The 60,948-nt window shown below is 47.4% G+C and overlaps 2 protein-coding genes across 6 annotated transcripts; both read left to right on the forward strand.

The window, feature by feature from the left end:
- The first annotated feature begins 2,286 nt into the window (after positions 1-2,286).
- HTR1D (5-hydroxytryptamine receptor 1D) lies at positions 2,287-7,083 on the forward strand. The gene has a single exon (XM_075173814.1). The coding sequence runs from the start codon at positions 2,287-2,289 to the stop codon at positions 3,421-3,423; it is 1,137 nt and encodes a 378-aa protein (XP_075029915.1). The 3' UTR covers positions 3,424-7,083.
- Positions 7,084-16,059: 8,976 nt separating this feature from the next.
- LUZP1 (leucine zipper protein 1) lies at positions 16,060-58,471 on the forward strand. Of its 5 annotated transcripts, XM_075173806.1 has the most exons (4): positions 16,060-16,363; positions 45,821-49,094; positions 53,795-53,959; positions 55,537-58,471. In XM_075173806.1, the coding sequence occupies exons 2-4, from the start codon at positions 45,939-45,941 to the stop codon at positions 55,573-55,575; spliced, it is 3,360 nt and encodes a 1,119-aa protein (XP_075029907.1). In that variant the 5' UTR covers positions 16,060-16,363; positions 45,821-45,938; the 3' UTR covers positions 55,576-58,471. The 5 variants fall into 5 exon arrangements, with proteins under 5 accessions (XP_075029907.1, XP_075029910.1, XP_075029905.1 ...); XM_075173809.1 differs by lacking the exon at positions 53,795-53,959; XM_075173804.1 differs by lacking the exon at positions 55,537-58,471 and having other exon boundaries at positions 53,795-54,145.
- Positions 58,472-60,948: the final 2,477 nt, after the last annotated feature.

Here is a 60,948-nt window from a genome sequence, read left to right on the forward strand (position 1 = left end):
TAGCCAATTTGCAGAAATTATAATAAACAATAGCATTACTGTACACATAGTAAATATGGTGTTTTGGGGAACAGTCAAAATGGCTTTTGTAAAGGTAAGTTATGCCTCACAAATCTGTTGAAGTAATTAAGAAAAGCTGATGAGTACACGGATTGAGTGAAGTCCAACTGATATAATTACTGGGACTCTCAAAAGACTTTAAGTGATCTGGAAAATACATGAATAGTGGAGTGATGACATCTGCTGATGAAACAAAGCTCTTCAGGGTAATAAAGACAAGGACTGGCTGTGCAGAGTTGCAGAGAACCTTAGTTAAAAAGTGGGAGAAGGAATACAATACAGATAGATGCAAAAAGTGAGCAAACAGGAAAAAATGCTTTGGAATTATATTAACTGGGACTCTTCTGTGGAAATGTCAGATCAGTGCTATGTAATGATTAAACAAGCAAAGTAAATCTCAGGAATTATTAGGAAAGAAATTGAGAAGAGAACAGAAAATACCATTATGCTGCAGTATAAATCTATGGTGTATCCACATCTTCAACACTGTTTGTGGTTCTGGTCCCTCTGTCACAAAAAGAATGTATCAGAGTTGGGAAAGCGTCAGAAAATGGCAACAGCGTTAAGTTGAATGTATGGACCATTGTCGGAGACAGGTGACGGGATTTGATGGACTTTGGTCACTATGGCCATCCTTATGTTCAAAAATTCTTGTAAGTTGAACCTTTGCTCAGTGTCACAAAAATGGTCATTAGGAAGAGAGGTTGGCCTTCCTGGGAAAAAAAATCAAGAAAGTAATAGTCTAGTGTGAAATATGAGACTCTTCTAGGTCCTCTTATTGGAAAAATACACCTCAAAAGAAAAAGCATCTCTAAAAATAAGTTTGATTCACAGAAGGTGGACATCTATAAAAAAAATCAAACACACAAAACCAAAAAGTGTTGTTTCTTATGTTAGGATTCAAGAGCTCAAAAGAGGCTGTTTGGCACCAAAGTGTTAGTTTTTCATGTAGAATATATGGTGCTCTTGCTCCGCAGATTCCTAACTGAGTGACTCTCAGTTCTGTGTCAGATGGCATGAAACTGTACGAGTTATGACTGATAGAGGCGTTTCTTCTCGATGGTTGGGAGGAGGCTGGCCTGGTGATTACCTTCTTGGAGAAGTTCGGCATCTCTCTTTTTAGCCCTCTCAGCATGCTCCAAAGCCGTTCATGATCCATATTCAGGATCTCTTTCAAGAAAGCTTGGGCTGGCATAATGTAAGTGACATTCTGGTACGTGTGGGTGGATCTGAGTGAAAGGTGTCACGGAAATCTGTCTTAGGATGTCTTCTTCAGGTTTGTAAATATTTCAGGTTACACTAAGTGAATCTAAAGAAAAGTATGGAAAGCCTCTTGTATCACCATTTCGGACTAAAACATTGGCTTTCTTTTTCCAGATCCTGTTAACCAGTCTATTCTTCCTCTTTTGAGGCAATCACCACTCCACAAGTCATTACGATCATTCACCATGTGTACGATCAGGAACATCTCAGTACTTGGAACATGCTGTGAGCTTCAGCACCAACACATTGAATTCTGGTACCCCACACCTGACTTCAGCATTTGAAGACTGAATGTTGAAGAGAAAACCTGAGTGGTCTGGAGAAATAAATGAAAACGGAGCTCTGCACTTTTCAAAAAGAGGTCTTGATTTACAAATCTGGCAGAAACTATGTTTACAGAAGGAATCCAGACAGTATTGTTTTATATCTTGGGTACTCTACTAATAAAGCATCCCTTATGAATATAAAAAATGTGACATTCAGCTATTAGAGAGGAAGGGAAAATACTCTTGAGGATAGTTTTGTCCCAAGCATAGGGGCATCAATTACATGCCCAGATGTTTCTTTTTCGGCCTCTCACTCTTCAGTATTGATTTATGCAGCTTTGCAGAAGATTAGTTTAGAAAGGAGGTGTGAATAAAAGTTAATAAAGAATGATTTAGTCATCTGCAAGATGAAAATGAAAAACACCTAAACTCCCACCACTTATAGTACCACTAGTATCGTCATACACCAGAATCATGTGTGGATGATTATGTTAACATTTTGCTTTAACAATGATGTTCATTGATGTGATGTGATGGAAAATCTAGCTTAGGAGAGTACCTCATCTATTGTGTAAGCTGAAGTTTTCAACGAGTTAATATTTCTTCAGTGTTGGACTCTAGAATGAAAAGCAAGCATCTTTCTTCATCGTCCCAGAAAGATTACACTGGAAAGTGAAAAGTGAAATCAGAGCAGAGGATGACTCAGTATAACCATTCAGCAGAGCTCTCTCTCCAGAGCTCAGCAAATAAGTCATCAAATTTCACTGAAACACCACTGGCTTTGGATGAAAGGACGCTATTAGGGCTGAAGATTTCACTGTCAGTCCTTCTGTCTGTTATAACTTTGGCAACAATCCTTGCAAACGTTTTTGTTGTTATTACAATTTTTCTGACTAGAAAGCTCCACACACCTGCAAATTACCTCATTGGCTCCTTGGCAGTGACTGATCTTTTAGTGTCTGTCCTAGTAATGCCCATCAGTATTGCTTACACTGTCACCCACACATGGGCCTTTGGCCAAGTGTTGTGTGATATCTGGTTATCCTCAGACATCACGTGCTGCACAGCCTCAATACTACACCTCTGTGTAATTGCACTGGACAGATACTGGGCTATCACAGATGCTTTGGAATATGCCAAACGCCGGACCGCTGGCCGAGCAGCGCTCATGATTGCCATGGTCTGGATGATATCTATTAGTATTTCTGTGCCACCATTTTTCTGGAGGCAAGTGAAAGCTCATGAAGAAATTGCAAAGTGTACTGTGAACACAGATCAAATTTCCTACACAATTTATTCCACTTTTGGAGCTTTCTACATCCCGACTGTGCTCCTCCTGATATTGTACGGTAGAATTTATGTAGCAGCTCGATCCAGGATTCTGAAGCCACCCTCATTATATGGGAAACGTTTTACTACTGCACACCTGATTACTGGCTCTGCTGGGTCTTCCCTCTGCTCTATTAATGCTAGCCTTCATGACGGGCATTCCCATACAGGTGGATCCCCAATATTTATCAATCATGTTAAAATAAAACTTGCAGATAGTGTGCTGGAAAGGAAAAGAATTTCTGCTGCAAGAGAAAGGAAAGCCACCAAAACTTTAGGCATTATTCTGGGAGCTTTCATTTTCTGCTGGCTGCCTTTTTTTGTCATGTCCCTAGTCCTACCAATCTGCCAAGATGCTTGTTGGTTTCATCCCATCCTACTGGACTTTTTTACATGGTTAGGTTACTTAAACTCATTGATCAATCCAGTCATTTATACAGCTTTTAATGAAGAATTTAAACAGGCTTTCCAAAAACTAATACATTTCAAAAAGTGTTCATCTTGAGCCTCTCTTGTGTTACTGACCCTTGTGCAATCTTGCAGCCTACCTGGAAATTTTCTGTGCTTTTATTCCTAAGGTACAGAGTGGTAATTGCCATCTCTGCTGCTACCCTGTGCTGTGCATGTAACTGGGAACTTCTTGCCAATTTGGAACTTTCTGTCTGGAATTCTATATCCCACTTGTCTGTGGTCTCTGCAGTGATCATTTGTGTATGTAAGATCAACACATAAAGTAAGCTTTGCAACAAGTGAGGGAGTGTGAACCAGAGAGCTGAGTTTGTATGATGAGATGACACATATTATCCAATTCTGCCATGCCTTTGTGGGAGGAAAATGTGTGCATATTTGCAGGACGTCAGTATTTCTGCTGTATATTATTAACAATTTATGTAGGCTGAGAAAGTTTATGGAGAACAGGATCCGATGTCTACATTTTCTATGGCATGTATCCTATCCATTTGAAATTGATAAAACCTGTAACTTTTTTCAGAAGTTGTGTGACACAGCTGACTATAAGCAGCAGGGCATAGAAGGCATAGTGCATATGTAAGTTCTGTGGATATTTCACAAATACTGCATTTGAAGCTATGCTTTTGGTGAACTGCAGAAAGAAGATAATTTATTTGAAATAATTTTTACACATTTTATCATGAATGGAATAGCCAGTGCAGAAATACTACAAAATAAATAGCATGAAAATTATTGAAAAGTACCTTGATCTTATATATCTGTTATTTAATTTTTTGCATGCACAAACTGAAACAGGAAAATATGGTTAGTGCCAGTGTGGAATGAATGGGACTTCAAAAAAGAGCCAGAAGATTCACTCCTTGGTGACAAGAAATGGGGAGTTAGAGAGGAGAGAATGAAGTGATATATCAAGGAAAACTTTCTTAGTAATTAAGGTTGTTGGAGTGGATGTGACATCACTGTCTCTTGAAGCCTTTAAGAACTGGTCAGACAAACATCTGTCAGAGATCACAATGTCAGGACCCTCTGCTGGGGCTGTGGAGAGTGGAGCAGGTCCCCTGTAACCTGCACTTCTCTGTCTCTGGGATTATTTCCCCCATTTGGCAGGTGGAAAGCTGGCACATGGAGGTCTTGATTGAAGTCTCAGACAGGACAGCACATCAAGTGGTACAGCCCAAATTTCATTCAACTTTTTAGAGTCTCTGGGCATTATACAGCAGAAGCGTCATGTCCATACTGCATATGAGCAGCATGCATTGCTTTGAAAGAGTTATCCCATCATCCTTCTGACCGCCCTTCCATCTCTCAGCCTGCCCAAATTCATCTCCATCATCCACTACTGTGGCCATCCCAACACACTCCACCACAGCCCAGGTCCATCACAGCTCTTCAGCCTCTCCTTTGCATTTGCTGCAGAGTCTTGCAGCTTCTTCCTGTTGCTGGTGCCTCTACTGAGGACTGGACCATAAAGTAATGCCCCACGACCACCCACATGCTGCAGAATCAGGCAGAGCAGTTGTGGAGGTCACAGAATTGTAGTCCTCTCTCTCACAGTACACACCAAGGGCAATTAAGGCTGCCCTGTTTGGGACACAGCTCCTCTCCCCTCCCAAGAGTGAGCTGATCTAGCTCACTGTAGCTCAAGAGATTTTGATGGTGGCACTACCTGGCCATGTCCACAGAGTCTGCTTCCAGAGTGTGTCCAGAGTGGCCACTGGCAGTGGTGGTTCTCTCGCCTGTGCTCTCCTGAACTGTCCTTGTGCATTGCCTGGGGACACGCGAGCTGACACAGGCCACAGCCATATTGGGGAAGGCATGAACTATTAACTAGCATAGACAACTGAGTTCTCACACCTGAGGCCAGGCCCTGGCACTATTTAATTTGCTGTTATAGACATAACCTGTGTGAAGAGGTAGTGTACAACTTGGAGCTCCCTTCTGGGCTGCCATCCCTGTGTCCAGGCCACTCCCAGCTTCTACCATTGTGGGACAGACGGTATGGCACTGCCAGTCCAGTGTTGGTCTGGTGGTACGTGGGCATCACAAAAGGTTGGTGCTAGAATAATGGGATATACAGTCTCATACTGGGCCTGCAGCAGGGGACCTATGTGACTACATGAATTCGAAGAGATACAACTCCGGGATCCTGCAGGGTCTTGTCACTCAAAGAACCATTTGTGGAGACTGGGGGAAGGTCTCCTAGCTTAACATAGGACATTGCATATTCCAGAACATTGGCATCTTCTAAAGGAGACAGAAAAACAGCCAATTCCTCCCAGAGGACAGAGTCTGTTATTTTAGAATAATCTTTTTCATCATGTGTCTGGGTGATACAGGTCTTCCTGGGCAGTAGTGTCCCACATCAGGGTTTCAGTCAGCTGTTAAGCTCATGTGTTTAAAGAGCCAATATTTAAAGATAGGCTTTATGCTCCTGGGTCCACATCACTGGAGCTCTTTGCATCCTCAATCAGCTGTACAAGGATTTGGAGGAGCCTTTCTGTTTGACATTGACACAGCAAGACAAGACTGCTTTTAAAATGACCCAGCAACACTGCCAGCCATGGCTGACCCTCAGAACAAAGAGCACCCTGGAAAGTTTCCTGCAGCCATATAGCATAAGCACTAGTATGGGACTGTTTCGTTCCCTCAGGAATACTTTCCTGTCCCCCAGCAATTTAACCTGGGAGACAGTCACAGCCTGAAGAGTGTGTTCTTCCAGAAGCCATGGCATCTCTGCAAACTTTTTTTTTTGCACTACAGGAAAAGGTTTGGGATCTCTGAAGTTTCCTCTCCTTTTCCCCAGATGCCCTTTTGATGCTGTCCATCCTGCCTGCACCCTGTGCTTTTTGGACCCCTTTGTCTACTGTGCTGACCTGGCACAGCCCTCTGACCTGAGGGGCCCAGGGTACAGGAAGAGTGTCCCACAGCTTTAACAGCACAAACATACCTGTTTTACAGCTTGAAAACAAAAAAAGACCCAACTAGGCAAGTGGATAAAGGACAAACCGAGTAAACGATAGTCAAGGTCACAGTCAGAACCCAGAATGAAGGTCTGGGTTCCTCAGGGACTTGAATAAGAGAATCAAAGATGGTTTCTCTGCCTCCCTTCCAGCAGCCTGACCAGCACAGAGCTGGTGCCTCCTGCTTTGTACCAGCCTCTGCTGAGAGCTATAGGCTTGCCTTCCCACCATATGGCTTCACACTGCCAGGGTATCTGGAACCTTTATACCCGCTATCCTTCCCATAACTCCTGGATCGTGAGCCGCTTGACTTTCCCCAGCCCTGTAATAGTTCCTAGCTAGAAATTTTGCCCTCTTTGTACATATACAAATGAAGCTGGGAAGAGGGAAAGGAGAGCAAGACCTTGACAGTACAGTCCGCTAGTTAGAACACACCTAGAAAGCAGAAGACACAGGGTCAAGTCTGTTCTCTAATAAGTAGTAGATGGTTTATGCACAATAGCAGGTGAAACTGTGAACTTTGTCCTTCAGTATCTGGGGAGTGACATTGTTTAAAAACAGGCTTCCCAGCAGAGTATTTTGGTCATTGACTTAGGGGGTTGGCATTTCCAGGAAAGAGCTGGGTTGGCATCAGTACCCAAAGCCAAGGAAAGTTCCTAGCTGAGAATCCTGGGCCAGTAAGTACCTCTGCACAGGGATCTGGAGGCCAAATGTCCCCATAGAATTCCTTCTGATGGTTCGCCTGCCCCATGTGAATCATAAAACCACAGATAATGGTCCTGGAAGGGCCTTTGAGAGGCCAGCTAGTCCATTCCCATTGCTCTATCTGGATCAACTATGCTTTTGTCCTTTTCCTGTCTTGCCTACTCTTGAAGATGAACAGAATGGCAAAATATAGCATAGGAAGATAATCCACTACTATTCTTTGGGCTTTTATAAGACACTGTTTAATTCAAGAGCAAACAAACTAGGGCCTTTCTTTGATTAGATTATAGGCTAATTAAAAAAGGCACATGGTCTGATATTACACCATTATTAATGCTGGTAAATATTTTATATAGTGCTTCAAGAACTCATATTGGAAAAAACAGCGATAGGGAACTGGCACAGGAAAACACTAGCTAAGGATCATAGATGAAAGATAAATAACACCCCATAGCCTCTGAGTTGAAAGGAGGAGGCTATCATGTCACAGAGATCAATGTCCATATTTACCATGTCATTAATGCTCTGTGTCAAGAGTACACAAATGCATTTCACAGAAGCTACATGAGGGCTGCATGATTTCTAAGTGCCTCTCCAGTGAAGTACTTGCAATATTGAGCACATAGGTAAGTTGAAATACGCTTTTTTATTTGTATAGAAGTACATATTGTGTTTGTCCCAGCAGATAGTTATTTTAATGATAATGTGGAATTTACTGAAAATAAAAGAAATAGCTAAATAAAAGTCAAAGCATGTGTATTCACTGCAGCACCCTGCAATTAAATTTCAGTGCAGGTTATTCCTACAACTGGGGAAGAGGATGAGTGTCAGCAATGAGGGGTCACCATGACTGAAGGCTGGCAAGACAACGAAAGTGGCAGCTGATCAGTCCTCCCAGGATAAGCCTGAATCTTGCAATGTGAAGGGAAGATGATCATGGAAGATGCCTGGGTTGAAGCGATACTGCCATGCTGACCAATCCAAAGATGGTTCCTTGTGAGTGGGTACGGAAGAACAAGTGTTGTATGTGTAAGACTACTCCCTCTGCAGTAAACCTTGGGAGCCCTTGAAGGAATTTCAGGAGAGATGGCTGCAGTTATGGTTCTCATGCAATTTCCATTACGACAATCTGGCTACAGGTCCTCAGTAGCTCTTGTCACTCAGAGGTGAGGAATTCTCAACAGCTTCAGCAAAATTCATTTAACTTTTCTGAATTCTGCTTCAACACAACCAAGATGCTTCTGCTGAAAATGCCAATGACCAGAAAAATATTCCATACACTTGTTGTCAGTAACAGATTTTGCTGTTAGATTTCATCACCAGTGAAACAGAAGGAGGAAATGTAGGTTAGTAGGTAGTGAAGTTAAGAGCCCTCTCAGCCAGATTTCCTCTAAGCTGCCTTGTTCACATACACACCACCTCAAGCTTCTGGTGGCAACAGTCACATTTTCACAGCAGTTGTGTTGCCAGCATGTGTTACTGAGAGGGAGGCCCTTTTCCCTAGCCTGCCAAGGTGCATCTGAGTAGCAGCTCTGCCCTACAGCATAGCAGTAGTTCTCCCCGATTTGGTATTGTCTGCAAACTTGCTGAGAGTGCAATACAGCTCATTGTCCAGGCCATTAATAAAGACATTAAACACTATTGACCTATCAGTGTGCATCCCTGAAGGATGCCCCTAGTAACTAGTTGCCAGTTGGACTCCATGTTGTTGATACGATCCCTTCAGCCCAACCGTCCAGCCAGTTTTTCATTCACTTCACACTCCACTTACCCAGTCCTTATCTCACCAACTTGCCTCCAAGTAGACTGTGGGAGACCATGTCAAAGGCCTTGATGAAATCAATGCTACAGTCAATCAATACAACATCCAGTGCCCTCCTGTTGTCCACACAGGTTGTTGTCCATTGTAGAAGGTAATCAGGTTGGTCAGGTGCAACTAGCCCTTGGTAAATCCCTGCTGGTTGCTCCCTGTCACTTTCTTGTCCTTCATGTGCTTGGAAATAGCTTCCAGGAGGATGTGCTGTCCAGTCTTCCCAGGGACTGAGTTGAGGCTGACCAGCTGATAGTTGTCTGGATCCTCCTTCTTGCCATTCTTGACGACAGGTATGACATTCATCTTTTTTCAATCATCAGGAACTTTTCCCAATCACCAGGACCTTTCAAAGATGATAGAAAGCAATCTTGAAATTACATTGGCAAGCATCTTTGGCACCCTCAAATGCATCCCTTCTGGTCCCATGTGTAGGCCTAATTCAGCTGACATTTTTAAGACCTCTGCTCCAGGAAGGGGTGAAACATCCCCTAAACTCAACTGACTTTAATGGCAATATTTCCACTATCTAGGAAGGAAGACTGAAATGAGACTTGTATGGAAGAATCTGTAGTGGAGTTGTCTAATGTATTCAGACAAACCCTGCTCTCAGTGTGTGCAAATCCTCTTTATTATTCCCAGCAACTGCTACTCCCCATCCTGGTGTTCTCCCGATATGTCAGGTTCTGGCTCCTTATGAAGCTGGTGAAGACACATATGAAGATCCTCGGTCTGAGGAGGACATGACGTTCTCACTGTAATGCCACAGCATATGCTTTTTGATCACGAAGAAGATGGCAGCAGTATGAACTGAATAAGACATTGACCTGCTTCTGATGTTGCTGCTTGCTTCTCAGTGCCTTCGCTACTGTACCTTGATATGGCTGCAGGCTCCTAAGGGAGGTAATGGTAGTATCTTGCTGATCCTAGGAAAAAGAAACAGTTACACACACAAAAAACCCAAACCCAACCAAACTTATGTTGGTTGCCATATAGAGTGCTGATAATGATGTAAGACTAGCAAGCTATGCAACACTGCTGCCCACACAAGCATGCATCTGTTTCTTTTTTCCTGCTTACTGTCTTTAATAATATTCCTAAACTCTGTGTGGCACCTAGCACAGCCAAGGCTCCAGTTCTGTCAGGAGCTTTTAGAAACTAATTCAATAAATATCAGGATCTTATCATGACTCTGATGTTATAAATACTTAAAACCTGAATACCTGGAATCAGGTAATAACAGGAGAATCTCCACTTCCATTTAAAAAAAATCTAGTCTTACTTTGCAGAGAGAAGCAAGAAATTTTGATTTGATGGATACCACTGGCTCAGAAAACAGTGGGCTGATTCAACTCACTAAACTGGCAGAGGAGTATTCATTCTGCGTTAATTTTCTGCCAGTTTAATGAACTGAAGAAATGCCAGAACTGGTGCTACAGAAGCAGCACAGACACACAAGCAGTTTCAGAAGGAGGGAAGCAGAACTGCATGTATCATCATCAGCAAGCTGTTAGATCAACTTAGGCACCTCATTTAAATTCACCATAGAAACAGAGCAAGTACAGAATAGCAAGAATATCTCAAGAGTCAGTTCAGGAACTTCATGAACTGGAAGATGACTCAGATAGACATTTTTAATAGCCACTGAGAAATCTGTTCTCTGTGAGCTTGCCTAATCCCTTTTCAACCTCATGCCTCTGGTGTTCGTGGCATCCTGCGGCCATCCACTTCTCATGTTACCAGGCTGTGTATAAACTGCATGAGCTACTTTTGTTTGTTTAAATCTACTACACCCATACAGGTCCTCTGTTGTCAGACATGCCGACAGCTTCTGTTGCTTCCTTATATTATTCATGATTTTATGGGTGTTTGTCATCTCCCCTCCCCCCATCACCTCTGGTCACATCCGCCCATATTACTTACACCCTGCGCCCTTGTAACTAAACAATCTTTCTATCAGGTACCATAAGAAGAGGAGGCTGTGACTCCACAGCGATAGTCTTCCAAGTAAGAAAGAGATCGCTGCTTCCCTCCCAGCTTTAACCCACCCTGTTCTTCATATCTGGCCACAAGCAGAGTGGTCTTCTCCAGCCCACCCTAAGCAAGTGCACAACACCAGCAGCGTATCCTCTGGCATACCTCCTCCTCCACTCCCCTGTGCCTCTGCCCCCTCTTTCCGTTCCAGCCCCTGTGTAGTCTTCCCCCCTCCTGGTCCCCTTTACTCTTCAGGGTGAGTTGGGCTCTCCTACTTTGTTCCCGTCTTCCCTGCCAATCATGTACCTTTTGTTCAGCATCTCCCCAGCCCAGCCAAGAGCTGGGTCTGCCTCCTCATCTTGTTACATCCCCCATTCCACTTGTCCCTTTCTGTCCTTTTGTCTGGCGCTTCCATTGACTGCACTAAGCCCCCATGAATAAAAAACAAAAAAATTGCTCCTTCCCCTCAGAGCAGCCAGAGCTTCCTTATTTCTCCTCTCTTCCTCTAGGTCATGTATCACATTTCCTTTCCCAGGACAGAACTTTCTAATTCTCTAACCCCTCAACACTAAGCTTTTTACTCTGAGATATCTGCCTAGGCAGCTGCAGCCCTGTTGCCACAGCCACTGTATCACCAGCTGCAGCCATGCCACTTCCGCACACCCACAGCAGGCAGGATGTCTCCCTCGTGGATCCGGAGGTCTGACATTTGTCATTCCCTAGTTTTCCACTCACTGTCTCTTCCTCCCACTGGAGTCCCCACCTGGAAGTTGGTTCAGATGCCACCTTGGTGAAGGGCTTCTTTCTCCCCCTTTATTTCCCCTCAGCTCAGTTTGTTCCCCCACACCTCGCTCCTCTGCCTCCCATCACTTGTGCTGAGTGGTAAGGACTTTACCCTCTGCCTTGTGCTTTCCTTCCAGCAGCAGTTCACTGTCCAAATGCTGCTGGCATCTTGTGGCATAGGAGGCTGAGGAGCATCTTTCACAGTCCATAGTGAGCATTCTGCTCTTGATTGCATTACTGCACAATGAGGACTCACCAAGGCCTGGGGCATGGTCGCAATGGCTGTCTCTTGGTTTGGAAGGATGGGTGCTGGGTTTCCAAAACCCAAAAGAGGGTGCCAGCACCACTGGTAGAAACCTGCCTTCCCCAGATCTGCCCTCAACAGCTGCTAAGTAGCCCACCTGGGTGCCAGGAAAGATCCTGCACAGACTGCTGCAGCCAGTGGACACTGCTAATGACAATGACCAGGTGGGATCCACACAGATGGTATGAAGGATACACCAAGGAGAGGGCCTACCCTGGGGAGACACATTCCCTGTTCTGTCCCTTGTCGTCTCATCCTCTCCTGAATTTTGTCCCCTGGAGCCCCTGAGTCCGTCACAACGCCCAAACTTCCATCTTCCTAATGATGGGGGCTAAACTATGAACAAGGATGGTGAACGCACACCGTGAGACCCGTGACTCCCTTCTGCCCTGGGACAAGGCTTCCTCCGCAGCATATCAGAGGAGTGAAGCTGTGAGGAGGTCACTGTCCTGGTCTTCCTGGAGGCCATGGTGCAGGAGGTCTCAAAATCCCTGGGCTCCAGGGAGGACTCCTCTTCAAGAGTTGTGACTTAGCTGCCATTTCCAAAGTCTGACCTCTGCCAACCAGGGGAACTTTTGATAGTACAACCAGGGCCCAAGAGCAGAGCTCTGGGCCTTTAGGATGTCCCTGAATGGTAAAGCCTTTTGGTGAGCATCCAGCACGTACCAGCGGAGCCTGCCAATGGTTAAGGGTGCTAACCAAGCCCTGCTGCTGGCCCCGCTCATTGCATACAGCCTTCTATACCTGGTACACATGATGGTGGTGCTGAGTCTGGTGGCAGAGACAGGCCCTTTGCCTAGCCGCTGTCCTAGCCTGGATCCCCCAGACGCCCCACCACCAGCAAAGAGCCAACACAATGGCACGCTGTCAGGTAGCAGCAGGCTACCTGACACACAGCTTTCACAATGCCTTCCTTGCCCTTGGGGAGCAGTTCAGATGGCTGAATGGTCTTCCTGGTCACAAGGGTGCACCATGAAATGTCAAAAACCAGCATCACTAAACATCTCAGTGTCTCAGGCAATTCTTTGTACTAACGAGATATGTCCTGTGACTACCATGTTCTCAGCATTGCATTCCTGCAGGACATTAATGTCAGTGCAGCTCCTGAGCCTACAAGGGGGAGGCTAGAAGGTGAGAGAAGTCTGTGAAGAAGTGGAGAACATGTTTTCCCCATACCTAGGGGCAAAGGTGTGCTGTTATTTACACACCTACACCTCAATGCTAGGCTCAGGGTATGTGCACTTCAGCAGGTGTCCACCTTCCACAAATGTTTGGATCCACATGGAACCTGCACAGGGGTTTTATCATGGTGAGTCAATGGGACTGCACCGGGGGAGAAATGCTCGGCCACTGCACACTCAGGATCTCTTATGGGTGACTGCTCTCTGGGGCATGTTGGCCTAACCAGACTTGAACACCCGTGTTTGGATGGAGAGAAACACATCAATTTGCTACCAACTGGAGTACGTTTATATTTTAAGTTTAAACATCTTGCAAGACCTCTCCAGTGCAAGGGTGGCTTGTCTCATGGGCCCCACCTGGTGCCCACAAAGGCTGCTGTAACTTCAGGCCAGACAGATGCCATCTCTTGGCACTTAAAGCCATTGAAAATCATGGGCTTTGCACAGTGCTCTTCTATCCAGAAAGAAAATGCTGGATTTTCTTCTGACCAGGGCTCACTAAGGCTGTGTTCGCAGTCACCATCAGGTCTGCAATTTCAGAGACTGCGATAAACATCTATCTACTGCAGACAGCCTGTAAGGAGCATGATGGTATATACCTTTCTTTAACCATGTGCCAGTGCCTGGCAGACATTTTGTATCCACCTGAAAGACCTGTCCCAAGAACGCATCCTTTCAGACCTCCTCAGAATGCTGAAGTGCTCTTCAGATCCAGTTTTGCTACAGCCACAAAATGGGATGGATAGATTTTCTTGAAGAATCTCCACTATAAAACCCTACCCTCATACACAAGTGGTGGTTGTCCGTGGAAGACTGACACTAGACCTGGCCAGTATCATCAACATCGGATACCTCCTGAACTACATCGGCAAGATCAAGTAGATCCCATTATGCTGACTTTGCATATGTGGTGGTCTCTCAACTAATTGATCCAGAAAATGAGTGTGTTCCACATCCCCCATTTTGCTCCTACTGTGAGCAGGTTCTGCAGGAGCAATGCCACCCGAGCCACCTTCACCTCTGGCCTTATAACCAGAGTTTTTGGCCTCGAAACATCTCGATGCTCTAAACTCCTTCACGTTCTCCATATTGAGAACTTGATATGGAGTTGGATCTTCTCTATTTGGCTGCACCCATCCATACCCAGGAGGGCATTTAGGCTTTTGATACACTTTCAGCTGTTTTCACCGTGGAAACCAATGAGGTTTCCACAAGTAGATTATGCCTGAGGAAGGGTATAAAAATATGCCAAATGTATAACAACACTTTCCCACCATCTCTTCAGGTTCTTCTTTAGTCAGAGGAGGCGTTGTCGTGATCCCCTGGCAGCCCCTGACAGAATTGTCTTCCCCTCATTTATTTCATGCTTTTTTGAAACACTTATGAACCTTTGGTGCCAATATCATACTGCAGCTATGAGTTTCACCATAAACTCTCTACGAAAAGGTACCCAAGCACAGCCCCATTCCTCTCCCAACACAGCAAATCCAAGAAGCATGTGGAAGGTACCCTAGGCTCTAATGTACACAACTCCTGGCAAGCTTGGAGCACAGGCATTTAGCACATGCTGAAATAAAAAACTAACTTTTTTTCCATTTCATCTCCCACTTATAACCAGCTATGCCATTGCTAGATGGATTTCAAGAGCTGGCATTATATTAGCAAACCTCCCTCATACCAGTTTGGAAATTAGAAGTAGCATCTGCAAAGCAGAGAACCAAAAACCTGCTGAATGGTTGCACTGCAGAGCACGTGACATGTGCCTCCGCTGCTGAATGCTGGTGCGCAGGTGGAGTTTCAGGAAAGCAAATACTTTCCCCAGTTAGAATGACTGTACACAAGACCTCCTCAGTTTGCCTATAAGTAAGGTCTTGTTCATTTTGTATCTTTGTGTGAGCTTGGATTTTAGCTGTAAACCTAGAAAATTCACTTTAAAGTATTGATACTTCATTCAGAACAAGTATATTTCAGACTGTGCTATGGAAACAGGAACAAAGAGTAATATTTTAACTCAGTATGACAGCATGGACAATATTCTATCAGAGCATTACAAGTCAAATCACCTCGTGCTCGAAGCACCCTCCTTTGGCGTTGTCTGAAATAAAACAGCATTGGAAATGTAATTTTAGCTAACATACCTACTGGCAAAAGGGGTCAATGCATTCTAAAGCTGACACATCCAGCTGCGTGGCCGGGAGGCTGGAAACGCTCACCAGCTGCTGACTGGATCCTCTGTTGACTCAGCTGGGCAATTGCAGCCCAGCGCTGTACAAAAGCATTGAGCCATCGCTCCTCAGTGTCAGCCACCGCACCAACCTCCAGGTCAGCGTCACATGAGTCCTTGGGCTTTGCGTTACAGCCGAGTAACACTTTGAGCAGCTTTTTCCGGTTAGTGCTGGAAGGTCTCGTCTCTGATCCCATCTAGACATCTTTGGGCTGCACGTACCGGAGGTGGAAACAACCACAGCTGGGTCCCCACTTGATTCAACACCAAGTCCCAAACTTTCAAAAGATGACACAGAAGGGCAGATGCAACGAAGGCCCTGGAGGACAAACCTCACTGTGCCAGCTGTCATATGGCCCTCTGCCCTGTCCTTAGGCAGCCGGGTCTCTTATAAATGCCTCGTGTATCGGCCAGGGAGGGAGCGCCTGAGAAGGCATCGGCAGTGCCCCCTCCAGAGCCCTGAGGCGGTGGCGGAGCCACAGCTGGCGGCAGCCCCGGGAAGAACCACGGGAGGCAGTCGGTCTGGAGGGCTCTTGTGCACAAATGTACCCTGAAATCAGTCATCAGAGGGTCTCACCTGCACCCTGCGCTCCGTCCCGCAGCCGTCCCACGACACTCACCCTCGGCTAGCCGCTTGCCCCCTCCCCGGCCTTCCCGTTTCCCTCCTGGGGCCCTCCAGAAGGCAGCAGCCCCTCGGCGCTAACACAAGGTTACCCGCCCCCGCCCGCCGAGCGCGGCCAGGTCCGTTCCCCTCCAAAATGGCCGACGCTCCCTCACCGCCCTCTTCCAGAGCCGACGGAGGGCGCCGCGGAGCTGCACCGCGTCCGGGCCGGGCCCGGCCCGGCAGCCCCCGCCCCACTCCCCTTGACGTCAAGCACCGCCCGGTACGGCGTCCCTCCCCTCATTGTCAGCGCCCGCACCCGCCGTCCGAGCCCGGAGCCCCCCGCGGGCTGCGGCTGCCCAAGCTCGGGCTGTCCCGCCGGCTAGAGCGCGCCGCGGGCGGGAGGGAGGCCCGGCCGCTCCCGCTGCTCAGGTAGGCGGAGGTGGGTTACGAGGGTGCGGGCGGGGGGTGCCGCAGCCCCGCCAGACCGGCGGGGCGGGGAGGAATTTGAGGCATCCGCTTTGTCTCCGCGGACGGCAGACCGCCTTCCCTGCCCGGGCGGGCGCCGCAGGGCCGGGTCGCCCGCGATGTGGCGGCGGCGGGGACCCCGCCGCCGCCGCCACACCGCGGGCGACCCGGCCCTGCGGCGCCCGCCGGGGCCTCGGCTCCCGCTCGGAAATGGAGCCGCCGTCGGGCTCTTTCCGACGTGACCGGAACAGCCGCTTTCCTGACCGGAGAGCGGCCCCGCCAGCGCCCGGTCCCCGCCCGGGAAGGGCACGGTCCCTCAGGGGCTGCTGCGAGCTGCCTTCAGGGAAGGTCTTATACTCGTCGGTGCGTGTCGTTGGGTTTTGGTGTAGTTGAGATTTTGGAGATTTCCAGGCGCTCAAAGCATGGGATTTCTGTGAATAACCATTTTTTTTTCTTGCTGCAGCCACATACTCCCTTTCCTCTTGCTTATTTTTTCTGAATTCCCCCTTTTTTCCCCAGCCCACCTACATTTATCACATAATTAATAATGTTCTCCCTTTTATGGGGACCTTTTCCGATGCTCTGCCTTTGCTAATCACTTTAGCCTTATTTGCTCCCCCGTCGTGAGGGAATTCATTGATCGAGTGTCGCAAAACCTTTCTTTTTCTCTTCATAAAATTTCTTAAAAGTACCACGTTCGGCTTTGCCAGGTGTCCGGTGTGCTGGTAAGCGAAGCAAGTGGAATAGCAGACCTTTGGTGGTTGTCCTTGGTGACCGTGCTTTCATTGCAAATCTGCATTTTTTTTTCTTCTGATGCTACATCTGAAGCCTTGAAACCAATTAAACACAAGTTAAAGTGACCGTCCCAACTAATCAGCGCATTCGAGTTAGGCGCAGTGGGATTAGATTTTAATTGGTCATAAATTCTGTTAAAATCTTCCACAAAAATCACGGGAAAGAGTGCTAGTCACTGCAGCGTGCGTTGGGGTTGTTTCTGATCAAGTCCCTAGCTGAGAGCCGCCTGGGCGGGCGAGTGCTTCTCCGAGTGGTACCACACAGCGATGACAGTGAAAGGGGGAAGTATTTTTACAACCCTGGAGTAGTCTCAGGCATTCAGAGTTTAGGGAAAAAATGCAGTTATTTACCACATGCCTACAGTCTCTTGGCAGAGATACGCATCTCCTGGCCTGCTGGATAGTGAGGAGGGACAGTGTTCCTTAGTGTTTCTGCTCTCTGTGTGAGTACAAAACCAACAGCTATGTGCTCTGGTCAGTTAATGCAGCCCGTGGCCAGCCGGCGCGTTTCGGCAGGGGCAGTGTTCTCCGTGGCCGTTTTGCATCCACGGCACTTGCAGAAGCGTAATTCCTCCATTGTGTTGGCTCCGTGGCAGTACGGACAGCAGAAAACTGTCCGCACTGCCTGCCAGGCTGACCCCCCCCAACCTGGGGCTCCCAGAGGCCTGAGGGAGTGATGGTTGTGCGGGGGGCTGGGGTGCAGGACCCCTCCCAGGCTTGGGGCCCCCTCGCTGGGATTGCGCCCTGGCAGCTGGAGCTGGTCGGGGCAGCCAGCCCTCCGTACCGGGCCAGGCGCTATGGGGAGGAGGACGATGTGGAGAGCTGGTTGCTGTGTTTCTTTTGGATGTGTGGCTGAAAGTTCCTGTGGGCAGGAGTGAATGCAGGCTAAGGGGGTGTGGGAGAACGGAGCAATTCAAGAGTAGGCAGGTCCCCATTAACTAACCCCTATGCCTCCATTCTGGTCTGAGCAGCTCTTCAGCCTCAGCTTCCCCATAATCCTATAAATGGTAAAGTTTCTTCACTCTAGAACAGGGCAATCTGACCAATTTCTACTTTCTAAGAAGTCAAAATAAGTTACGGCAATGTGGGCTCTTCGCTAGCCCTCTGGCTTTCTCTGTGCTCTGAACATTCGGCCCAACTGAGAATAAGATACTGAATTTGTTTATTTAACGTGAGTTAGGAAGTGTAGACAAAAATAGCTCTTGTTAAAAAAAGAGTACTTTCAAATATGGCTATTACCAGAAATGGTAATGTTTAAAAGCCCGGTATGCATTAGACTACATTATTTTGTTTGTTAAAATGGGTTGGTGATTACATCTTTGAGCATAACCTTACCATAGTATTGTACACGGGCACTCTCAGGTTCTGCTTGTCCTCTGCAAAACCTTTCCTTCCCACCAAGGGCTGTGGTCGGTGAGGAACCAGACGGTATAGAAGCTTTTCAGAAAGTGTGGCTAGCGTGACTGAGCCAAATGACAAAATAGGACAATTTTGATACAATTGTTACACTAAAATGAAGCAAAATAATCTTTTTAGGAGGCCATTTGGATTGGAAGATTCACGTGATGGTGACGATTAGTAGCAGTAATATGTTTTGCACTAACTAGTACAATGCAGGTCATAGGAACCCTTAAAACGTATTGGAAGGGAGAGCACTAGTTGCGGTGGTCATGGCTTTGTTAGTTACTTCTTCACAAGTCTAAGGTCTGTTGTACAGTTTTTTTGCCTTGGGTAATGTTTGGATCTGCACATGTGAAGCAGAAAGCAGGAGTGTTTTCAAATACTTGGTGACAGCTGATGGGCAAGTGTTGCTTGCCAGCATTCCCTACATCCCTGGTGCTGGTGGTCTGCTTCATCCTTCCATACTGTTATTCCCTCTGCTTTAGGCAGGCTGCATCTTTGGAGGGCTTTGAGTCTTTTAATTTGATCTCCTCTTCTCTCTGTAGTCACCAAAGGTGGGATTCATCTCCACATCCAAGCTCAGCTGTTTGCCAGGGTAACGGGAAGGCAGCCTTCCCCTGGTGGTGACGGTGGCCATCCACTGCAGACACTGCGGACAGTCACGTCTCTCTGGATTTGAGGGTTTAGAGCTGGTGATAGAACCAGTTTGGTGGAAAACCCACAAACCGTTTGCCTTTAATTGTCCAGGTTTAGGAGCCTTCATAACCACCCTGACTCTGAGAAGGCACTATGGGCATGCCATTCCCGCGGAGTCAGTGGGGTTTGAGTTGATTCAGCAGCCTCAAAATCAGAGCGCTTTTTGAGATGATCAAATACGAAGTGTGGCATTGGATGTCAGCCACCAAAATGTGGTAGTTTAGGCCTTAATCTTTTTGTGTCTCTGGCTTTGTCTTCGTAGGTTTTGGCAGTGATGTTCCCCTGCCGAGGCCCTAATCTCGGCAGATCAGGGATTGTAAGGCACAGTTCAGCCCTGTGTTCTTTAATCCTTGCCAGGGTGGAGTAAGATACGCAGGTGCAACAAGCAGCCTTACCTAAGCGCACCGGCAGTATGCACAGGAGCATAAACACCATGCGCAAGCAGTTTCTGTTTCCTTCTCTGTAAAACAGAGCTGAGACTATTTTGGTGCTTTCTTGCAGTGGTTGTGCAGCAAATTTAATGTTTGCATTCCTGAACGTTTGAGATTCTCATAGAAACACAATCTGGAAAGGTGAATGCACTGTTACAGTAAAGGGCTGAAAGGAGAGGGGGTGTTCAGAAAATATGAGTTTTAATGTTGTACTTAGCAAACAGCCTGCTCTGCAGCCTTTTGCCATGAGAGCTGGATAAGCTCTGCCGATGGTGGAACCCATTAGGATCCACATCAATAGCCCCAGGAACGAAATGGATCGTTTATTCGCTTGGGAACAAAGTTGCCAAAATACACAGCTATAAAGTGTAAGGAAACATCATCTGATAAGTTTGTTTCTGTGTGACAGTGGGCAGATGAGAGCTGCTGCTTGCTGCTGCAACTCTGTCAACTTGGAGGAGAGACAGGGATTTTCACATCCTTTCCAGTCACAGTTTTGGGAAGCGCTACGTCAGTGCAGATGGGCACTGTAGCTGGAGGAGGTGGGTTTGCCTTTCCCCTTGTCCTGGCCGCTTTCTCCTCTGGGTGCCCTTTCCAGCCCTACCCCAGCCGATGCAAAGTCTGTGCAGCCATGTGGAGGGAGCTGATCTGGGTGAAAAGTAACAACCAGCCACCCCCCTGCCCCTTTAACCCTGCCTAATTCCCAGCCTGGCTGCAGGGTTGCTTTTGTCTGGCCAGGAGAGGGGAGCGCAGGGCTAGAAGGGGGCAGGCGCAGCACACGGCCACCTAAAAATGACTGTAAAACTTAAGTCTGAGGATCTGGTCCAAAGTCTGTGAGGTCACTTGTGCAGTGATAGCATCCCCTGAGCATATTAAGCATCTCTGCCTGTGTTTGTATTTCTGCCACCATCTTGCTTTCACGGTGACTTTGGGCATGCTGCCTTCACAAAGTTCCTGCTTGCACAAAGTGCTGCCCAGGTTTGGGCAGCAGGAGTACAGATGCCATGTTTAGAGGACTTCAGCTGAAAAGTTCCTGTATTTATTAAGTCCCAACAAGTTTGGCCCTGTTTGTCAGAGCTTCACCGGATTGGGCAAACCTCGGATATCTTCTTCTCAAAGTAACTTCTGAGCTGTATCATCCGGGGTCTGATCAGCTGTATTGAACTTGGGCCAGCAAAATGCACTGATGTTCCAGCAAAATGCACTGGTCTTATGCGTGTAAATACTTTGTCCTGCTGCTCCTTGGCCCGCCACAGCGTAACACCAGCCATCCTGAGCCGCCTCATCCCCTGTGCTGCCCTAGCCCTCGGGGAACCGGTTGTCCACAATCCAGCCATGCTCAGTGCCAGCCCTCGTCCTCCCCTGGTGGCAGGCGTGGGTGGGCTAGCCCGGCTCAGTGGGCAGATCCTACTTCTCACAGTGGGCTTCTGGGTGCTCCAGGATGAAGCTGGGGGAACTTGCGCTGCCAAGTGCGGGTGCTTCCTCGCCTCCCCCTCTCCATTTGCCCTGGTTTGGGAAGAATGTGTGGTGGGTTTGCCCCTTCTATCACAAAGGGGAAAGTGTAAGCTTTAGTGATTTTAATCAGTACTGCGTGGACTAGCCCCTGCATGTAAGCATTTATAGTTCTGAATTTACTTAGCTAATTGGTTTTTAAGTCATAGATTAAGTCATAGTTTGACCTGCCGTGCAGCCCAGGCCATAGTATCATACCTCACTTAGTATCAAATTAACTCATTAACTTAGCCTTTTTTGAGGTTTGCTATTTCAAATTGCAAACTTGATGGTTGGGGGGGCATTGGTGAATATAAATAAGATTTTTTTGCAATGAAAACCCATGTTCCTTGGTTGGATTTGTGATCGTTTGGCTCAGAAGGAGCAGGGCAGATTTCATTCGGACACACTGCAAACAGTGTTGTGGCCAAGACCAGACACACATCCTTGAGTGTGCACTGCATGCTTCTGAAAAAGCAGAGCAGCAGCAGGAGATGAGAACTGAGGCTTTCTTAGCCCTGGTAGGAATCGGCTTTGGTGGTTAATATTACAAAACCCCTGAAGCTTGGGGCTCATGTATCAGGCTGCACGGTAGGAGAGAAAAGCATCTGCTTCTGTAGGCAGGTGATGTGAGAGGGCTGCCTGACCTGCGTCACAGTATAGCAGTCCTGTCGGACAGCTGAGGAATGTGCTTTCCTGTGACACACCACTTTTGCTGCAGCACAGCACCTCTCCTACTCTGGAAGCCAGCGGGCAACATGTAGCAGGTCATCCCATCAACCGCTCGCATCTACTCCAAGGATGAAGAGCGGGTGACAGCAAACACACTGCATTGGAAGTGCAAGTGCCACGGTAGGAAAAGGTGGAGTAGGGGCGAAAGAGCATGACGTGGTCAGACCTGTGTCCGTACTTCTCATGTTTGTGTTGCAGTGTTATAACTGATCTCTAAAATGGTAGCTTCATCCTAAACTGAAAATGTGCCTTTCTATGTGACTGATTACGGTGAACATAAGCTCAAGCAACTCTTTAATTAGCTCAAGCACGTTTCTCTTTACCTTGAATGTTTACTTTTCATGTTTTCCTCTGTTGTTGCATGCAATCCAGACGCTTGCAGAAAGGTAAAACAGCTCAAGGCTGTGCAGTGTGGGCTCCTGGCTGTGTGGCTCTCTGCTTCCTGATGTCGTCAGCTCTGCCACACCGTGCTGCAGGCGGCATGGCATCGTACAGCTGGGAATGACAGATTTTGCTGCAGTGCTGTACCCTCGTTACGTGTTGCAGCAGAATCTGTCAGACTTTGTTTTCACGTTCATTCTCAAAATTGCTTTTATATAAATTGCTTTTATATGCATTATCTGGGTTTTAAGCTGCAGCACTGGCTTGTGGCTTCCGCGTTGGGTTGGTTTGAAAATCACAGGGTATGTTTCCAAAGCTGAAAGGAGGCTGCAGAGGCTCCAAGCTTGCGCTGATCATCTGATTCCAATGCAGCACTTTCAGCTGCTTGTGCCTTTGAGGTGCCTGTGCCTCATGTGGGAGTGCAGTAGGTTACCTTAAAGGGAAAATCTGATGAAACGGCTTCAAGAACTTGTTGTTACATGTGATATCTTAGTGGAATTTACCAGAATAGAAAGGAGATTCCTGACCTAGGATCTGGAACAGAGCTGAAAAAACATTAATTCCTCAGGTAGTGTGAATCATTTGGAAATATGTCTGGTTTTGCTGGAGAACAATAATTCCTGTGTGACAATAAATAACTGTTAGTACTGCATTGTGGTGAGAATTTGAACTTGGAGCAGTTGAGCAATCCTAATGAAGCTTCTCACTCCATTGTTTGTATACCATTCTGTATAGCTATTCTTTAGGATTGTTTTTAGTGTTTTTGAGTGTGATTAATGTCTTAGCACAAAGGTATCCTGTGTAACATGTGGGTGTTGATGTTTCTATGTGAGATTTGGCTGTAGTATACTATAAACTGCCTGCATATGCTCTTAAATTCTCTCTGGATCTTGCCTTCAGGTAGCTTTTTGCATTGGGCAGAGCGTAGCAACAAGAAGCACAATTTGGAATAGGGCATTTCTTTTTGTCTGAAATGAACTGTCACAGAGGTACTATGAAGGGGAGAGCGAAGTATCTTCAGTGTTTTAGGAAAGCTATGAAACTGTATGTTTGAAGGTGAATGCGGGAGCAATGCTATAACCTGATGTGGAGGTGGGGGACTGTTTTCCTGAGGTGATTGGAAGATGGGGAGGGGGCTCTTGGGGTGCTTAGTCTCTGCAGAGCATAGACAGCAAATGAGCTCCTGATAGCTAAGTGTTAAATAGTTACAGATGTGAGGCTGGCTTTAGGCACAGGCAGAGTAAAACAGCAACTGCTGAGTGCAGAAAACCAGTTTTGCCCTCTTGACTGCCTTGATTGCCGTGTGGCACCTTGATTGCCATGCAACAGTCCTTAAGCCTGGGTTACCTTCCCTGCATCTCCCCTGAGCAGCAGTGGCGGCAAGCCCCATTCTTTAGCTTTCTTTCCCTGACTGTCTTACAACAGAAATGTGCTCCCAAGCCCTTACCCACCTCTGATCTCCATTCACTTTTTCCTCTGCTGCCTACATTTTGAGCTGATTTGCAGATCAGGGCTCTCCCCCCCCCCCGCCCCCCTTCTTTTTTACTTCCTTACTTCTTTTTTTTTTTTTTTTTTTTTTAAAGAGATCTTTGCCCTGTGTGCCTCCAGTGACTGCTGTGACTGTCAGAGCATGTGGCTGGCAGTGTTCAGCACAGTCCTTGCCTCGGAGCCCAGCTGTGCTGTGTGTGAGCTGGTGGGGCACACAGAGCACTTCTCCTCTGCAAAAGCAGGTCTGGCAGCACAAGTTGGATAGGGTCAGCAAAGCATTGGCTGCATGGTAGTAACTGCATGCAGGGCTGCATGAGTAACAGCACAGCAGGCAGGTCAAGGGAGAAGGTTGTTCTCTTCTGCTCAGCACTGGTGAGGTGATGTCTGAAGTGTCGTGAGGGTCGAGTGGATCTTTCACTAGATCAGGTTGCTCAAAGCCCCGTCCAGCCTGACCTTGAACACTTCCAATGCTGGGGCATTCACTACTTCTCTGGGCAACCTGTTCCAGTGCCTCACCACCCTCATCATAAAAAAAAAAAATGTTCCTTACGTCCAATCTAAACCTACCCTCTTTTGGTTTGAAACCATTGCCCCTTGGCCTGTTACTACAGGCCACGGTAAAAAGTCTCTCACGGTCTTTCTTATAAACCCCCTTTATATATTGAAAGGCCACAACAAGGTCTCCACAGAGCCTTCTGTTCTCCAGGCTGAACAACCCCAACTCTCTCAGCCTTTATTCACAGGAGAGGTGTTCCAGCCCTCGGATCATTTTTGTGGCCTCCTGTGGACCTGCTGTAGTCTTTCTGGGGACTCCAGAGCTGGATGCAGTACTGCAGGTGGGGTCTCACCAGAGTGGAGTAGAGGGGGAGAATCACCTCCCTCGACCTGCTGGCCACGCTTCCTTTGATGCGGCTTGGGATATGGTTGGCTTTCTGGGCTGCGAGCGCACATTGCCAGCTTATGTCCAATTTTTCATCCAGCAATACCCCCAAGTCCTTCCCTGCAGGGCTGCCCTCGATCCATTCATCCCAAGTCCGTACTGATGCTGGGGATTGCCCCGACCCAGGTGCAGGAAGTTGCAACATGGTAAATTCTGACTGGACGTAAAGGAAAATAATTTTCACTGCGAGATTGGTCTAACACGGGAACAGGGCCCCAGGGGTTGTAGCATCTTCAACCTTGGAGATTTTCACAAATTGATGCAGTCTTGAGCAACCTGCTCCAGCTTTTGACACTAACCCTGCTTGGAGCGGGAGCCAGACTAGATTCTGTGACACTTGGGGTTAACTTCATCCCCTTACTGACAACAAAGATGAGACAGAAAATGTGGATTTCCCACTCCTTTTCTCCTCTGTAGAAAGAAACAGCCTGGTGGGGGAAGTGCTGTGGTCCCGTCTCGGTACAGCCAAGCCAGTCCTTCCTTCCTGTGAAACATCCTTCCTTCCTTCGGTCCAGGGAGTACAAGGGGAAAAAGGACACATAAATAACAATGTGAGGGAGCGAGGTTAGCCAGCCATGCCCTGGAAAAGTGCTGGAGGGAGACCCTCTGCTGCCATTTGTGGCTTATGCTTGATTTTTCACTCTCCACTTCTTAAATGTGCTGTAAGAAAAGCAAATGCCCTCTTGGCTCTGATCTTCATTTAGGATGGGATTCAAATAAATTAATGCTTGGCATTAAGCCTGCAGATTTCCTCATTAGCATCTTGTGTAATACTTGCAGGAATACGTGTGCTTCAAGAGCAATAGAATTTGTCTGTCTTCTGTCCAGAATACCTGTTGTTTGTTGTCCGTTAGATACCAGTGGACTTAAAAGCAAATGCAGGCTGCCCAGTAGAACTGCCTCTTCCTTGTTAATGTTTGGTATTTCAAGACTGTTGGTTTTCTAGCAGCATGAAACTGAGAATTTGGAACAAAGTTTTCCCATGATAGTCATGAGTTCATTGGCATCTTTAACCCTTTCATGCCCTATGAACAAGAGGCTGGTAGGAGCTGGATGAGCTTTGAGGTTGGTAATGTATTCAGCCCTGTCTGTGGGAGAAGTACTGCTCAGCACCTTCCTGATGGAAATCCTGTCCCACACTTCTGACCACAAATAGCTTCTCAGCTGCGTACTGAAGGAGGCAGCTGGATGCTCAGGATGATTGCCTGAGGGATGGGATGCCATCCAGAGGGACCTGGACAAACTCGAGAAGTGGGCCCGTGTGAACCTTATGAGGTTCAACAAGGCCAAGTGCAAGGTCCTACGCCTGGGTCGGGGCAACCCCCAATATCAATACAGGCTGGGGGATGAAGGGATTGAGAGCAGCCCTGCCGAGAAGGACTTGGGGGTACTGGTGGAAGAAAAGCTGGACATGAGCCGGCAATGTGCGCTCGCAGCCCAGAAAGCCAACTGTATCCTGGGCCGCCTCAAAAGAAGGGTGGCCAGCAGGGGGAGGGAGGTGATTCTGCCTCTCTACTCTACTCTGGTGAGACCCCCCCTGCAGTGCTGCGTCCAGCTTTGGAGCCCTCAGCACAAGAAAGACATGGACCTGTTGGAGCGGGTCCAGAGAAGGGCCATGAAAATGACCAGGGGGATGGAACGCCTCTCCTATGAAGAAAGGCTGAGAGAGTTGGGGTTGTCCAGCCTGGAGAAGAGAAGGCTTCGGGGAGACCTTATTACAGTCTTTCAGTACTTAAAGGGGCCTTGTAAGGAAGATCGAGACAGACTTTTTAGCAGGGCCTGTTGCGACAGGACGAGGGGTAATGGTTTAAATTAAAAGAGGGTAGATTTAGACTAGATATAAGGAAGAAATTTTTCACAATGAGGGTGGTGAAACACTGGCACAGGTTGCCGAGGGAGGTGGTGGATGCCCCATCCCTGGAAACATTCAAGGTCAGGTTGGACGGGGCTCTGAGCAACCTGATCTAGTTGAAGATGTCCCTGCCCACAGGAGGGAAGTTGGACTAGGTGGCCTTTAAAGGTCCCTTCCAGTCCAAACTATTCTATGATTCTATTCTTTGATCTTCTCCCTAGGAAGTTATGGCTATTCTTCTGCTGTGACAGTGCCCAACCTAGTCAAAGGAGTCACTTTATGCAAGTGAATGGGGAATAACTCCGGCCCGTTTCTGGGAAGAGGGAGCAGAGGCCAGGTATCCCTCTGCTGTCTCTTTCTGCATTAAGGAGAATCCCAGCAGTGGCTGCTGAATTCCCTGGCCAGTCACCAGACCTTGGACCTCTAACTCGTGGAGAGCATTGAGTCTTCCCTCACAGCTCTTAGCCCAGAGCAGGGTCTGTAGAGCAGTGCACGTGGCTGGTCTCTGCCTGCCAGTGCAGCGAGACGTGCCTCACATTTTTGGGCCATTTGCCCAGCTTCTGGTGCAATGCTGTATGTCGCGTGTGAAATGCCTGTTGTCCTTTTGAGACGCTCAGCCTGCAGGTGAAAATACTCTGACCATAAATTCATCAAGGGTTTTGAGTGGGCTGTTTCCAATGGCAAGACTGCACAGAGTCATAACACCATTCTGGCAGCTTGTCTCAGAGCCTCCCCATTGTCCATGGAGCATTAATTTTGAGGTTAATGTGTTTAAGTCCCCACAGCTACAAGAGTGCTTTCACAAAGGCAGCGTATTCCTTAAAAGATCCAGGCTGTGATCTGTTCGAAAAAGTTATTTTATTTATTTTTTTGTTACCTGAGGGTATTTTCAGCAATAAATTGAACACAAAAGACTCCTGTTAGAGTCTTCCAATCCACCCAGCTGTCTTCATTGAATAAATCACTTTTAAGAGAGTGACATAAGCTCCTGAATACCTTCTTTCATTTGACTTCACACTTGCCAGTGAACAAAAAAGATGTATTCTGAAGCTGCAGGGTGGGAGCTCAAGGGGGAAAAAAAATGCCTGTTGTTATAAAGGAGTCCAAGATCACAATTGGTATTTGTGGTACAGCCAGGGGACAGAGTTCCCAAGAGTTTGTGTTGGGAGGCCATGAAGGATTTGGAGATTATTTGCAGCGTGTTAGTTAGCCAGCCAGCCTTCATTTACCTGCGCAGGTCATTGTGAAACGCTGTACCTGAGGTCCCCCTAGTTCAAATGACTTTGAGGAGAAATCGCACAGGCTTTGGCTGCATTGGTGCCTGTCTGTGAGTCAGTGCGTGTGCTGGGTGGGGTATCCGCTGCTTCTGCGCTGCTAACAGCAGGGCTTCCTGCTGGTGCATGTGCCTCGTCTTGCCTGCGTGCTGTCCTGCCTGCTCCCGGCCTGCGAGAGGCTTGCTCGGCTCAGCTGGCTGCTACCTGCAGAGCACCCAGAGGACCTCTGGAAGAGACTCCGAGCTGGCAATGGAGCCTCGGTTTAGTAACAGCACCCAAGGTCTTGCTTTAGAGCAGAGCGTGGATTTCACGGATTGCAAAAGGAGCAGATAGAAGACAGTCTCCTCCCTGTGCCAAAAGGTTTGCTTCAAGCCTGCAACAATGCTGTCAGTGCAGGGGAGTCCTGCAGGCAGGCTGCATGGTGTAACCCAAGCCAGCCAGCCTTCATGCCAGAGGCATTTTAAATGGCTTACCTCCTGGGCTCTTTGTGGCAGCAGTGTTAACCCCTGCTGTTCTCCAGCCAGCTGAGCTGAGGGATGCTGCTAGGCTCTCCCCTCTCTGACAAATGCTTGTCCAAAAGCTGCAGAGTCGCACAGTGTTTCTGGTGCTGCTGGGCTCCAGCACGCGTGTGAGCTGCTGCAGTCCTGCCACTGCCAGCATGCATGCATGCAGTGCGCTGTAGGCTCCCGTAAAGGCACAGCCCTGCCACTACAAGTTTACAGTTCAAGTCTAAATTCTGGTATGCTCCGGGAGCAACAGCAGTGGCACCTGTAACCTGATTCATCTTCCCTGGCTTCCTCGGGGGCCCTTCCACGTCTGAATTGCTACTAATTACAGCCTTCGTTCAGCCCTGTGCATTTTGGCTGCAAGCGCAAGGTAGGGCAGGCTGCTGAGCATGCCTGCAGAAGCACTGCTGTCCATACATCCTAGTGTAGTGTCCTAAAATGGCACCAGCAGTTTCATCTTCTGCATCGTACTAAGCAGGGCAAGTGTTGAATTGACACAGCAAGGGGAAGCTGTGTCAGATGCCAGCTAGGCCAGGGCAAGCTTCTTGCAGATGAGCCAAGGGAAACAGCAGCATACCCTGAAGAGGGATCCCCCACAGCAAGAGCAACTTTCTGGAGACTTGGGGTAACACTTTTACTGATTTGGGGGATTTTGATGGTCATGGTTTTTTTTCTACTAGCAGGGCTGTTCTGTTCAGTGGGTGATAGCAATGCTAATGGTTTATAAAGTCGACCTGCAAGAGAGCAGTTAAAACTGGGCTTATGCTTGAATATTGAATTTTATCAGAGTAATTAGTCCAAGATGTCTGCTGAGGGTTATTGAGTTAAAGGGCTATTAGTAAAAATTCATGAAAAATTAAAATTTAGACATTTATTTAAATCTGAATGATCTTTTTTAATTCAGGTCACATTTTACTTCCTTGTGCTGCCATGCCGACAGTCTGAGGTCTGTGCGGTGCCTGCCGGGCCTGCTCAGAACGGGTTCCTGTGTCCATGGAGTGGAAGGAAGTGCAGGGCAAGGTGTGCAGAGAAGACAGGGCGCCTTTCCCGAAACGTAGCTAAAAGTTGACCATTTGTCTAAGCTATTCCCAAAAGGTTTTTCTTACTAGTACTAAGGAGTGCTAGAGGGCAATCCTGAGCCATGGATCACAGTCATCAATGCTGCTTTATGTTTGTACGGTTCTTGGCGTGGCTTGGCCTGCACCTTCCCAGACAGCTCCTGGGGATGGCTCAGGAGTTAGCACAGGCAAGGACTGCCCCGTTTAGAGACAAAGCAGGTTTAATAGGGCAGGGGGGCTCATTCCATACTAGTTGGCCTTGGGGCAGAGGACAGACCTAAGCAAGGCTCACATACTGATGTAGGTGTACCCTTAAGTGCTCTCTTTGGTCAGCAGGATGACAGTGCAGTCTCCAACATTCACGCACCCAGCCTTAGGCAGCAAACTGGGATCAGGTGAACAATTATCTGACAGTGCTGCCTACTTTCTTTTTTTTATCTGTGGAGGGTGCCTGGACTCTTTTATATCGAATGCACAGCTTTAGAAGGCTGAATTCTGGGGACACAGGTACCGTCCGAGGAGATGGACCATTCAAGCAGAGAGCTAAGCCAGGTTCTTTCCTCAAACCGTACAAAGATAGGGCTGGGTAGGACCTTGAGGTCAGGCAGTCGGATTTCCGAGGAGAGCTGGGAGGGATGCCAAAGGGCTGCCCTGCTCACCTTCAGTTTTCAGCGGCCGCTTGGCTACCCGTGATGGTGTGGCACTGCAGTCGAGCTGGGCACCCGGTGCTGAGGTTGTGCTCCCTGCCGTGGGTGGCTGAGCCTTGCATACAGGTGGGCTGTGAGAGGGACATGGGAGTGAGTCAGCAAGGAGCAGCACAGGTAGCTTGTGAGGAGAGCTGTGCCTCTGAGCCCTGCGCAGCACTGTGGTTGCATCTTCAGCGCAGCATGGAGCTGCCTGCTGTCTCTGGCCTATTCCTGGATAACATGGCGATGCCTCAGTGATCCCTTCATGTGGCCATGTACCCCAGAGTGCAGCCCTGTAGCCGAGCTCTGAAGACAGTATTGTGTCTCAGGCCCCAAAGTCCTCAGAAAAACAGAAAAATTACTACCTGCTATGTGTACAGCTCTTCTCTTAATGTGTCTAGAGCATGACTTGCCTTTCTCACAAAAGATGACCTTGTAGGTAGGTGGAAGCTTGCTCTTACCTCTGTATTTGCTTTCTGCTGCGAGTCCACACATTCTCTGTTTAGGTGGTTCACTTGCCTATGGTGCAGGACTTGGCCTGGGGTGAGTTTCGGTTTGGGTTCTGAACTATTTTTCCTTCAGGATTATTCTCTGTTCTGGGCTCACTGTTGCTCTCAGATGGGTAGCATCTCTACGTTGTCTCAGTCTCCTTTCCACTCCATTACCCGTGCTGCTAATGAGACTGCTCAACAGACCCGGTGGAGGGGTTGTGCTAGGAAGACATAAGAGAGGAAAGATCACTGTTTGTCATGTTTCTTATATTCTTCCCCCCAACAACCATTGCTGGCGATGTTCAGAGACAGATTTTGGGCTACGCAGACCTTTGTCTGACCTCCCATAGGAGTTGTTACCGTTTCTCTTTTTTATTATTGAAAAGGCTTTTCATTTTCACATTGAATCAGGGGACAGTTTCAGAGAGTCCTGGGCTTTCTGGCTCATTGTGGTTTCATCTAGACAAGTGTTTCCCTATTCTGCTTATGGGAATTCACATGGGAGACAGTGTCAAAAGCCTTAATAAAGTTAAGATACCTTGCGTCTACTACTTCTTCAGCTATTCAGTATGACTCTTATCCAGTTTAACAAGGGTTAAAGTAGTTAGCAGCGTAGATATAAATTTGAATGTCCCAGTTCTTTCTCCATTTTCACAAACTTATGTTCTTCATACTTCAGACTCTGCCTTCAGCTTGGTTTTAGAGATGAGAACCTCCCTAACCTGGGATCAGTCGCCTTTATCAGAGTTTAGGCTAGTTAGTAGGATTATATGTTGTTCTTGATGATGAGCAGAGTCTTGTTCCTTGAGGCTGGCACAAAACTACCTACTTAAAAAAAAAAAAAAAGATGCAAATTAGGTTGTTAAATAATCTGTTGACAGCTCTGTCTTGGGTTGTGACACGAGACCAGAACATTCCCTCTGTGAAATTACATGTTGCTGCCTCCTTGCAGGGCCTCCACCTCCGGGCAAGTGTGGAGTCAAAGCCCTTCTGAAACAGCAGACGGTGAACAACACGGAAGCAAGCATGGAGCTACCCGTGTCCAGCCCCAGACCATGTATTGGAGTTGTCTAGCCGTGCACAGTCCTCTTGGGATTTAAAACACCAAGGACAGGAGCAGGTCACCTGTGTCACCTTGTGTGTCAGCTCCAGGATCAGAGATTTACCAGCAGACCTGGATGCTGGGTTTGCTTTGGCTTCACCTTGTAGCTCTGCCCGCCTCCAGGAGTGTGCTGAAGGCTGACGTGTGGATGAGATGAACCCATTCTTTACCCTTATTGCTAAGCCGCACTGTTGTGCAATGTGGGATCCAGGGTTTTTATATCTGGTTGAAGTCATAAAGCAAAGCATAGCTGCCGCTTTGCCTGGCCTGCCAGAGAGGGCAGAGACCTGTCAATGAAGAGCCACTATCCGTGGTTTCCATCTCTGCCATAATCCTTGTTTCACCCAGCTCCTGATGCAAATCTAGCAGGACAGATCTTTTCCTTCTCTTTGATTATAAGCTGGGCTTGACTTTCCTACCCAAGGCCATTACATTTGTCCTGGATCAGACCACAAGTGTATCTAGCCCAGTATTTTTGCAGTGGCTAAGAACAGGGCCCTAGAGAAGAGAGTAGAAACAGGGAAAGCCTGCGGGAAGTATTTCCTGCGTGCTCTCCCAGCCTCTGGCCCCTTGTGGCACAGGCACTTACAGAGCTGGATGCGGCTTCTGTGGATTTACTAACCCTCAAAAGACATCTATGGTGTTACTTTATCTGTTTGCCCCAAACCCTTGGAAACTTTTAACATCTACAGCGTCCTGTGGGAGAGTCCAACAGCTTATCTGCATGTCATGAGGAGCAGCATCTCTCCTTGTTTGTTGTGACTGCAGATACAGTGAACATTTGATCATATCCCTCTTCTCCAAACTATTAATAATTTTATAAATCTGTCATATTCCTTCTGAGTCATTTCATTTTCCAGGTTAAATAGTTCTCGTTTGTTAGTGATTTCCTCTGCAGAAATCATATTTTTGACCATCTTTGTTGCATATCTTTTCTAGCTGGCAGCAGAGGCTGAGATGGGACCAGCATTGCAAACAGCTTTGGAGATACAGTGGCAAATTAATGTTTTCTTTTTTTTGTGCTGTACTTATTTCCTAGTAACTCATAGTATTAGACTTGATTTTTGACCACTGTGGAACAATGAGCTGGTATTTTCCTGAATGGTTATGGTAAACTGAAAACTTGTTATTTTATGTGTAAAGTTAGGATGCTTTTTTTCATGTCTGTAACTTAATGCTGATCTACACTGAATGTCATCTGTCATTTCCCTGATGAGACTTGGAAGATCCTTCCATAGATCTTCAGAATTAGCCTTTGCCTCTATGACCCTGAGCTCAGAGTGTCTTCAGCTGCTTTTACTACCTTGGTGGAGGAATGCGTTGATGTAGTGTGGCAGTGAGGGCAGGTCCTGCATTGCCAGTGTCACATGGGGGCACTAGCTTCTCCAGAAAGGTGCAAGTTCAAAGTTGAAGTGCAGATCCAGGAAGCTTTCTGGAGGTAAACCCATTTCTGCTGAAGTGCTTATGTAGGTGGGAGCTAATAAAAGCTCTGTCACCGTTTTCCTTAAGAAATGCTCCTGGCAACTGTGGGCAGTCGGAAGTCTCACTGATGGAGAAATGGTGCCTTCTTCTGCCTCTTCCTTCCTTGCTCCTGTGCTGCTCACTTTCATCCTTGTTCATACCTTGTACTCCTTTATGCTGGGACAAACATTTCTCTGTCCACTATTTCTTACCTTAATGAGGTTAGTTTTAGCCCAGAAAAGTCCTGCATGAATGCTTGGGATAGGAGTGTGTGAGAGTGTGTAGCAGGGGGGAATATGCAGCAGGGAATGAGAAGGCATCAGATCCAACTCAGCCAGCACGCACTGCTCCAGCAGCGGCAGTGTTAGGACAGTTTGGGACATCCCTGAGCAAGCAGAGCCAGTACTTGTTTAAACGGCTGAAGCAGAGCAAAGTGTAGGAATCCAAATTGCAACACAAGCAAGGAAACATCAGAACATGGACCTCAGGAAAGATAACTTGTAAACCTTGGGCAGCAGAAGAAAGAGGACCTGGGGGAATCCTTGAACAAATGCTACCAAAGGGTACCTCCTTGGGTAGACTAACAAAAAACCTGGAAAGTGCCAGCTTCCTTCTGGGGCATTACGTATGGTCTGAGGGCCAGAGAGCCATTGCTGTGGCAACAGATTTTTCAAATGCTGCTTTATTTTGGTGGGATGTCCACAACAATGTTGAAAATAGGCCATGGAACTACCTGTGCAGCAGTGCATCAAAAGACCAGTCAGGACTGCTGGGGAAGCCCAATAGCAGTGGGTTGGGGTTCAGTGTGATGCCCTCCAGCCTTTTTTGTGTGAATCAAATATGCCACTGTGGCTTTCAGAGTTGCTCCCTGCTAGCGGCAGGCATCCTGGGACCCTTCAGGATGATTAGCAGAGCTGCTGACATCTTCTGAAATACACTTCAAACTATGAGGACAGCAGCCCTCCTGGCCCTAGAGTAAAAAAATTGGGATGTGCATTGGAAAGCTAGGAGCACGCACTGTCACATTGAACACTGGAGATAGCTGGGACTGCTTGGGGGGCGATGAGAGGTGCATCTCGTTGTTCTCTAATTGCACTGTTGAACAGCACACTGGGAAATGTTAGGTGGTTGTTTTCTGCTTAGTCTCCCCACATTGGCTTTGCCCTGCAGCCTCATTGCTGTCTTGGCCTCCAGACACTGGTGCAGGTGTGTAGTGTAATTTCTTTTGGGCCTGTACACTTCCTTTTTCTGAAACTCTGCTCTATCCCAGCTTTTGAGATCTGGGAGTTTGCTGAATTGCATTTCTGTGCCAAAGTTGGGCAGGCACCCACAACAGGCTGGTTGCCTGCCTGTCCTTTCATTTCTGTCCAAGGCAGAAAACAGATGGTTCAGTAGCTGCAGTAGTTCAGGGCAGTCAGTAGCTATGGCAACTCCCCAAGCTATTCTTGTGGCGGGTGTAAGGGAGCTAAAAAGCTTTCGTTTTAGCACTTACAAACTTCATTGATTGAGTTCTTCCAGGAAGAAAGTTGCAAGAATAACCAGTTTTCTGTGCTACGGGGTCCATGAGCTCATTTTTTTGGGAGGGCTTTTGAAGCAATCCCTGTTTTCTGCAGGGTTCGTAGGGATCTGTGTGGAAATGTCTGAATGGCTGAGCCAGGCTTTTGGCCAGGAAAGTTCACAGCAATCAAAGGAGTGTTCCTGCAAAGGAGCTGGCTCGGATGTCCTTCCACCACTCTGTTAGGAGAGTGGAGTATACCCTCTATCTGACGGGGTGCAGAGAAACATACAATACCTTATAAGTTTCATGCCAACAGGGATATATCAGTGCCCATGTGGCTCTCAGGTATAATGCTAGGAAGAATGTGAAGGTTAAAGCTGCCTACACCTAATGAGCAAAACGATTCAGAGATGGTTATGAGTACTTGAAGTTGATCTTATTAGGTGTGTCATACCAGGGATGCCTTTCCCAGTTCTGTAGATGTTGCTGGACGATAAATTTTGTGGGTACTTTTGGGTACTTAGCCCATTTGTAGTGCGGCACTTGTCAGATGTGCAGTGTTAGTCCTGTCTGACCTGGATAGGTGTTTGGGACAGTACAAGACAAGAGCCCAAGAAGATGATAAGAGCTCTACTGATGAGATGCAAAGGTTTACCTACCCTGTATCCCATCTCCAGCAATGGCTAGAAATGGATTCCCAGGAAGGAGGATAGGGACAGGGGAAGTGTGCAACGATGCAGGCCAGAGGCTTCTCCCAGCCTCCAAGTTTTGGCTCAGAGACTTGCTGAGCTGGGAGTGGGTCCCTGTCCCTGTGTGTATGACCTTGAGGGATTTTTCTTCCATGAATTTGTCTAGTTGCTGCTTTATGAACCCACGAGGACTTTTAGCTTCCACAACATCCTGCAGCAAGTTCTCCCGCGTAACACCATGTACAAGCAGAAGCAGAGCGCTGAACAGAGTGAGCCCAACCAGAGATGAGCATAAGACAACAGGATGGAAAGAGGGAGTGAAAACACCAGCAGGAACTGGAGCCATACTACTGTTCCAGCCTTCAGCACAAGCATGACAGAATAGGGTGGAGGGAATAGAGCTGTGCTTGAAGGGTAAGATTTGTAGTGGCCAGATGAAGAGGTTAGAAGAGCAAGTGCAAGAGGCAAGCTTGTTAAAGTGACAATGTGGAAGATAGGCCTGAAAAGAGCTTTTACCATATGCTACATATCTGGGGAAAATGGAATTTTGAGAAGCAGAGAGAGGTAGACTGAAATGATGGAGAGAGAAGAAAAGGAACAGAGGAGAGGGCACTGCATGTCAGACCAAGGTGCCCATCTCTTCAGCATCCTAGTTGCACCAGTGGCCAAAAGCAGATGTTCGGGAGGAGCATGAGAATAGCTAATATACAGTATGATTTCCCCCCCTGCCCTCTTCCAGGGACTTCCTGAGTCATAGGACTGTGTTCTTTGCATTCAATAATCTTTGAAATTTTCTTCCATGAATTTTTCTAATAATTTTCTGGATCTGTATAAACTTTTGGCATCCATAATATCCTGCAGGTAAGTGATTTCCATGGTTTTGCTGCTTGCTCTGAACCTCCCTGCAGTCGTTCCAGCTGATGCCCATCAGTTTCTGTTTTATGGATGGCAGCAAACATCAACTTCCTCTACTCCTCTCCTGATTTTTATTGGCTCTGTACTAGTACCTCCTCCCCCCATCAGCTGTCTCAGTTTCAGGCTGGAGGGGCTGATCCTGGGCAGTCTCCTTACATGCAGCCTTTCTGAGATGGACGAGACAGAAGCCTGCAGCACTTGAGACTGAGCAGTAGTTTTCCCTCCTGATTTACATTCCTCCTCTAATACTCTGTTCGGGTTTTGTACTGCTATTAATATTGAACCAATGTCTTCATAAATACTGCACTATCCCTGAGGAGTCCAAGGCCCCTTTCCTCGAAAGGGGCAATGCTGGAGAACTACAGATAAAAACCAATGACAAAGAAGACAACAATAACAGACAAAATGCTGGCCTCGTGGCAGGACAGTTGGGAAACTTCGGTTAGTCTGAGGCTCTCCTGAAGTTTGGATCCTGTGGCTTTTAGCCAGCCCATGGGTGGCTCAGGTCCAGGCGGCACCTTGATGCTAGCACATGTTATGGGAGTGAAGAGAAGTGATGGTGGTCCCTGAAGCCCTTGCAATGCTGAGCCTGACGGAGGTGGGAGGGAGGGATAGAGGGGTGAAGGAGGTGGAAGACCTCCATGTCCAATAAACATTAGAAAGGCACCACTGAGCTGGGGCTGCTTTTCCCATGCCATCCGCAGGATGCTGCCAAGTTTGTGACTCACTGGAGAGATGCCCGCATAGTGTTTGTGAAATCAAATGTGACAGTAAAATCTCGTTCTGAGGATAGTACAAGTAACAGCATGGGACACTGAGTCAGAGAAAAAAAACATCTTCCTCAGCTTTGATTCCAGTGCAGGATGGAGCATTTGTCTTGAAACAACGTGAAGAAGGCAGGAAGGTTAATTCTTAAGGTCTATGATGTGATGAGGTCCCCAGCTGTCCCACCGACTCTTCTTGCCTACAATACATAAAAATGTGTTGCTGAATTCAAATATAAGGCAAATGTAGAGCTTGTCAAAATAGGTAACTTGTCTGCTGCATGTACAATGCATTTTTTGATACCTGGCAGATAGGAGCAGCATGCTGAGGAGCTTTGAAAGTATCTATCTATTTCTGATCAAGAGCTCCAGAGTACAGGTAACATCCTCCTTGCCATGGGGTTCCCAGGGCAAGGATGCCACCAGCTGCAGGGCTCTGTTTGGTGCTTGTACAGTTTAACACCATTGTGTATTGCTGGAAGGAAGATGCTGCACCTGGTCACCGAATGCTCAGACCTGGTCTCAGTGAGCCTTTACTTGTGAGTCTTTCCAGTGCGAGGCAAGCAGTGATTTCGAAGGGGAGCCAGAGGAGAGCAGTAGCAGCTCTGTAGAAAAAAGCAAAATCTCTGCTGTGCACAGTAAAGCAACAGTGACTGCGTCTGCTCAAACGCCAGTGCTGCTCAAAGCATTTGCTGTGAGCAACTGGGGGTGGCTTTATGCTCTGCTTCTTTCACATTGGCCCTGCCAGTTCCGTGTAGAGAAATTCCTTTTATAATGCCGGGAGCAGAGCAGAACTGAGGAGTTTGGTGGGTGATCGGCATGTTGGTGTAGGGTCGGTGTGGCTCGATGACGTGCCAGATCCTCTCTGGCATCTGCAGAGCCTGCTGCAGTCTCCCACACTTGCTGTAGATGCTATTTGGTGTCTTTGTTTTAGTCTCCTTGAACGTTGTGGTTATTTTTGGCTGCTGTCTTATTATTTCATATGTCTCTAGTCTAGCATTGTATTAGTCAATATTCAAACCACTTCCAGATTGTTTAGCTTGTTCTGACTTTGAGAATTTCCTCTCCCAATAGATGCAGATGTTTCTGAGACAGTTCGTCCCCCAAAATACAGACATCCCTGAAAGTCACTTGGCATTTTGCCTTTGGTTCAGTGGGGCCAGGGTGCCCCTTTCCCCACCCTGTGTAAGCAAACACATCGTCTGCCTCTCTTCAGCTGCCCCAGGAGGTTGTTAGACGCATGCAGGTGGCATGCGGGGATGATGACACATAGTGGACTCTGGCTCTTATTTAGTCTGAATATCTTGTTTTATACCCTTTTTTTTTCTGGAGTATTTTTCGCTTGTTCCCACAACTATGTGTCATTGTGTGGAATCAAGAACCAGGTGCTGGAAGGACCTCATAAAAGGCAAAATCAAATTAAGAAAAAATTTCCTTCCTTTTCTCTTTAACTGACTGAAGGCTCTGGCCACGGTATTGTCATCTGCTGCAATTTGTGACACCCATGTCCTTTTTCTGTATAAATGGCAGAGAAATTTTGCTTTATAAATGAAGAATGACATGCTGGACTCCTCCCAGCCCATTCCACCCTGGGGCAGGAAAGAAAAATCCTGCTGATGCTCTCACCATGTTGAGCTGTGATATAAGCATGAACCGTCAGCAGCATTACCGCATTTGAGCATGACGTGTTCACGCTCCTTTGCATAAGTATGCAACACCAGAAACCCTTTAATTAAAACTGCAGATGTATATGCACACGGCGCAGAATCCAACAAACACACCTAACCTATACTTCAGGTGGAAGAGTATACATTAGAACTAGAGCGTAGTCTGATCAACTCCCCCCTGACCTGCTTGGTCATCTGGGACTGCTGAGAGGAACCCCCTTGCCACCCCAGGTTTTGCTGATGTACGTCTCCAGAGCTGTCCTTGTGCCTGAAGTGACTGTCAGCCTCCTAATGCGATTTGAATACATAGTCTGGAGACTTGCGTTGCCTAAGGCTCCCTTTCCCCAGGTGTGTGCAAACACTCCCAGCATTGTGCTCAGTGCAAAAATACCATTCCCACGGGTATTCTGAGTAATAATTTAGCAGAAAACAGAACAGGGAGGATCTAAGCTCACCCCAGCATTTGGGGAGGTGGAGAGAGTAGTACCAGGTGTACACTCCATCCACGAGAGCATGGACAATAGCCCCACTGTGCTCCTCCCCTGAAACTAGACCACCTGTCAGCTGAGGAATGTAAAACTCTTAGCCTGTGTGGATTTGACAGTGTGGAGGACCCCAAGGGCTCCAACTACAATGGGGCAAATTGCTATTCTTATCTCTGATTATAGCTGTGTTTGAATCTATTGATTTTCTATTGCCTGTGATAAGTGCTGTTCTCCAGGGTCTACTGGAAAGCCCTACAGCTTCAGGAGCAAAAAAAGAAATGAATAAAAAGTGGCTGTAGGCCAAGGCATTAATAATTCTCATCTTTAGGATTGAGTAAGGCTGAAACTTAACATATATGATGTGACGTTACCCTTTGGATGATGGGTACTGTGGAAGACCAGCAGTGCTGTCACTGGAGGCCTGGGCTCCCCCAACCACAGTGAGGGATGTAGCATTATCAGTATCAAAGCGCAAGCAAAAAGATAAAAAAACCAAAGATTAAGTGCAAAATGTGCTTGTGAGAGATAGCACAGTCTTCTAGCACTCAACAGACATGCATGACAGCTGGCAGCATTTTTATCTTGGCACAGCAGAGAGCACAGTGGGAGTGGGTGCCAACACTTATTCCCACATGGGTGTGTTGGGGACATCTTGAAACCTGGAGCAGTGGGTGCTTGCGAGACTCTTACCAACAACCAAATCAGGGTAAGGAACATGACATGTAGGGTAAGATGCTTCTGTGCATCTGGAGAGGAACAGTATGGTCCTAAGGACCTCTGGCAGAAATTATCTATGTAGGTCTCAAGTAGTAGTCATTTAATTGCTGTTCCTGAAATGAAAGATGGTTATCTCCCAGTTCATAAAGTGTTTCAGCTAGCACAAATGTTTCTAGCTAGAGGTTTTTTGCCTCCATGCACAGCTCTGCACTGACTGTGTGTGTTTTGTGCAGACAAGATAATATAGTCTTAGTGGAAGGTCATATCCAGTGATGCTGCTAAAGAAGTGTTTTAGTAAAACTGTAGATAATGATGAGCAAAACTGAGTGTGCAGAAAAAATTAAATTTAATAACGTGAAGGGTAGTTGAGAGTTATGAAAGTACTCTAGTAAATGTCCTGAATACTGTATTCTCGCAGATGTTTAACAGGATGTCATGGACAAAACCACACAGAGTCAGAAGAGCCTTGAAAGACAATCTGTACTAAACAGGGGGAGGATGCAGTCGATAAATATAAATAAAGTTAGGAGATGCAAGCACTTTTTGAGGAAGACCAGAAAACCCAATGACAAATCCATGGGGAAAAGTAGAAATAGAATGGGTCATTTAAATAGTGAATCTTGGTAAATTCACTGCAGTGTTTGTTAGTAAGTTACTACTTTGAATCGATTAAATTGTGTGCCACCTATCTCTTGTGAAATTGGGTTTTGGCTTAATGTGCCATAATAAAGAACCTTTTAGATCAGACAAAATCTTTTCTCCCTGTAGGTATTTACCGGGCACACATTTTGCCTTGATATTTGCTTTGAATAACAAATAGTTTGAGATTCCTCAGACTTCCGACGTGTCTCATTGGAAGGGCATTTTTTCAAGAACTCAATCCGAACGGATGTTATTGTGGCTTTTGGCTTAATGCAGGATTGCCGTTGTTGTTCAGGTGAAATCAGTGATTTCTCAGAGTTTTTAAAGGTAAAAAAGCACTCATGACTACTTTTCTGAGCTTTCCCAAAACTTTCCTCAGCTTTTCCCAAACTTTCAGTTTCTGGTTTTGATGCATGAGAGAGAGAGGGCATCATTCCCAGGGGACACGACTGCCATCCAGATACCTGTGCCTGAGCCCATGTGTAGGTTCCCTTCATCGGCAGTGGGCAGAATACGATCCCTCAAAGGGTGATTCCTCTTCTCCTGTGGAAAGTCCTGTCCCCCTGAGAAGGTCAGATGAAGGCACTTGAGTGTCTTTTTCTCTTTGAATCCGGAAGACTCAAGAGCAATTTGTAGCTGTCTGTCTTGCTCTGTGTCGCTACTTTAGCAAGCTGAGATGCGTCAGACTGGGGTGTTGTAAATACACAGTCCAGTACTGCATACAAAATAATGTCATTTCTACTGTCATACTTCTACTTGGTATTTCCTGCTGATACAGACAAGAGGATCTGCCTCTGAGTTGCAGCAGTACGTCAGCTGCTTCTGTAGATGAGACTTCTGCTGTGACCATTTAAGCCTTTTCAGTGTTTCCAGGATACAGCCCTTCAGAGTCTTTGATCTCACTTTATCAGTGACTCAGATGGCTCTGTTTAACTGAACTGTCCTTATTATATTTGCCACTGCCACATTGTTTTTCACAGCTATCTGTGAAAATTATCATCCTCTTTTCTTCTTGTTTTTTTTTTGCTAAAAATGTGAAATAGAGCTAGGATGAGAACTGCTCACTTTCCAAAAAGAGAGAGAGAGAAATCTGAAGTCCATACAACCATGTCAGATTGTTCAGTACCTTTACAAGCTGAGCAAGTTATTGCCTTATCAGATTTATTTAACAAGTCGTGTTTAAACATCCCCCAACAATATTAATTAGCATTAATAATAGTCCCAGTGTTTGAATCCTGCACCATTCCTTCTGATATTTTGTTATCAGTGACAGGCTGGAGAAGAACAGTCATGAACAGCCAGAGTAATTTAGGTTGGAAGTACCCCTGGAGATCTCTGGTCCAAGCCCTCACTCAAAGCATGACCAGCTTAAAGCAGCCACTACCTCTAAGATAATATTTTATATTGGCTGATTCAATCTTATAAATGTGCACTTTATTTGTAATACTAATTTGTTTATGTTGTTTCCAAGCACTGGGGTTAGTTCTGGCTATGCCAAGAAGTTAAAGGGCCTTCTGCTAGAAGACTTCTCATGGATACTTTCTCTCCACATATTTGTTTGTAGAAGATGTTGCTTTACATCTCCTCCTTCTTATTAAGCTAAGTAGATTGAGCCTCTTTCATCTCGTGCAGTAAATCCTGTCAGCTGGGGAGGTATTGGGGAGTTCCAGGGCCGCCTCTGGTAGATCTCTGAATATCTCCATGGATGGAGGTCCCACAGCCTCTCTGAGACCCTGTGCCGGTGTTTGAGCACTCTCACGGTGGGGAGGGGGAAAAAAGGCTTAATATCTACTTGGAATTTTTCTTCTTGCGTCTTGTATCTTTTGCTTCTTTCACAGTGTGCCTCAGAGGAGAACCTGACTCTGTCTTCTCTACGCCCTCCCGTTCAGTAGGTGCAGGCAGCAAAAGGTCTTTGCCTTCTCTTCAGGCTGAGCAAACCCAGTTCCTTCAGTGTCTCCCTGTATGTCCGCTGCTCCAGCCCATGGCCATCTTGGTGGCCTCTCCTGGACTCAGCCCAGTAAATCTGTGTCTTTCTTGTACGAGGCAGTCCCAAACTAGACACTGCATTCTAGACGTGGCCTCAGAAGAGCCAGAGAGGAAGGATCACCTCCTTCAGTCTGCTGGCTGCACACTTGCTGACACAGCCCAGTCTCTGGTTGGCCTTCTTAGCCAGAAGGATGCACTGCTGACCTCTGTTCAACTTTTCATCCTCCAGGACTTCCCAGATCCTTTTCTGTGAAGCTGCTTTCTAGCCATCATCCCTAGCCTGTCCTGGTGCCTGTCCAAGCAGGACTCGGACTTCTTTTTGCTGAGGCTGCTGTCCACCCTGTTCTCCAGCCTATCAAGGTCCCTCTGAATAGCAGCCCTGCCCTCCAGCGTATCAGCCATTCTTCCCCGCACCTCCCAGTCTAGTATCATCCACGAACTTGCTGAGAGCATGCTCCATCCCATGTCATCTCTGTTGTTAATAAAGACATTAAACATCATCAGCCCCTGAGGGACACCACTAGTAATTCATTCATGCAATTAACTGCTGAGTTAAATTTTCTGCTTCATTCGAAGATTTGAGTGTTTCCTTCTAAATCAGGTTTTCCTCTGGGCCTCTGAGCAGCCTCTGACATCCACAGACGATATCAGTGACTCAGTCCCAACATCCCTCTCCTGCTCTTTATGATCCATGAGCTGTGACAATGTAGCCAGAGGGTCTAGATCCCGACTCATGGTCCACACCGAGCTCTTCACCCAGCGTTATCCTGTGCAGATACAAAGGCACATTATTAGCCATGGTCTAGAGTCTGTAGGAACCAGCTTTAGGAGCGTTGTTTGGTGGAACAACAAGATGGGTGGTTCACCAGCAATACCAGGTCCCTTCCCAGGGATCTATGCCCATAACCCCCTTCCTTTCTGGCAGAGACTGCATTGGACCACCCCAGGTCACCTCTCAGGGCAATTGTTTCTTCTGTCTGCAGAAGCCCGTTGTCTTCAGGGCAAGGTCACCTCTCTGCACTCAGTTACTCACTGAGCTTGAGCCTCTACTGGCCTCCACAGTAGGGCTTCCCCAGGGTGCCAAGTGTGTGTGTGGGGTTCCTACTCCATCCAGGTGGGAGCTGATGCTGCAGGAATATTTGGGATGTAGAAGAAGAGGGAGGAAAGGGAAGAGCAGCCCCTTTGCCTCACCCCTCTGCCCACCCACCTGTGGAGGTAGCTCTCCATTTCCCACCCCTTCCCACGAAGGGGGCATTGGGGCTGGTCCCACTGGCAGAGCTTGCTGAGCCACCATGGTGTCTCTGTAGTGAGGAGCCTGTCGCTTGGGAGCCAGAGCCACCCCCACTGGCTGGTGCAATGCTCATGGGCCATACATAGCCCTCTCCCCTGAGCTCTGCAGAAACAACCTGCAGGAGCTGTGGCCTGAAAACCAGCACTGCACACCAGCCCTGCTGCGTCTGCCTGCGTCATGCTCTGCCAGCTGCGTCCTGGGGACAAGGCTGCTCTCACCTCCCAACCCGTGGCCAATGCTGGGTTAACCATTAACTCCCTGCCCTGAGGCCTGCTGGGGACAGGGCTTTGTTTTCAGCACTGTGAATCTCCTTGCTTTGGCCTTTCCTGTGATGCTCTGGTGATGTTTCTCGATGGGATCCTGCTGGGGTCTGAACAGCTTTTCCAGTCTGCAGACAGCCGTGCAGCAGGGCCGTGGCCCACGTGGCCTTTTCAGTCTATGGGCAGCACGAGGGAGGGTGGCCCAGGAGCGGGATGTGACCATGGTGGTGAGAGAGGGGATAGGTGTGTGGCCCAGGCCAGACATACCACTGCGCACAGCACTGAGGTTCCTCTCCGGGTGCTCTTTGCGGTGCTCCTTTCAGCTGCCTGAGGTGCGTGAGACCAAGCAAATAGGTTGGTACCCCCCCCCAGAGTGAGGGAGGTCCCTCGGGAGAGGGGTCACAGGGTGCCTGGTGTGCCCCACGAGTGCCCGGTGTGCGCAGCGGGTGCCTGTTGGCAGCTCGGGCCCCCCTGCCCGGCAGGAAATGAATCACCTTCAGTCAAAGGCTTCACGTCAGGGTACTGCATTCTCCCTTACTGGCGCTGCTTCCTCCCCACATCCTGCTCTTCAGCTTCTTGGTGCTGTGAAATAGGAAACTCCTGAGTGTTTCCTCTGCAGCGAATGCCACAAAAATGCTGGAGGCCAAGTCCTGCTTCAAGGCAGACAGCCTGAGCAAGGTCAAAGAGCTGCAGTCACCCCCCCTCCCCTCAAGTTTGCAGTAGCCCTCGCACACGTTGGGGACATGCCTCAGGCCCAGGACAGAGCAATGGTAATGCTGAGCGCCAAAGAGAGACTTCAGATCCTACCAGCAGCCATTCTGGCCTGCTCAGGTCCCCCTCCCTGCTACTCCCTGCCAAGCACAGAGGGGCTGTTTAAAAAAGGCCCTGACACCTCTGAGCTGAGCTGGGAAGAGATTTACATTTAGTGCATCAGAGCACTGTGTGTTATAGTCACTGCTCATTGTCAGTGGCAGCAGGAGGAGAGGCATAAGCGTTCGCAACTGCTCATCTCCTGGGTGGCCGAGTGGGTGGCAGCTGAGGGCAACGACAGCTTTTGAAACAGGAGGGAGAAACTGGAAACCCCACTAGCACGGTGTCCTCGGGATGCGACTACAACCCAGGTGAAGATTTCTGCTGAGCCGCCTGAGCTGCCAACTGGCAGCAGCTCTCACACCCTCCGTCTGCGAGCTGGGTGTGGGGGGGCTCGCCCCCTCCTCGGTGGCCACCAAATGGCTGGGGGTTGCATTTTCTAGTTTCCAGGTCTTGTTTATGGTTCCTGAATCTCCATCTCTAAGACATCTTCAGGAGATGGGTGCAGGGCTGAAAAGAGAGGTGTCTGCTGTGTGGGCATGTCTGTGTACAGGAACCCGAGTCCTGCACGTGCATGAATCTCTGCAACCCAAGAGCTTGCACACAGGCAGCTTGTACTAACTGTTGAGCACTGGGGTGAGGGTCCACCGGCTGTGCACACACCGCCTGTGCAGACCAGCAGAGGAGGGTACTTCCTTCCCTCAGTTATTGGGAACAGGCTATTTTTGGAAACCTTGTATAACCAAAGTAAATGGACTGTGGCTTTTCTCTGCAGTTTCATTTCTCCTAATTTAGCACTCAGAAATGTGTTTAATTAAAAAGTTATTTATATAAACATTTATAGTCTAACTTACACAGTGAGAATATTTATATTCTGAGCTCTTACACTGATTTTAAGTGTTTTTTCTTTCAGGGTGAGATTGCCTCTGTTCAAAGAAACAGTAAGGTACCAGGAATACACAAGGTGTAAAAGACCACACCATTCACCTAGCCTAAGCAAAGCTTTCACCTAAAAGGAATAAAAAATAAACATGGCAGAATTTACAGGTTACAAGGAAACCTCAAATCGGCACCTACGTTTCAAATTGCAGAGTCTTAGTCGCCGCCTTGATGAACTGGAGGAAGCAACCAAAAATCTGCAGAAAGCAGAGGATGAGCTGCTTGACCTCCAGGACAAAGTTATCCAGGCAGAAGGCAGCAACTCCAGCATGCTGGCTGACGTCGAAGCCCTGCGGAAAAGAGTGCTGAAGATCGAAGGCAAGGATGAAGAAATTAGGAAGGCTGAAGAGCTTTGCCGGTTAATGAAAGAAAAACTTGAAGAGGAAGAGAGCCTCACCCGAGAGCTGAAGTCAGAAATCGAACACCTTCAGAGGAGAATGGCAGAGCTGGAGAAGCTGGAGGAGGCCTTCGGCAGGAGCAAGAACGACTGTACGCAACTGTGTCTTAGCCTCAATGAAGAGAAGAACTTGACCAAAAAGATATCTACAGAATTAGAAATACTTAGAGTGAAAGTGAAAGAACTGGAAGCATCTGAGGACAGGCTGGATAAAACTGAGCAGAGCTTAACGGGCGAGTTAGAAAAACTGAAATCCTTAGCGCTGAGCTTTATCAGTGAAAGAAAACATTTTAATGAAAGAGAAAAGCAGAATGAAAAAATAATCCAGGAGCTAACACAGAAACTAGAACAAAACAATAAACTAAATAGGGCAGATCAAACTAGAAATGCATCCAACTTACTAGAAAGGTCATCAAATAATCTCCTGGACAGAAATGATTTGAGAATTGAAGATGACTTGACTTCTGTGTTGCCCTCTAAGGAGACCAGGAGGAAGGGAAGTGTGGATTACCTGAAACATGTAGAAAATGAAACCAGGAACAAATCAGAAAACCAAAAGAATAAAAATCAGGAAGACAACAAAGTGAAAGATCTCACCCAAGAAATTGAGAAACTTAAAACTCAGATCAAACGTTTTGAGTCTTTAGAAGAAGAACTTAAAAAAATGAGAGCCAAAAACAATGACCTGCAAGACAGTTACTTGAGTGAACAGAATAAAAACAAACTCTTAACTGGTCAACTAGAAGAAATAAAAATGCAAATAAAGAAACAGAAAGATCTGGAGAATGGAGAGGTCGAAAATGAAGATACAAGCTTTTCTAGCACGGGAAAACATGACAGACCTAAATACAGAAGTGTCACAGCTGATTTGACAGCTGCGAAGCACAAGCCAAGGGAGCTCTCACCGCAGCAGCGCCGAGAAAGAGCAAGGAACAGAGATTTCTCTGTCGGTAATGACAGCTACAGCCACAGTGGTAAGCAGGTGCCCAGTCCAAGCTTAATGAACAGAAAAGCAGGAAAAGCATCTGGTGCATCTGCCCTTTCAGACACTGCTGTGACAGATACAAAAAGACTGGAGGAGAAATCTTTAGTTTCCACTTTTTCTTCTGGTCAGAAGGAAGGCTGCATCACACAGAATGAGGGGAAGAGATCAAAAGAGCAGCCATCTGTCCTCAGCCGATATCCTCCTGCTGCACAGGAGCAGAAATCTTGGAAAGCACCTTCCAAACCTGTTGGTGACGCAGGCCTGAGATCCAAGGCTGAAAAGCCATGTCAGGTGCTCCGTGGCAACTGCCAAACTGGTGCTGACGCAAGGGATGAAAAGTCAAGCAAAGGAGAATCAGTGGCTTCTTTGGCTGAGAAGCTGAAAACAAGTCAGGCAGAAGTCAGTGACTGCTCGGGGGACACGCTGCTCGCCAGAGGTAATCACGCCTCTTCCAACGGCACAGCTTCGGCATACAGGTATCACCTCTCCTCCCATGTGTCAGCATCGGACTCCACTGGTTCTAAAGCAGAAGCAGTGAACACTTTTGCTGTATCACACAGACAGCCCTCGGAGGGGAGGGCTAAAAGAGCAATAATCTCCCAGGAAAAAGAATTTGCAGACACATCACTTGAAAGTGCAAAGCCTTCAACACTAGCAAAGCGTTCCCATCACTCCAGGAGTCAGGAAGACATTCTGCAGATTCTCACAGGTCTTGATAAAGAAGACATGGAGCAGTCCTCAGCTGCAGCAACGGATCATGTAAATGCTGGCTTAAAAACAGACTCCAAAAGCATCCAGAGTAACCAGGAAAAACTTAATTCAGATGAAGAATCAGGAAGAACAACCACTCAGTCAGATTTTGAGACAAGAAAGAAAGTCAGTTCCAAGCAGTTTTCCAATTCCAGGGGAGTTTTTAGAGCATCACTTTTTGAAAATGACAAAAACACTGTAAATGATGAAGACTCCACCAAGTGTATAAAACCATCAGATGCCAGCACTGGAGGATTTAAATCCAGAAGGTCGTTCAGCCCAAGAGAAGCTCTGAGATCAAAAGCTGTCATTAAACCTGCAATTGTTGAAAGGGATATGAAGGCAGTCATGGGAGGGACTGTTTCTGAGGCAGAGTCAGAAAAACAGAAGTCTGTTTTTAAAATGGTAACAAATAAAATGACAAGCAGCATCACAATCTTCCCTTCTGAGCCAACAGCTCCAAGGACCAGTGCAGATATAGCAGCAAAGGAAAGACATGTTACCACCAGCAACATCAGAGTTGCTCCAAATGAGCCTTCACCAATAACAAACAATCTCCCCACACCCTTCGAGATATCGATTAATAAAAGTGCTCTGAAATTATCTGAGATGGACAGAATTGGAGAGGCAGTGCCGAGAAGTAAAGCAGAAACAGTGGTCTCCAGAAGCAGCATTATGATAAAGACTTCTGAACTCACAGAGAGGAACAGTGAGCCACCTTTGGAGACAATCAACTGGAAGAGCCATGGCTCTTCAGATGCAGCTTCATCCGAAACAAAACACATCACTGTGAGAAGTTCCTGGAGAACAAGACAAGGCTTACATTCCCTGGAGTCCCTGAACTCTCAAACCAAAGTTGAGAAAAGTGCAGCTTCCAGTCGTACAAACATATGTAGGTCCTCAGTAGATCTCACAGAAATGGAAGGGAATAGTGCAAGAACAAACTCCCTGGAGCAGACATCAGCAAGGACCAGTGCCACGGCTAATTCCTGGAGTGCCCCTGAACTGGGGTCCCGAAGGACCAAGAGTAACTTAAGTGCATCTGAACTGCTAACACGCAGGAGCTATGCAAGTGATCCTACAGCGGCTTCTGCTTGGCACCGGACCACGCTACCTGTAAGTATCCTATGTTAAACAGTTGATGAGGTTTTCCAAGTTGCCTGTTAGTTGTAGGGAGCCTGATTTGAAATTCTTACAGCTTATTTCCTGAAGTGCTGCCCTCTCCCAGCTCCTGCTATCTTTAGTGGAGCATCTCACATGTGAAGTACCAGATTTAGAATTCTTGAAATTAGATTCATCTGCTTGGATGTTGTAATGCCATATGAATAACTATATGGTAGCATTTTGTCTTGCCCAGATCAGAGAAGACATAGTCACAGCTTATGTGGGACATGGTATGATTTTCAGAGTGGCTTTGCATGGCACTGTCAGCTTGGAGTAGTAATGAAAAAATGATGGAAATGAGCAGATTTTAATAGGGTTGTGCCTCAGGCAGAGCTGTAGCTCTAACGGCAGCTGTAGAGATACAGCTCCTTTTGGTAAGAGCTGCATGGTTTCCCCATGTGAAACCAGACTCTGGTCTGGAAATGTTTCCCGGGCATCTCCTAAACAGATAAGTGGTGGCTGGTTACACAGGGCTGCCTCCTCCTTGGTCTGTGTCAATATGCCACCTGAAAAGAAGCAAGAGCCACAGGGATGGCTGCGCTCTTCTCCTGTTCCTTTGGCTGGTACCAGTGAGGGGAGTTCCTCAAAGCAGGGTTGACACAGGCAGACAGTTGATCTGGTGAGCTATACTTGCCACCGGAGCTGCAGGCTCCAGCATATTTTAAGTGAGCTCTCTGGCACCAAGTGCCCCTCCAGTCCATTAAACCACATTCTGCTTCCTGCTGCAGCTCCTGCCTCTGCTCTTTACTTAGAACTGCTCTAAGCAGCTGCTGCCATTGCCAGTCTCCAGGAGGAGCCCCGCTGAGTAATCTGGCAGTGCTGGTGGCAGAGGGGGCAGATTCATAACCGAATGACTCTGGCATTGACAAAGATGAGGTGGTGAAGATGTGAAAGGGGTTTTACATTTGCAAAACTTCTCTTCCACTTCTCTGGCAATGAGACGCACAGAAGAATTTGCACTGTTGCTTTGCTTTGCAGTGTGTCTATTGCCTGGTGTTACGAAGTGCAGGTTGGCCTTCCAGCTACTTTTGGACACTGAGGATACATTGTCTCCCTGGCCAGGGTCACTCATGGGTCACAGGCAGTCTGTATTTCTCTTTCATGAATCCAGGCAGAACTGACATGACTGAGGTTGTCCTTTTGCATGATGGCAGCTTATGAGCTTGGGAAATGGGAGATCCATCCGTGGGCCTCCCTTTATCCCAGGAGTTTGAATTCACAGCACCCACAACCTTGAGTCTCACAGCTGAAGAGGTCTCCACTTGCAGCTGGCCTCACGTGTAGTCAGTCATGGAGCCCTAAAGAGTGGGCACTCACATATTTCTTTCCCATCTTCCCCCTAGCAGACCACCCAGGGCTGAGTGTCGCTCTGCAGTACGTTCCGTGGGTGGTCTAAAGGTCACTGTCAGATCAAATTTGCTAGCTATGCGGTCTGCCTACAACAGCAGCTGAAGTGTACCTCACAGAGTAACCTGACCTCTGCGTGGTCATCCTGGGTATCCCTGATGAATTAGCTGGCTTCCAGCCTTGCCCACGTCTGCAGTGACAAGCAATCAGGAAAGTGACCACGTTGTTAGTTCACACAGAGCCGTTGAGTATTGAGTTAGGTATCTCTCTGCATCATACTTTGATCCATCACCCTGACACCACATAGTCACAAATCTGAATTCTTGCTCATAAATTAAGTATATTTTTAGCTTGTAAATGAGGAGCATGAAGTTACCCTGAAAGACTGCAGATACACAGATAGTCCAGATACACCAAATTTTATGTATTTGGGCAGCTCAAATTATTGCATATGCCCTTGGAAAAAAACCAAAGTATCTGCTTTTGAAGGGTATCTTCAGGCTTATAATATGCCTCATATCACCAGTAGTCTGTTTCTGCTGGGATCTGTGTTTCAGTTAAAGATGTAGCTATTTCTGTGGCAGAAGGCTTGGCACTGATCTATGCTAACTTTGCACATTCAGCTTCCCTGTGAAGGCATCACTGTAACCTCTTCCCAGCTCCACTATCCAAAGTCTGAGATTGCCTTAAGGATCCTGTTTGGGAAACACGGGGTCTGTGCTGGTTTTGCCAAAATACATCTTCCTCTCCTCCATGAAATACTCATGATGTCTGACCATTTGCTGCAGCACAGCAGAAGGCTAAAGCAAGCTGGAGGCTCAGCCCCTGCCTCAGCCAGGACAGACCCAAACTGAGCACCTGGAAATAATTCTTGCGAGGAGATGCCAAGGCACAAGGTGTAATTTCAGCCTTCCGTTTTTGTACCGCTGGTGTAGGCAAATGCCCCTAGTGAAGCTAGAGCAGGAGGTATCGGCAGCTCTTAGCAATACTTGTGCTACAGAAGCAGCAGCTCTTTGGAGTGCTGCCTTGGGAGACCCAGAGGCGGTAGGTGCTGATGGATGGATGCTGCAGCCTGAGGACCAGCTCCCTCTAGTGCTTGCAGCCAGCCTTTCTCGGGCTCCCATAAAAGACCTGAGGAGAAGCAAGACCTCAAGCAGTCGTTCTGTTGGGCTTCGTGTTTCAGATAATGAAGTTGGTGTTTCTCTGGTTTGACTGCTGAAAATTTGCAATGCCCAAATTAGTCCAAAGGCACTGGCAGGCAGCAAGCAGATGAGCAGGCAACAATGCAAGATGGATGCACTTGATTTGTTTTTCTTGTGGCTGTGATATTAACACAACTGGCTGTCTTATGGAAAAGTCTCCTTGACAGTATCCAGGGATGTGCTGCCTCTCACCCCTTCTGTCCTCTGCTTTAGGGACTAATAGAAAGTGCATCCATCACCGTGCTGAGTCCACATAAGCTTCTACTTAAGCAGCCAGCCACACCACATCACTGTGTTTTCATCTTTCCTTGGATGTCAGTAACTTTGTCCAAGGGTTCGGTTCTATTTCGTGTGAATCCTGGGGGTCACAGTCTGTTCAGAGCAGCTTCCCAGGTGCTTGTCAGTGACCAGCTGATTGTCCTTTGGGGTGCCATGGAGCATGCTGAGCTCCGCACTGATCCAGCTCTGGTGCAGTACCAGGAGGTACTGGTCTGTATCGCTGACACATGGGGGGTGGTCAGCCTGATGGCCCTGGCTCAGCATTTTACCTATGAAACTCTTTGAGACCCAAGAATCTGGGTTGATAGTCATAAATTCATGCTGCCTGACAGCAGAAACGGACTGACACTGTCAGATGCCCAAGGGGATGGATCCTATATGCTCACCCAGTGGCCTCATCTCTAAAGACAACTACTGTATCAGAAATACAGAGGTGCTTAGCCCTTGCTAAGCTGTCCAGGTCCATCAAGATGACTGCCATTCATTAAATTAAAATTATCACCTCACTGTTATGAGCAGTCTGGCCCACCATAGTTATCTCTGGCCCATGGTTGGTTGGAGGTCCCTGTGGGACCTGTCCTTGTGTTGTGCCTATTCACCGAGGTGCTGCTGCGTCTCACTTCTGTTGTAGGGCTTGGATCACAAGGGGGAGGTCAGGTCCAGTGTTTTCTGGATGTCATCCACAGTGGGGCCAGCTCAAGGCAGATGTTTGCCCATCCAGACTCATCAGATGTCACCTTCTTTCTGAGAGCCCATCAAAGCCTGGTCTCCATCTCAGACATGCTTTTCTGCCAGGCACGGGGGCTGCTGCCTCTCCCTTCCCTGCTCTCTGTTTTGCCACGGGGCAGAGACCAAATCTGTTCCACCAGTGCCCGCAGCCACTTCACAGGGCCGTGCACTATGTGTTTCAGCAAACACGATGCCATCCCCAAAGCAAGCAGAGCTGATAAAGCCTTCAGTAGCCCAGTGCAGCTGTTGCGCTTTGCCCAGTAGCTGATTACGTTATTGCAATTGTAAGTTCACCATTGTAATGATTTGTTTTGTTTCTGATGTTGATGTGATGGTGCCTTACAGTGTGCTGGAACTTGTGGATAAGGAGGTTTTCCAGCCAGTGACAGCAACAGCAAAAGCACTGCCATCTTCCTGGGGAGCTGGAGGGTGACAGAGAGTCCTCACCCCCACGACTCACAGCAGCGTGCAGCCTCAGTAAAAGACACGGGTGCCCCAACCAGCCCTAAGGCAGACCGTAGGCATCTGAATCCCAGGGTATGATCCCATAAATGTCTCTGCAGACATTCAAGGAAATATTAGTGAGTTTAAAAGTGCCATTTAGATGCCTATAGCAGGAAAACAGCGTAGGACACTCCCACACACATCCTCATTGCCAAGAAAATGGGAGATTCAGATTGCTGGCCACATCCTACCCATGGTAGTTAAAAATCAGAGTTAATACTTTTAAGAAACTGCTTCAGTCACTAAACTATGGAATTTTCTGCTGATAGTCCCTCATGGATACAAACACTCTGGGCCCACTGAGCCACGCAGGCCGAGCACAGATTTGTGCACAGGTCACCCAACTGAACAGAAGACTCCACACCCATAACTTGAGTTAAAATTACTGGACGGTTTTAAAAAAAAAAATCTTTATGAAGTAGCACATAAATTGAGGGCATGTCAGAGCTGGCCTGGTGGCTCCGAGTCCCTCCTTGCCAAAGGGACTCAAGCCAGCACCTCACACTGCAAACCCAGGACCAGGAACCCAGTACTATTCCAGACCCCTTCATAGTCCCTGAGTCCCAACCCTCTTTATTTTCCTTCACACAGGATGAAAGCAAAGATTTTGTGCCCAGTTCCAGGAGAAAACAATACGGCTCTTCTGAGTACATCTCACAGGTTGACACACCAGGGAAAAGGCCAGCCACCAAGATGGAGCTGCAGGACCCTGAATCCAACCCCCATGCACCACTGGGTCTCCAAGTGGAGGAGCAGGTATATGAGTTCCAGGACCATCCAGAAAAGAGAGTTACAAGGCAAGAAGCCAATATCTGAACTGACGTCCCAGTAACATAACTTAGAGAACTTGTCCAAAATGAATGTAAACCTTTTAGGAGGACTCCAGTCTTAAATTAGCACTGCCCAGAGGTGGAGTGTCTACTGTATTGCCTCATTTCCTATACTGGTAAAAAAGTATTACCTTATTTTTCTGTTCTGAACTTGTTTCAGTTAGCTTTATGGCTAAAAACATTCTCCAGGGAGTAAGAGGCACTGCATCTAGCCATCCTCTGGCACATATTGGACAATCAGGGATGGAAAAAAAACATTTGGAGAGACAAAATCAGAGCCCCTGACTTACCTGCTTCAGCTGGCTGCTGTACTACTGGGGTGCTTGTCTGCTGCTATATACGTGCTGCTCTGCCTCCTAAAACACATCTTTCTGGGCACACAAAGAAGTGGAAAATGGCCCACATTATAGTGTCTATGATTTATTGCCTGAAATATGAAAAAAACGTGTATTCCAGCCTCTTCACAGGGGGCTCCCTTCAGAGGAGACAGGGGTCTAAGCAGACTTTAATTCCTAGGTGCACAGCCATGCTTCTGTCTGTACAAAAGACTTGCTTTTTCTCCTGGCATTCCCTCTTTGCCTGTGCAGCTGCCCAGAGCAAAGTGCATCTTTCCATTTATGGATCATCCACAGCAGGAAATATCTTAAGACCTCAAACCTGTCGTCAGTGTATCTTATTGGACGCGCACAGTAGTTGCTGAGTCTTGATGTGAGAGCAGCAGGACTGCGGTGAGGCAGCTGAGAGCCCTACATAGTCATACCTCTTAGTGAAGTTGCACAAAATCAAGAGCCCAGAGGGACGTGGTCCCAGCTGAGCTTTGCATTTAGAGACAGGTAATGTTTGCAGTAGTGAGCAGTGAACTGACACTGTCCCTATTGGTAGCTGAGGAAAGGGACACCACAGCGATGCTGTGTGGTCACTGAGGTGTTACCCACAGTGACATTCATCTGGCCAGATGCAGACTCCTGTATCTGAGGCTGTGCTGTGCTTCCTTTGTCTGCACAGACTGGGTCAACAGCAAATACAAACTTGGGTAAACTCAGGTCCACGTAACATACACACCATCACTTGGATCTTCTGTCTTGCCCAGATCTCCACTGACTAACAGGAGCCTGAACACCCTGCACATGGAGATGTGCTCTGACATTAGATCAGCTCCATCGCCTCTGTGCTGTCAGGTGTTGCGCATCTCACTTGCCAGATCCACATGCCATGTGTGAAAGTGGGTGCAGGGTACACCACAGCATAAAAAAAGATAATAGGCCCTGCCTATGTGGTACAGGGCTGGATTGTTCTGCTTTGGGCTTACTTCATTGCAAACACTGACAGAGCCTGTATCTTCCAAACTGATCCTGCCACTGCTCTCCCCTGCCCCACCATCGGGCTAGAATCTTCATAGGCTTTGGGATGGTAATCACAATACTCTTCCCGAGAGCAAAAATGCTGCCAGAGGCAGCTGCACGTCCTGGCCAGTCTGTGACGCTGCGGGGTTGTCTCTTACAGGGTGCTTCCCGTGCCAGCTGGACAACATCTCGGCGATGAGTTGTATTCCCTTCCACTCAATGAACATGCTGCATAGTGGAGCAAGAGGCAGGATAGTACCAAGCTCACGGGCGTCACACCTGTTTGTAACCTCTCCAGAGGCTTCAGCTAGCCTGAAACCAGTTTTCTAATGCGATTTGCAAGGTACAGGAGCTTTACCAGTGAATTCTTTTTCTTCATTGCTGAAGAGGCAGCTGCAGAGACTTTGCTCAGGGGACTCCCACTTCTCATCTCTGTATCTGCAATCTTAATCTCCTCCATAGGATGATAGGTCTGTCTCCATATGGAAACCTTGACTGCATAGCCACTCTGAACGATGGTACTCCCCGGACAAGAGAGAACTTCTTGTTAATCACTTGCATTTAGACAAGATCCCAGAAGTACTGCTGCAACTATGGTCCACCAGCCTATGACAGCTGACCTACACAGCTCCACAACTGAAAGCTTTCAGTTCCTAGTGAGCGTTTGCATTCTCACCCTTGTTGGCTTGAGTTATGGTCACCTCAATACCTGTGTTCCCAGCACCCTCTGTCTCTAGGCAGAAGGAGACCATTCCCCACTGGTTGCTTTACACATTAAGAGCAAAGGAGAGCAGAAAATGTTTAGAAGCAGTTTCTTCCCTATTGCTGTCAGCCTCTGCAACAAGCTTTGTATGACCTACTCTTCACCAGCTGAGATCTTGCACCAAGAAGTCATCTTCTGAGCCAAACCAACAGCAGTTTCCAGAGCAGTGAAACTTCCTCCTGACTTGGACTGGGGTGCTTTTTTACCTGAAGCTTTATGTCCATCACGCTCTGCAGGCAGCAACTCTGCTGCTCGTTCTCAGCAGTTGAGCTCTTAGGGAAAAAGAAACAAGTGCTTTTTCTCGCAGACAAGCAGAATGTCCTTGTTCCTTCCAAAAACACGGTGGAGACAGCAGGACTGGACCCTAAGCTGAGCTCCAGTATGGCTACCTAGGTGGCCTCAGTCTGTGCCCCTCTTCAGGACCACCCCATCCGCCATGTCTGGGACCCAGGCATGGCCAGAGACTGCTTCAAATACAGAGGTACGTTACCCTGTCAGTTCCCACAGGCCGCTGAGAGCACATGGCATCACTGTTGGCGGAGACACCGCTCCCGCAGCTCCAAGAGGTGCTCAGGTGTTGGAGCAGCATCTGCCCTCAGCAAGGTGATTGCATCTGGCTTACACAGTCGGAGTGCTGCCAGTCCTTCCTTTACATCCCACCACCCAGCAGCAGGGCTGGCCCACAGTTTTCCTGTCCTGTGCACAACCACCACTGACCTCCCCTGGTGCTTTCTTTTGCCTGTTGGAAACAGACGCCCCTCTCTGCGGAGAGACAAAGGCAATGCTACAGAAGAAAAAAGGTCCCTTACCTGTTTTGGAGGTGCTGCAGGAACAGCTGCGACCCAGCAGCTCCCACGTCTGAGTTGCACCCCACACTCATCTCACATTCCAGATGAGCAGCTACCCCAGCAGTGCGCGTGTGACTGTCCATACATGCACATCTATATGCCAAATCTCCTCCCTGTCCCTTGGAATTATATGCCTCAATTCTGAGAGGCAAATGAATCAAAAAACCAGAGCTGGTTGGAAAACATCAATGAAGACATTTATATAAAAAGGAAAGTGTTTCAATGACATGATTTTTTTTTTAATATTGTTTGGAGGAAGGGAAAAAATATTTTGGAAAAAAAGTGTTCCCTTTTGCAATTTTTAGATGGTTTCCCAAATTTATATTTTTAACCCTTCATTTTATTCTTTTATATTTCATTACATGTATGAGCGTCAAGTTGCATAACAAGACAAAAAGATAATGCTCTTAAATTAGTACTAAGTGGCAGCTCTAATAATCTTAAAATTAAATTATATTAAATTATATCAACTGCTATCTCTTACCATTCATGACATGGCAATGCTAGTAGAGAATGGGATAAATATAGCGTCAAGTACAACGGGAAAAAATTTTTAAGCTCAAAATCCAAACTAAAAGTGAAAGAAACTGAAATTCTAAAGTTAAATTCAGCATTCTGAAATGCCTTCTCTGCCCCATATTCATCAGGAAGTATGGAAAATTAGTGCATATTTTGCAATCTGAAATCACAATGGATATTTTTTTTTAAACGAGCCTGTGAATTGCAATATCCACCCTGAGCACCCTGCTTTGCTCAGAGGTTAACTGTATGGCAGGATCACCACCACCACCACACAAAAAAAGACATTACTGAGATCGACTGCTTGAATGGTATCACCTTCCCTTGCCTTGTCGTGCAACCTTGCAGGCTTTCCACAGCTGGTAAACAGAATTGAACAGCCTGACCAGAAGTGCCACATCTCAGCAGTGCTCTCACGGGGCTGGCTTGCTTGCCAGCCTCTGCCAGCCTCAGGATGCTACGTTCTGACTCTGGCCCTTATTTTCATGTTAAAGAAAATACTTCTCTTCAAAACTAAATATGCTGCCTCAGGTCCTCTTCCATCCGTTGCACAGGAGATGCTGCTGCAAAAATCCCTCTGAGACAGTGCAGCTGCTCTGCAGCGAGCGGCCCAAGTGCCTCCTGCAGTACCTGCTTGCTGAACCTGGGAGTTTGCATCTTGGAGGTGTCTTGGCATGTACCTGCCTCTTCAGACAGCACAGTAATTATTTACCTCCGTTTACATTCCCAAACCTGCTGCTAAGCAGCTCTCCAGCCGTATAATATATACTCAGTTACAGTCACCATGGAACCGCTGCTGACGACCTGCTTGGCATTGCAGTTCAGTCTCACAAAGCAGCATATTTAGGAGGGCCTCCCCCCTCCCCTGTGTCACTGCTGCCCAGGACTTGCAGCTTAGTTTTACAAACAGCTGGACAGCACATATGCACTGAAGAGGATCACTTGAGCAGCGACTGTATGGCTTTCCTCCCAGTGATGACCCCCGTCCTGCTGCAGGACAGTGGTCCACATCCCATAGGACACTTGGGTGCCCGTACACATCCACCAGCCCTCTCCTTCTCATGTTCTTGGCCATGGATCCAGCTTAGCATGCTGCTTCCAAAGCTTCTTCCAAGAGACCTGGTTTCAGTCCTGGGCAGGAAAGCTCTGCATTCCCACGACATGACATGCTAGGTTAGCACAGGATTCCCTGTACCTACCCACAGAACTCTGGCTTACCCGTCGGCTTTTCAACCCCACAGCTTGCCCCAGTAACGCAACCTCATGTCTGAAGTGCAAGGGAAAAAACACCCGCAGCAATAGCTGTTGGTTTTCCCCTTCTGTCAGCCAGGACCAGGCTTTTCCTTAGCCACGGGCAACCAGAGGGCTTCACCCTGCTGCTCGGCTGGCTCACAGCACACAGCAGGAGCCCCAGCCACTGACCCAGTAATGCAGCTCTTCTGGCACTGTCTGCTCTCAGGTGCTTCTCACAGGTGACGTCTCTCGTTTCTCCAGCTGCCTCAGTCATTTGTTCAATATTTTACAGCACATCATACCTTGAACTCTTGCTCTAGACTGAGTCTCACTGCTTGTAAATAATGAACACAGATGTCACTCAGTAACTGTACACTGGGTTGTTTTTACCACAACCGAGATATTAACTCTGAGAAAGAAAACCCTCCTTAAAATTGAAAGGGGCCATACCCTCTAATCATGAGTGCAATAGGAGCTGATTGTATTATTAAACTTATAGCAATGACTTCAGGAAACACAATGTGTTTTACTCAAATTGCACACTTTTTTTGAACAGCTGTAAAATAGAGTATATGTGTAAATATTGCCATCACTGAAGAAGTATTTGTAATTTTAGCATATAAATATAACAGGCTTTTCAGTGGGCTTGATGATGCCACAAGGCTGCATATCGAGCACTTGGGTAATTCCAAAGTTGTAAATGTATTTGCTGTACAGAGGAAGTGTGTCAGTGCTCGCTTCTCCAAGGAAACGGAGACACTGGTTCCTTCTGGAGAGCCAGCAGCTTTCCTCAGAATGGCTGGCACCAGCCTGAGGGGCCAGCAGCTTGCTGCTGCACAGAGCAGCTTCCTTTGCGTCCAGAAGCACCACTGCAACATGCAGAGCAACGCCTTTCCAGCTGCTCGGGTAGCATGGAGGGATGACAGCTTCGCAGTGCAACCACCAGTGCCGTGCATTGTCAAACTGCAGCTCACTGGACACAGACAAGGGGAGACCCGCAGTCCTGCAGTGGTAGCTCCAGGAAAGGAAAGGGGCAGGAAACACAGGGCAGGGTGGCGCACCTTGGTGCTTCAAGAGACGCTCGACATGAGCAATTTCCTAGCAATACTCACACTGGTGTCCTCTCTAATGTAGTTTCTCTGCCACCCTTGCACACCATTGGAGCGGTCAAAGCACTGCTCCAAGGCCAGCCGCCAGTGGACTGCTGTGTATGTGATGAAAGATGAAGCCATTGTTTGCAGATGCCTCTGGTGGTCAGTAATCTAAGGACCCAAAGGATCATCTTCCTAGGCTGCCCAGCATGCAGTGCAGGCTCCTGCCTTGGGGAAGCAGCACTCCAGGCTGCATGGAATGTATTTTTAAGAGAATAAATCTATTTTTTTGTATTTGCAGACATATATTTGGGCGTGGGCAGCTTAGTTAGAAGACAAATAATGCAAGAAATCTTTTCATAATCAGACTCATGCAAGTTAAGCAAATTTTCCAGGGTTACAGTATTGCCTATTTCCCTAAAACAAACTTTGTGTCCAATAGAGCTATCAGCACTGTTTCACCCTCTCAAAACTCTCCCTGTCTCAGCATGCTCAACAGAGGGAAGCCAGCTCTTTCCTCCCCAGGCTGCCCATGCAGTGAATACAGATGGTGCTCACCTCCTTGCAGTTACACAGTGCTCTTAGTCTGCATGCCAAATGTAAACACACACTTTATCTGCATGTCTCTCCTGACTCAAACGCTGTCAGCTCTACAGTATATAACCAATAAAAACTCTTCTCTTTTTACATGTTTGTGATGTGGTATTTATAGCTTCGGCTGAATCCCTGCACAGTGTCCATTACTCAGAGGTGCTGATGCCCCTTGGTGAAGTGCTGAGGCAGCTCCAGTCTGCAGCATTGTGTGTTAGTGCTGAGTCTGACTACCTTGTTCTTAGGGTTTTTCTGTATGAGGCAGATCTCATTACATCCATTCCCAGGCTGCATTTAAGGCATGGACAGTGCATATGCACATGGCAAATGAAGTTGAACACGGCACTCTCCACTTGGACTGGATGCCCTGCATTGCTGAGAGGGGTTGGAGGAAGGGCATCCTTGCAGAGGGAAACGAGCCACTGCTTCATTAGATTTCCTTCACTCAGCCAGTATAGATTGTATTGGAAGCAAGATCCATTGGCCATCTCCTGGAAGAAGCTGGAGGATACAGAAGTCAGTACAAG

This window comes from Calonectris borealis, chromosome 25 (assembly GCF_964195595.1).
Source record: "Calonectris borealis chromosome 25, bCalBor7.hap1.2, whole genome shotgun sequence".
Lineage (NCBI taxonomy): Eukaryota > Metazoa > Chordata > Aves > Procellariiformes > Procellariidae > Calonectris > Calonectris borealis.

Coding starts and splice junctions, on each gene's coding strand:
- HTR1D (XM_075173814.1), top strand. CDS start 2,287: ATGACTCAGTATAACCATTCAGCAGAGCTCTCTCTCCAGAGCTCAGCA.
- LUZP1 (XM_075173804.1), top strand. CDS start 45,939: ATGGCAGAATTTACAGGTTACAAGGAAACCTCAAATCGGCACCTACGT. Junction 49,095..53,794: donor GGCACCGGACCACGCTACCT/GTAAGTATCCTA, acceptor TCCTTCACACAG/GATGAAAGCAAAGATTTTGT.